Here is a 71746-nt window from a genome sequence, read left to right as displayed (position 1 = left end):
TCAGCTGCATCACCGAGCTCCCTGGACGTTCAGCCTCACACACACAGCTCTCCTCCTGATGGACTGTTTTTTTTTTTTTACACTTCATCCCTACACACACACACACACACACACACACACAGACACACACACATGCATGCACACACAAAAAGCCATCTCTTAATGGCAGTCAAATCCCCTGGATGGAGTGATGGAGTGATGGAGATGAAGGTAGGCAGCTGGCAGGATTACAGAAGTGCAGCAGCAAAGCTTTCAGATCAAACGGCCCAAGGCAGAGCGGTAACTTAGGAACACACACAGATTACACCACACACACACACACACACACACAGATATATATATATACACACACACACAGTATGAAGTTAGGGAACGAGGAACTTATCAGAAATGCAGATGTTGAAATGGATTAGAGGATCAGCGGTGCGATCTGATGAGAGCGGCGATCAATACAATTTGTGAAATAAGATTATTTCAGTGTGTGAGCTGCAGGGACGCAACGTTCCTCCAGAAACACACACACACACACACACACACACAGAGTGACACAAAACATGATGTCACACTTGTCATCTCTGTCGTGTGTTTTATCTCTTTTTCCACTGCTGTTTTATCTTTTTCTCCTTTGAAGTCATTTTATGTCTCTTTGTAGTTTTTATGTCTCTCTCTGTCTTTGTTTTCTGTCACTTTGTACTTGTTTTGTGTCTCTTTGTACTTGTTTTATGTCTCTTTCTTCATGTTTTCTGTCTTTTCAGGATGATGTCATATCTCTAAAGCCAATCTGGTGTCCCTTCGTCCGTCCACTCCCTCTCTGTTCAACTTCAACGTCCCAAAAACCTTATTTTCCAGAATGACACAGAAATTATACAACGGGCTTTTAATGGGTGTCTCTGACTCGGCGGTTATGAAACCTACTCAGCACATTAGAGAGAGAAACCATGTGACCTTGATTTTTTTTTTTTTTTCAGGAGGAGTAACATGAAAACTCTCAGAGTAATAATAATTTTTTGGGGGGTAAACACTGTTTTTTGAACTTCCTGCTGCTAAAACGCTGCCACAGATGGTCCGAGGGCAGTCCGAGCTGTAAAATACAGGTCAGGTTTCTGTTTTTTTCCTCCATCTTTTCCAGCTGAATGAGTCTCTTAATGAGGAAATATGTCACACACACACACACACACTCACCATGTTCTCTGCACATCTGGTTTTTACACAGGGAGGAGAGGAGGCGAGCAGCGGCCGGGCCTCTGGATTTGGGTCGTCTGGTTTTCGGCTCACCTGCTCTGACCACACCTGAATCCTCCTCCTCCTATCTTTGTATAAAATTGTGTTTTATATTAAACTGGGCCTAGTGCCATGAATTAAAGGGATAATTCAACATTTTGGCAATTTGGCCCATTGCCATAATCCCTATAGCCATATGAATAGGTTTGTTACCTTTAATTGTCGGTGCAAGCTATTTTTAGAACGGCGGAGCAGAGCCGTGAGCTGCTCAGAGCTACGCTACGGAGGCTCATGGGATTTCTTGGTTTCCCTTCATCAAACTCATCAAATACACAATCCAACAACTCCACAACGCTCTGGTGGACAAGTTGTGACCTGCACATTCACCACGCTATGAGATAATAACACAACGTTACCACACAGAGTTGTTTTAGAGGGAAATTCATGCAAAACCGCTGATGTGCGTTGCCTTCAGGGACAGTTTTTCCATCAAGCAGTCTCTGTATTTCCCTCTAAAACAACTCTGTCTGGTAACATTCTGTTATTATCTCATAGCGTGGTGAATGTGCAGGTCACAACTTGTCCACCAGAGCGTTGTGGAGTTGTTGGATTGTGTATTTGACTCGGCAGCTCGCGGCTCTACTCTGCCGTTCTAAAAACAGCTTGCACCGACAATTAAAGGTAACGAACCTACTGCTATGACTATAGGGATTATGGTGATGGGCCAATTTGCCAAAATGTTAAACTATCCCTTTACTGATGCCAATATCAACAATATCTGTCAAGTGCATGATAATCAATGGTTATTCATATTTACTTTTTTATTTTAAACATAAATGTGGAAGCGAAAAAACAAAAAAAATGTTGTGTTGCCTCCTGCAGTACCTCTGCAGACCTCTAGAGGTGTTGAAGACAACTTGAATTGTTTTGTCATTGTTTTAAGTGATTCATAAGGCAGAAATTTGAAGTAGTTAGTAACTAGTTTATTTCCCCACTTCTTAATGTTTCCTTTGGGAGTTTCTCCTCAGTGGATGTGAGGGTCAGAGGATAGAGGATGTTGTTATGCTGCTGTGTAAAGACCTTTGAGACAAACTGTGTAAAAATGGGCTGTACAAATAAACAACCTCACCAGAGAACTGGTAATGCAAGTGTCTTCTAGTAAATTCAATGAGTTCGGAATTAGAAAGTCAAAATTTAATTAGTTTGGAAACATCCAGAATTGCCCCGTTTTTTTTTTTTTTTGCCAAAACGTGTTTTTAGAAGTATTTCTACATAATTAGCAAACTGACTAAAAGCGTAACTCATCTACATTTTACTTTATCTTTTTGTTTTGCCAAAATTAAGATAAAACTCAAAATTAAAGCAAAAAACTGAATAAAAAAAGTGTCAACACCATCAAATCACTCCGGGGAAATAAGACGACTGACACGGTTCAATTTACAAATGAAATCTTTATAATTTTTTTGTGTGTGTCAAAAAGAAATGAATCCCGTCCAATCGATACCAAATTGAATGTCGCCGCCCGCGCAGCCCCTGCACCCACAGCAGGGGGCGTCGGCGAGCGGCGTGCTACAGGTCTTCCTCTGCAACGACTACAGTAGTAAACAAGTCTTTCAGGAAACATGCTTTGATTTTTCAAGATACTTTTTTTTGCATTCAAACATTTTATTTTGGTAAAATCATACAATTTTTGCACAGCTGAGTATTTTTTTTTCGTCCCATGCAGTGCAGGAGCCTATAAGCTATTACAGAAAGCAAAGTCTACATCTAAAGAGCTCTAGGGTTCTCGGGAGAAAGTGGAACAAGTCTCGATGTGTGTGGTTGGGGGGTTGGGGGTTGTGGGAGGGGGAGAGGGGGGTTGAGCGCTGCCTACAACGGCGCGCTCGGCTCGGACTTTTCCTGTTTCTGCGGTCGACAGCTGCTTGTGGAGGCTGCAGACCTGCTCCACATTCAGGGAGAACTCCAAGAGACGTCATCATATATGCAAAATACAACAATGAGAATAAACCACATGTTTGTTTCTTTAAGGATTGCCATGTGCCAGACATTCAACTGGAGAAAAATAATTATTATTACTATTATTATTATTATCATCATCAGGTCAAATTAGAGTAAAGAATCAATAATGCACACAATTGGAGAATCTGAACACTTCTGCACCGATATGCTTTAGGAAATTTATTTGCTCTTTTGACAGCTTTATTCCAAACCTTGGCATGTTTGTTCATTTCCATTTCAAATTTTGATGACCAATTAGTTTTTTTTATTTTTAATCTGATAAACGAGATGACTGGCCCTGAGAGGAAGGCCCCGAAACAGCTGTGGATATTATTTACCGAGTCCAATGTATCTTTAAACATTAAAAAGCTCACGCTACCCCGAAATATATAAATTTCACGCATACAGGTGACATTCAACATTCAAGTGCCAGTGTTTTTTGTACTGTCTTTTGGTCAAGTTTCTGAAACTTTCAAAGAATCACTTTGAGGCTTACAAAAATAAATATTTGTCAAAAATGCTTAATAAATTACACAAAACTAGCAGCAAAAGTAGAATCTAGAAATCTGTGCAAATGGCTAAATTCCCCCGACTGCTAAATCCCCTGGTCCCAAATAAATCCTGGTTGAAACGTTGAGAACCCTTCCCCTTTGTAAACAAGCTGCGTTTTTTTTTTTACGTTTGTTTTTTTTTTTTTTTAATCATCATCATCTCTCACAATCTCCTCACACACAATATTTGGAAGCTTAAGGACACATAGTCAAAGACATCTATATAAAACTCTAGATGTGCAATAAAAGAACTTTTTGTAAAACTTGATGGGCACGACGACGTTAACGAGGGCCTACACAACACACCTAAATCAAGTAGCACCATTCAATCTCAAGTTCTCAACACTGTCAGTGCATCCGCTTTTTAGTTCGGTTTCTTTAAAAAAAGGTTTTTTTTTCAAGGCACAACACACCCGATGAGAAAACTGGGGGAAGCTTTTCTCTTCTGTTTAAATGTATATTTCAATAAAAGAGGTTGAAAACACACCCTCATCTTCCTCCCTACTCCTCCTCCTCCTCCCCAGTCTCTCCTCCTTGTCGACGGCCGCTCCTCTCTGAGAGGACGACGTCGTCGAGCCTGCGCCGGCCGGCCGACCCGGCTTCAACCGAGCCGCTGATTTACACGTTTTTTTTTTTGTTTTTTTTTTAAAGTTTTGTCCACGTCTGAGCAGAAGAACGAACTCCCAGAGCGCCTGACCTGACGGACAAATGGACAAGACAAAGACAGCACTTCAGTGTCCCAGAGAGAGAGGAAGTGGACGCTCTCCGTCTTTGGCCACCTCCACAGTTTATTTATTTATTACACTTTTTCTTTAACGCAGCTATGGAAACCAAAGCCACTGACGATGACGATGGCGGTGGCGGCGGCGGTGGTGGTGCACTGAAAACCCCCCGACCCCATTTTTTAAATCCTGTGACTCCTATGACTCCGCCCCATCGGAGTGCTGCTCTAAGCCCCGCCCCCTCGCCTTTCCCTCCCCCTCCCCGTCCCCCCGCCTCGCTGTTTATATTATTGATAAACCTCAGTGATCATTCCAATGCCTGTCTCTTATTTAAGATGAACCATGCCTCCAACGCAGCTTGAAAAGAGAAAACGTTTGTAATTAAGTTAAGCCTGCGACTCAGTTCCACGTGTCCTTCCTTCCTTGACCAAAAAACAAAACACTTGCAAGCGTAGAATACCATCTGGGCCTCGTGGTTGTCGTTGTCGGGGCGATTTTTTTCTCTTAAAGTGAAAAACGCGAAAAAACACCCACGCTCTTATTTTTGAAATTGGCCCTCCCCGATGCTGTGGTCCTTTTTCTTTATATTAATAATAATGCTGCAGCCATTTTGAACTCTTCACTTTCAAGATGGCAGGCATTTTTTTTGTTGTTTTGATACATATTTGTTAAGAGAAACGATTTAAAACAAAAACCAGAAAAAAAAGAAAAAAAAAATCTGCACACCGATGCACCGAAAAAAAAAATAAATGAAAAAACGTCTCAAGTAAAAGTAAAAACAAACAAAAAAAACACCGCCCACTTAAATGTAGCTAGCACTTGGTAACATACTAGCTGCCGTTAACACTGTCAAGTCAATTGAAAAAAAAAAAAAAAAAGTGGAGTAACAAGTTCCAGCATTGATTAATATTATTATAATTCATCTTCTCCTCAGCGATCGTTGGCACTGAGCTTTAATGACTTCTGTGTTGCTTTAAGATCACGATAGGAATGGCTATTGTTTTATCTTGTGTTTGTTAAAGAACTACCATATCCAGAGAGAGAGAGAACAAAAAAAAAGGAGCCTGTCCAGGATAGAGTGAGCAAAACAACAAAAAATAAAAAAGAAAGAAAAAACCGGAACAAAAAAAAAAAAAAAAAAAAAAAAAAAAGTTAAAAAGAAAAACAAATGTAACGCTCGTCCCTCGGGACCGTACGGTTGCTTCACAGAGTGGCCCAGTTAGTTATTATTATTAGACGTAGTAATGGCTCCATTAGCTGTTTGACTATAGAAAAGGCTACATGATGTTCCTGCGATAAATTTGAGGTTCAAATGGAATCATGACTCCGAGAGCCACAATACCCCAGTGTTTGCCAAGGTTTGATTAAGTCCAAGCTTATTTTTTTTTTACCTTTCTAATATATATGCATATATATATTTATATATTATACACACATATATATATATATTTTATTTTTTAACTTCACCGAACAAAATAAACTGTAAAAAACAAATTTAGAGCTCTTGGCCATGTTCATCTGGTGAAATGAAAACATAGATTTCCTGTTTAAATTCAAAAGGCACAGTACATTAACATACAAATGATCCTCAGGTTATTTCAATCGGGTTTTTTTTTCTTTTTCTTTTTCCTTCCACAAAAAGAACAAAAATACTTTTTTTTTTTTCTCAAACGATGAAAAGTCCGAAGGTTGCTGTCGGACAATGCATGTCAGCATCCATGCTCACTCTGAGGTGTGCGTTATATATCTCTGCGTCTTCCCGGGTGGCTGCTGCGTCGCAACGTGCTGCTGGTGACTTTCCGTGTTTTATGCGGCGGCGGCGGCAGCGACAGCGGCAACAGTAGTTTGCGCCGTTGCTGCACTTCCCTTTTTTTGTTTTTCGGTTTTTGTTGTTTCAAAAAAGGAGAAGCGAATGGCAGAGAGAACCAGGGTTGGTAATGTACTGTGTGTCAGTGAAGCTACACAGGGAGGGTTTTGTTGTTATGGTCTGGCTTTTTTTTTTTTTTAAGTTAACATGTGGTTTCCATTGGGTCGGGTTGGCATGGCAACCTATTCCTTTAGGCGACTAGTTGCCCCACCAATCCACACTACTAGAGTGGCTGTAGTTTCCTCCGTAGCCGTCGTTGCTGTAGAAGTTGCCGCCACCACCAAAGCCGCCTGCAAAGGGAAAGTTAAGAAACCATTAGAAATGAAACATTAACCCATTTTGAATAATTGTTTTCTATACATAACTTTTGTTCTTTTGTCCTTGCTTTTTGGTTTAATTTTGCATGTATACCATGATATTATTTATTTATAACTATAGATTAGCATCAATGATTTTGATTTGTGAAATAAAATATCTTTAAAATGTGGTATGTCTTTTTTTTTTTGCCATAATTGTAAAAAACAAGGAAAAATCAAAAGCAGTAGGTACAATTTACAATAAAACCATGCAAATACATTTTCAGAGTGGTCATCTCCAGAATTAAATCATCTCATAGGGTGAGATCGACACTTAAATCATAATTCCCGAAATGTACATTTGCACAGCAACAATGGGTATTACTTCTGCTTTTATCTTCTAGTAAATTTCTCTATGTAAAATGATTTCCTTGTTTAAAGTCCAATACAATTAAATTACATTAAAATATTGTGGCAGATATTGTGAATTTAGTTGGAATTATTTTTGCAAAAAAATGTAAAATAAGGAAATCAATCAAAGACGTTGCAGCTGCTGTTATTCTGATGCTGCACTTGGCCATATGTGATCTATTTATAATTAATGATGCAGCTCTACAGCTTCACAGAATCGTGTGCATTAAGGCCACAGTGAATTTCTACCCTGTGTTTTTCATGCAGCTGCACAGCGTTGACAGTTAAAGTGAAGCACAGACACAGATAGAGATAGAAAACCAGTGGAAACCGGTTCCTCACCTCCTCCAAAGCCACGGCTTCCTCCGTGGCCTCCAGGGTTACGTCCTGTACGGCCGCCACCGAAGTTTGCAGCGCCGCCGGGCGTCTGACGGTAATCTCTGGCTCCGAACCCGCCAGAGAACCTGAAGACAAGAAGAGAACACATGATCAACATTTTGTGTGAAGGAAAAAACAAAACTAAAAGATCAGAAGTGAGAATAACAAAGTCTGAAACAACAACAGACTAAATGTTTGTGAAAAACGAGCTCATAATAAAAACACAGAACAAGCTGCTGACGGCTGCAACACACACAGCGTCATAAACATTTATAGATCAATAATGATCCAGTTTATGCTTCAAGGAAACGTGATGATCATGTGACTTCGTTCTCAGATGTCAGCAGTTCACCTGGTGACTGAGACGAGCTGCATCATGAGACCTGAGTTTACAACCTGACTGAGGTGTGTTCATGTGTCTTTGATTCGCTCTCATCATTCAACAGGACACTACAACTCAGTTACCACATTGTTCAAAGTAAAGCCTGGTCAAAAAACACTTGAATAGTTCAACATTTTTGCAAATTGGCCCATTGCCATAATCCCTATAGTCATAGCAGTAGGTTCGTCGGTGCAAGCTATTTTTAGAACGGCGGAGCAGAGCCGTGAGCTGCTCAGAGCTACGCTACGGAGGCTCATGGGATTTCTTGGTTTCCCTCATCAAACTCATCAGACAAATACACAATCCAACAACTCCACAACGCTCTGGTGGACAAGTTGTGACCTGCACATTCACCACGCTATGAGATAATAACACAACGTTACCACACAGAGTTGTTTCAGAGTTTAAGTCTCTGTATTTCCCTCTAAAACAACTCTGTCTGGTAACGTTCAGTAGATATAAATGTTCAGTTTACACCTGACTGTCTGGTGTGTGTGTGTGTTTACCTCTTTGAGCGCCCGCGGCCGCTGCTCTTGTGCTGGTGCTCGTAGGCCAGGCTCTCCAGCCAGGAGGGAACCTCCTGCTTGGCCTCCACCAGGATGTCCAGCAAATCTTTGGTTATGTTGCTGTTTTTGTCGTTAAAGAACGACGTGGCCAGACCTGAACAGAAAAAAACAAAAAAAACAAACCAGAGAGACGGGAGTCAGATTAAAACGTTCATAAAACTATCATAAGCACCAACTTTAATTAAGGTATCATAATAAAGCGTCGTACCGAGGTTGCCCACACGTCCCGTACGGCCGATACGGTGAACGTACTCCTCAATGTCACTGGGCAAATCGAAGTTAATGACGTGCTTCACGTTGCTGATGTCCAGACCTCTGGCAGCCACCTGCAGGAGGAGGAGAGAGGGGGGAGAAAAGGTCGTTTAAATATCAAGTCGGTTTCAGCTCGTCCGCGTTTTATTATGGAGCTCAAGTTAATTAGCGACGGCTACGAAAAAATCTGCCAACAATGTTCCCGAGCGGAGCCAAAGCCACAGTTTCCTCTGTGACCCAGTTGGACCTGGTTTCGTCTCCGGGGTTTTTCCCAAATGTCAAAGAGACTGTGTGTGTTTTTATTTTTTTAAAGCAAAGAGCAGGAAACTGAGCGTTGAGTTTACAGACACAATGACTCAGTATAAACTCAAATAATTAGTATAAACTCAAATAATTAGACAAACTAGAACCAGATCTGAAATGACAATAAACATGGTGACCAGGATTCATGTCTGGAAATTGCACCTTCATGATTGTTGTGAAATAGCACATGTGGCATTTGTTTTTTAATATCTAAAGTGTCTCAAAACTCAATAAAGTTTTTGCTGAATTAAATATTTTAATCTCCGGCGTCTTGCAGGAAACAACAACCACCAGACGTGATCCAGGGTTAGAGGCCCAGAACGGAAAATTAAATCAGGTTTTACTCGATATTAGGGGGGGGGGGGGGGGGGAAACAACCTTTCATATATTCAATATTGCAGAATCTGTTTTATAATCCTCCATGAGCTCCTCTGTCAGGCTTTAAACACACCGTTTTACACACAAGACACACAGAAACTAGCAACTATCAATATTTTATCATCCGTTTTTTTCCTATTATCCATTTTTACTGTCCAATCTGACCTTATTTTACAACTTTTTTTTGACATTATGAAGCACTTTATCATTTTCAAAACCCTCTTTTTGAAATCATTTTGTTAAATTGCTGCATCAATACTTCTATTATTAACTGTATGATTAATAATCACATCATATTTTATCATTATTGATCTTGTGTCCACTCAATACCTGATGAAATGTATTGCTATAAATTGGCTTTTATCCACTCAAACAGCTCATTTTTTCCATTTTACCCATAACATAGGTGTCACTTACAGCTGTGGCCACCAAGATGGGGCAGCGCCCTGATCTGAACTGGTGCAGCGCTTCCTCTCTGTCTCTCTGGGACCGGTCGCCGTGGATACTGGTGCAGGCGTAGCCCTCGCGGTACAGGAAGTCCTCCAGAGCGTCGGCTCCCTTCTTGGTTTCCACGAACACCAGCGTCAGCGAGTCTTTGCCTGCCGGGAGCGCAAACACACGGGTTGAGACAAAACAAGGAGGAGGAAGAAGAGGATGACAAAGAGCATGAGGGGGGGAAGGAGAATAGAAAAATAAAAAGAGAGAGAGGGGGAAAGAAGGAGGAAAGAAATTCACTGATAACTGGGGGGACGAGGCTATAGATGGATGGATATTTGAACCGAAGAAGAAGAAGTGGAAGAAGATGGGGACTTACAACTGTTGTACTGAAAAAGTTGCAAGTTTATGAAGTAAAAAGAAGAAAATCAAAACAACCGATATGAAATTTAAGATGGAGACATGTGCTGCAGAAAAAAAAAAACTTAAGAGTCGATCCTGACGTCAGTTTGGATGATGAAAACAAAAACTGAATTTCTAGATATTAAAAACCACAATCTAGGTTGATTATTATAATAATAATAATGATAAAGGTAAAGATAAAGATGGCTGAGGGGTGATGGGGCAGGACAGGTCGCATCGTTTCACAGCTACTAAAAAAAAAAAAAAAAAAAAAAAACCCTGCCACTGGTTTTACCAACGCACTCTGGCACAAGCCGGGAAAAACAAAGCTCCATCCAGCAAAGCTCCGTCCTCTCCATTATTACTTAAGCCTGTGAGTACTTTGGAAAAAAAAAACACAAAAAAAGCGCAACAAAAAGCCCAGAGCCGCCCAATCAGACGAGCCGAATTGTGGTTCGGTGGCCTAACTCTCTCCCTCTCCCCCCCTAACAAGCCTCTTCACCTTGTGTTGAATTACAGCCAATTGTGCTCTTTTCTAGCGAGAGAGAGGCTGCCTGTGACATATATTACACATGATCGGTTTGCTTTTTATAGTTGGCAGGCAGGCAGCTGCACCGGAAACAGTTGCTTCTTTGGATGTTATAAAGTCAAGTCAATAAGAAGAAATAAAAAAACACAGGTCTTTTAATCAATTCCAATTAAAAAGTAAAAAATGAGTGCGATTTATGTATTTATTATCATTATAATAAGAGTTTGGAGTTGTACAGACTCGGTTGCCGTCGTCATTTAAACCTGTCACAACCGTCTGACTCCTGGAAACTCGGAGCTCTTTCTATGACAAGCGGCCAAACGCGATGGTGTGGAGCCAGATGACCCGAGCCCGGGCGGTGCTGAAGCTGAAAAAAAACAAAAACACTGCAAACTGTCGATGATTGGACCTACAAACAAACTCTTCGTTGGAAATGAAAAGAAAAATCATTAACAAAATACAAAACAATAAATAAGTTGAAATAATAAACAGAACGGAGTGAAGCGGGGGGGAGCGGAGGGACAGGATGAGCTGTGGGAGGATGTGATGTTTTTTGGCTTGTGGGTCAGAGTGAATATTATGGTATGGTTTCACACTTACCCGGTTTCTCTGGGGCCTCTGTCTGATTTTCCTGAACCTCACTGGGAATAACTAAGATAAAACCAAACCGGCCAGTAAACGCAAGGCTGCTTCAGTAGTAACACAACTTTCACAGCTTTTAGATCATCATTAAAAAGCAAAAAAAATAAAATAAAAAACACCCCCTTTTTAAAAAAAGAAAAAAAAAAACACGGAAAGTGATTTCAGAGCCTCCTCACCCCTGAATGCATCACACTAACATTTTATTTATTTTTTAAAGGGATAGTTCAACATTTTGGCAAAACGCTTTAGTCGTAGCAGTAGGTTCGTTACCTTTAATTGTCGGTGCAAGCTATTTTTGGAACGGCGGAGCAGAGCCGCGAGCTGCTCAGAGCTACGCTACGGAGGCTCATGGGATTTCTTGGTTTCCCTCATCAAATACACAATCCAACAACTCCAAAACGCTCTGGTGGACAAGTTGTGACCTGCACATTCACCACGCTATGAGATAATAACACAACGTTACCGGACAGAGTTGTTTTAGAGGGAAATACAGAGACTGTTGATGAAAAACTGTCCCTGAAGGCAACGCGCATCAGTGGTTTTGCATGAATTTACCTCTAAAACAACTCTGTCTGGTAACGTTGTGTTATTATCTCATAGCGTGGTGAATGTGCAGGTCACAACTTGTCCACCAGAGCGTTTTGGAGTTGTTGGATTGTGTAGTTGATGAGTTTGATGAGGAAAAACAAGAAATCCCATGAGCCTCCGTAGAGTAGCTCTGAGCAGCTCACGGCTCTGCTCCGCCGTTCTAAAAATAGCTTGCACAGACAATTAAAGGTAACGAACCTACTGCTACAACTATAGGGATTATGGCAATGGGCCAATTTGCCCTTTAAACGTTTTCTTTTTCTATTACGAACAACATTTGTTAGCAGAGATGTAGCAAAAGTCAATATTAGCTTGATATGGGGCAGACTGACACACAGGATGATGGAGTTAGAGCCCAATGTCACATTCATGGGAGGAGGAAAAAAAAAAAACCCAACCAACAACAACAAACAAAACAAACACTCGCTCTCTCTATAATTTTTGTGTGTTTTGCGATTCTCACCTGTGGCGTTGAGCAAGTCGAGGAGGAAGGACCTTTTGTCTGTCTCCTCCACCCACACCACCTTCTGGGTGATGTTTTCTGAGGTGGAGCCGACGCGACCGACCGCCAGGAAGATGTAATCCTCCAGGAAGTCACGAGCCAGGATCTAGAGAGACAGAGAGAGACAGGTGAGGATCGGAATATCTAAATCCGTGAAACAGGAAACTATGAAAACCTCTGCGGCGGCGTCGACAACGGCCTCGGACCTGGATCTCCTTGGGGAAGGTGGCGCTGAACATCATGGTCTGGCGGATGCCCTTGGGCGGCATCGTGTCCTGCTCCACGATGCGTCTGATCTGAGGCTCGAAACCCATGTCCAACATGCGGTCGGCCTCGTCCAGGATCAGGTAGCTGCACACACAAACACACACATCGCATATTTAATTATTTTTATTTATTTTAAAACAACTAGTGCTACAACAATTAATGTGGAGGAACGAGATCAACCGCCTGCACGGAAGATGGCGGACACGGGCGCCGCCACAGGTTCAATCCATACGGGAAATCAGGCATTTTTCGTGTATATTATTCTTTATATATATTAACATAATTTTAGTTTTAATCCTTAAAGGGATAGTTCAACATTTTGGCAAATTGGCCCATTACCATAATCCCTATAGTCATAGCAGTAGGTTCGTTACCTTTAATTGTCAGTGCAAGCTGTTTTTAGAACGGCGGAGCAGAGCCATGAGCTGCTCAGAGCTACGCTACGGAGGCTCATTATGGGATTTCTTGGTTTCCCTCATCAAACTCATCAAATACACAATCCGACAACTCCACAACGCTCTGGTGGACAAGTTGTGACCTGCACATTCACCACGCTATGAGATAATAACACAACGTTACCAGACAGAGTTGTTTTAGAGGGAAATACAGAGACTGCTTGATGAAAAACTGCCACGGCAGGAACGCACATCAGCGGTTTTGCATGAATTTACCTCTAAAACAACTCTGTCTGGTAACGTTCCAACGGCCAATTCGCCAAAATGTTGAACTATCCCTTTAAACGAGCCTTGCTGAGAGGTGTTCAAACCTTATTCAGTGCTCCGTCCAGGTCCGTACTGATAATCAGAGCTCCGACGGTTAAAAAGAAAGAGATAGAGCGGTAATAGAAAGAGTCGTGTGATTGATTGATTGTTCAATTGTTTTCTGAGTTCGGTTGCAAACTTCGGGTAGGTCAGATTTCCGGTGCGAAGGAGCGAATAAATATACATGAAGACGACCAACTTCCGGTGTCGATTGGATCTATGGCGGCGCCCTTGTCCGCAATCTCCCCTGCAGACGGGTAACTCTTGATTTTGATCGATCAAGCTTCTTGTTTTTCTTTTTCATAAATCCAATTATGAACAGAAATTCAGTTCATTAGTTGTGAAAATAATGTGCTTAGAGTTTGAAAAGAGTTTGAAAATGTAAAAAAAGCCCCCAAAAAATGTAAAAAAGCCAAAAAAAATGTAAAAAAGCAAAAACAAAGGAAAAGATGATGATATGATCTGTATATTACCTACTGCTGTAACATGTTATGTCAAAATGTCATAAGTAAAAGAATGTTATATCAAAATGCAAAAAGGGGGAAAAAAAAGAAGAAAAGATGATAAATATTAATTTATTCTGTGGGTAATGGGGGCAGGACTAGATAAGCTCTTGCTTCTCCCGCTTCCCCTTTAGGCCATGTGTATTGTATTATTTGAACTAGGATGAAGTGTGCCGACGATGATTTAAATTGACATGCCCGAAATAAACAAACAAATTGATTGATTGTCTCAGTGTGGATTCTGAGCTTTACTGACTTGCAATAGTCCAGGCCGATCTTGCCCCTCTCCATCATGTCCACCAGACGTCCGGGCGTGGCCACCAGCAGGTGACATCCTCGCTCCAACTCCCTGATCTGCTGCCCGATGTCGGCGCCGCCGTACACCACGCAGGGGCGCACGCGAGAGCGGTAGGCGACCTGCAGGAGGAGAAGAGGAGAAGGAAACAGATGAGCTTCTAGGTGAATGTTCACTAGATAGATAGATAGATAGATAGATAGATAGATAGATAGATAGATAGATAGATAGATAGATAGATAGATAGATAGATAGATAGATGGTTTAAGGCGTCTGGTGTTTTTCCTGGTCGTCACCTTTCTGGCCTCGTCGTAGATCTGCAGGGCCAGTTCTCTGGTCGGCGCCAGGACCAGAGAGAGTGGGTACTGCTTCCGTCTGCCGTACCTGCCGTTGTCCTGATGACAGAAAAGGAAGAATCACGTTCATACGAGTTCATTCGTCAAGCGATAACGCAGGATTTTATTAATTTTAATTAATTACAGTGGAAACCGAACACGGATCTAGTAATCAACCGCCTATATGGATCAAAAGACTTGGGACAGAATCATTTCTATACAAATGCTGTTGAATAATTTGTTTATAGTAGTCAAGAAATCTGCTTATAGTGTTGGTTTTTGGTCATTTTATGAATGAAAACATGTGCAAAAATTATGAGTATTTATTTTATTTCCTACTCCCATAATTCCTTGCCGGATGTCTGCTTCTGTTGCTGGCTAACGTAAAGTTGACACCTGGCTGTTCAGTAAAAACTAAGTCACCACCGATTTGCACTACAGACATACAGTCCTACAGACCTACTGTTATTTAGGAAACTGCACAACAACGTTAGAGGCGATTGCCTATTTATAATTTTACAGTAAGCTATACCAGGGTATATACAGGAATCTTGAAGTTAATTTTAAAACCTTTAAGACTTTTTCAAGACCTTCTCAATATTTTTCAACACCTCACCACCACTTCAAGCTGTAACCATTTACATCAGTGACACTTTTAACTTAACAGTTTTAGTTTGTGATAAAGACTATAGACCGCTATGATGATTACTCAAAATAGGCTGGGATAATAAATCTAAGGCAAAGTTTATTAAAAAAAAATTGATTTTGTTTCTAGTAGGGCTGTAGCCGAAATCCGAGTACCATTTCGCTACTCGGATACCTTCAAAATTTAAGACTTTATAATGTCGTGAAAATATTTTAATACTTCTTGAGGGTCTTAATTTTCCAAAAATTGACTTATCACCTTTTATTACTTTTCAAGACCCCGCGGATACCCTGTATACATTACTGCGCTGTATTGTGTACAGTATTTGAGTAATGAAACTTGCACGGTGCCTCTCAAAAAGCATTTGAAACGACTGTACCGTGTTTGAAACATTAAATAAGATTCAGTAAATGCTGAAGCTGTCCGTTTCCTTACATTTTTCTCATTGAAAAACTATGAAGTGAAATAATAAAAAAAAAAAACAGTTATAATAGTCATATTGACTCTGGACCCACGTGAGCACTATAAAGTTTCCACTGTATCGTCTTTCCTCCGTACCTGTCCGTTCTTGGCGGCCTGCAGAGCGTCCCCGGGGCCCTCGGTGAAGATCTGACTCAGCACCGGCAGCAGGAAGGCAGCGGTTTTACCAGAACCTGGAACACAACACAGCAGGAGGAGGAATCAGAGATAAAAAAAAAAAAAAACACCCACCACTGCTGTGCTGCTGACGAGACTAAAAACTTTCAGCATAAACTCATGAATTCACAAAAAGAAAGAAGAGAAGAGATACTGACCAGTCTGGGCGCAGGCCATCAGGTCTCTCTTGCTCTTGATGATGGGGATCGCGTGTTTCTGCACCGGCGTGGGACGAGTGTAACGACTCAGGTTGATGTTGCCCATGATGATCTCCCCCATGTCCACATCGTGAAACTGCAGAATCAAAAAATCACAAGTCAGTAACTGGTCTGTCTGTGTGTTTCTTCTCCAATCAGAAACATGCCGACACTGCATATGCACAGTCAGACCCTCTGCCTGCCCACCAACAATAGAGAAGACATGTTCACCATCTGTCCTGCTTGTACTAGGACAAAGTTGTTTTTTAGAGGTATCAAAGTAGCTTTTTTCCCCATGAGCTGTATTTTTGTCGTGCTGTCCTGAAATTTTGTATGAATTAGGCTAATCCAAACCTACGCAGTTTCAATGTCATTGTGTCTAGCTAGTAAATTATGTTTTGTCATGGTTGAACATTTTAGGTTAAAAAAGGCACAATTTATCTATTTTATTCCTCATGATGAACAAAACAGCCAATTATATTAAACCATGAGAGACTAAATGCTAAAGATAAACAAAAATAATTCCCCAAATAACTTATCTATAGCCTAGTTGTATCTTGTTCTATGGGACAAAAGTAGCCACATGTGTATATTTTCCTATGAAAATTGTAGAAAAGTGAATTTATTTGATGTCATACAGTGAATAAATCATCCAAAAGTACATTACCGTGCAAAAAAAAAAAAAAAAAAAGTAACTGGTCTGTGAAAAACTTTAAAACATCTTAAAAAAGACAAAAAAAAAAGAAAAAAGACAGAACTATTCCAGCACTTACGCTTTCAATGTGTGGCGGGCAGTTGCTTCCAGTGGCCTCCACGGGAATATCGTCGTATTTCTCAAAGTTGATGCCGGTGTTGCTTCCTGCGAAAAGCTCGCTAAGAGAGAAAAAAAAAAAAAAAAAAGATGTTTGTGAGGATTAAGGTTGACGGCTGTTGGTTTATTAAAGTTTAGATAATAATTATTAATAAGAGTCTTGTGTGTGTGTCGTCTTACTTTTCCAGACGCTCGTTGGGAGCGGTCGGCTTGGACCAGTCGTCGCCGTCTCTGCCGTCTTCTGTCCACCGGCTGTTTCCTCCGCCGGCGAAGCCTCCGCGCTCATATCTGCAAGACAAGAACATGAATCTGTGAGAAACCTACACATTTAAAGAGAAAACAAGCAAGTGGGCGAACTAAAAAACAGCTGGTAGCTCAGCAGGTGGCTACACACTTCATTGATGTGGATAGGTAAGTATTAGATTTAGCATTATTAGCATTGATAAAAACAAGGTGGTGCTACACAATAAATCCACCATCATGAACTTCAATTGCTCTACTGAATAAACAGCCAGCCCTACTTCACAGTAGCAGCAAAGAATAGGTTGTGCAACTCAAGCTTTTTAAATTTTAGTTCTTATTCTTTCATTTTGCACATAAGTCGAGCCTCCACCTTCTTGTCTTCTCTTACTTCTTACCACTATAATTAGAATTGGTAAAGCCGACTGTTATGGTTCTTACTTTTTTACTCGCTGTCTATTTTTCTTTACTTATTTATCTTGAGTACGTATGTTTTTAATCCAACTATATAACAGGGATGGTGCAATAGTATGACTTAGTTGGCAGTGTACGACGTGAATGTTAGTCAATTTGTCTGTTATTGTTACAAGTCATACACTAGGGCTGCAACTAACAATTATTTTCATTATCGATTAATCTGTCGATTATGTACACGATTAATCAGTTTAGTCCATAAAATGTCAATTAGTGTTTCTCAAACCACCAGATTACGTCCTCAAATGTCTTGTTTTGTCCACAAACCAAAGAGATACTCAGTTTATTGTCAGAAAGGAACTAAGAAACCAGAAAGGAACTAAGAAACCAGAAATATTCACATTTAAGAACCTGAAATCAGAGAATTTGGACTTTTTCTATATAAAAAAAAACTAGTACGATTGATTGACGATTAATCGATTATCGCTCAAATAATCGATTAATTGTTGCGGCTCTATGGTACACCGACCTTCCCCTGGAGCCGGCGCCGCCGCGGTCGTTGAAGAAAGTCTTGGACCTGTCGTTGCGTCCTCCGAAGCTGTTGTAGGCGGCGTCCCGGGGAGCTCCTCCCCAGCCGCTGCCGCCACCGCCGCCGCCACCTTCTTTGTTTTCGTAATTGCCGAAAGCTGTAGATTAAAAGAAGAAAAAAAAAAGATTAAAAAAAACAAATCTAGTTAATTATGTCACTGGAGATGTTTGTGAATGCAAAATCAGCTGTGAGACGTCGCCATGTTCTTACCAACCAGCGGTGGAACATGGTCTCTCCTTTAAAGGAAAGTACCGGTCGTTTTAAAAGCCATCACCTGAATCTACTGCTCTGAGATTAAACTCACTAACAGGACTCTTGATATGATAATGAGTAAAAAAAAAAACAACCAGGGTGGGGGGAGGGTTCAGTTAACGCCTTAAGCTACGCTGTCGCCGCTAAAGCTATGGGACTCATCTTAACATCTTTTAAAGGGCACGACAGGATTTCCCCACCTGCGTTTTGCAATGGTTGATTAAACGAGCCTCCACCCCTGTTACCACGGTAGGCACCGCGCCCACCTCTATCATTGCGAGGGGGTCCTCGCCCTCCGAAGCCCCCGTTTGAGCGGTTGTCGTGGTAACCGTTCACAAAGCCATTGCTGCGTCCGCCGTCCCATCCAGGTGAGTCTTCATAAGGAGACACAGAGTAAAAAAAAAAAAAGTGAGCGATTGAGCAGAAAAGTGTGATCATATTAATCATCAACTTCTGGCTGGATCTAAGTTCAGCCTAACTCTCTAACAGGTGGGATTACAAGCAGCTTTTATAATTATAATAATATTATCATTATGATTATGGACTAGGATCTGGACTGAAAGCTTTTGGACAACTATAAGAAGAAAAAAATGCTGCAACAAGTCGTGTCGTTGGGTTGAGTTAATGTCGTCAAGTGAGGGGGGGGAAGAAGTCAAAAAGCAAGTTCTACATCTGTCCAAGAGAGAGGATGCAGAGAAATCAAAGCACTGTGAGGTAATTATAAGCCACAGAATTTGAATTTAAAAAAAAAATAAAATAAAAGAGACTGGGGGCTTTGAGAGGATGACAGCTACCGAGCTCTGCGTGGGACATTTACCACAACGATCTGCCCAGCTTTGGACGCTGGCTGTGTCAACGTTCCCATCGGAGGACACACTGTAATAATCAGTGCAGGCTGAGGATGAGGCTAGTGGGGGTGGGCAGGGGTAGGGGGGAGGTGGTGGATAACGGGACAGTTAGCGCTGCAGCCACGGCGTGCTACGTAGCCCGGGTTCAATGCCACAACAACAGCATCAGGAGGCAGAGCAGCTGCACAGATCTAGTTTCTTTTCTTTGAGTTCAGCCCAAAAAAAAAAGTGCCGATTCTAGATCTGTAGTGTCTTCATGTAAAGCACAAGGAAAAGCCTTGTAATGCTTCAACACAGTTCACAGGCCGGTGGTCTACTCTACGTGCTTCTGACATTGATCTGAGCAAATAAATCCAGAGAATTGTGCAATACAAACATAAATTCTCAGTATTGTCTGAACAAACTCGAACAAACTCAACCCCCTCCCCACCCTCCAGTCCGTGGTGAATCAGCACAGACTTTGGTCGTTAGGAATTACTATTCTTTCTTTTTTGTAAGACATCATATTTCATTGTTACATCCATTGCTCTGCTTAACTAAGCCACATTTTCCTTATTTTACCTGCTTATCCGGTTTCTGGATCATATTGGTTTATAAGTTTTGGTATTCGTTTTTTATCCGTTTCGTGTTGTATAATTCTGATCCAGTATTTTAATATTTATCCTGGTTCTTGTGTTATTCTATATTTCTTGTTATATTTTATCCCTTCGGGCACTTAAACCTTTTAATGAACTGACTGTTGGGTTTGCAGTCCACACATACGTTCATGGTGCAATAAGATCCAAAGGCTGTGTTTATTCTGATTGATTATAGGTGGAGTTGTCGCCTCTTCCTTCACTGTAAATTATCAAATTGTTCCTTTTATTTTTTAACTGTGCAAAATAAATCTAAAATCAGGATGTCAGACAAAACTGTGGGAAGAAGGAAATGAAAGTAAAACGGTGAGTTCAGAGTTCAGACGTCTTCCTTGTTTCACTGTTGCTTCCAGCTCTTTGCTCAATTTTCTGCACTTGACTTTTTCTTTTTTCAAAAGTCAAAGTCCAATCTGTTTGATAGTTTTTAACTCATTACGGTAGAATTTAATCACTCAGACAAGTGTCAGACAACAGTGATGCATGTGCCCACAAAGCACACCATGCAGCAGAGCCCTGAGCTCAACTGTCGGCTACGGCAATGCAGAAAAACTTCAGTCCACATCATCAGACCAAACAACACCACCACCCCCCGGTGCTGGATGCTGAAACGATGCAGGACGTTGCATCTTCATCACAAAACAAAAAAGACGCTGCAGTTGCCTGAAGCATCACAACTAACAAACCTGAAAGCTGCACAGAAACAAGTCTGGTGAATCTCATAGCTGCTAAAGGCCGAGGTCTTTATCCATTCACAAAAACTATGCACCGTATATTTATCTTAATTTAGGCCTTTTTTTTATTCTAATTAGGTAATTTTGGAAGACTAAAATATGCACGGCCATTTAGGAATTTCAAACCGTCGAAGCACACGCTGCACGTGACTCAGGGAATCCCACACCTCTTTGAAAGGAGAATACCCCCCCTCAACCCTCCTCCTCCTACAACAGTCTCACATATTTCAGCTCAGCCTTGATGCAACCAGACGCACAAACACTACAGAAACCCAACTCCCTGCTCGACTTCAAAAAAAGAAAGAAGAGACCTTGTGCTGCACGGGTAATAATAAGTTAGCTGTGATAATCTGCCTCAAAGAGAACAGTCCCGGTTCTTTATCATCCATTAGATGCAGAGTAGAAGCCAGATGAAGATTAATCTACTTGATAGCTCAGACTCAAGTAGCTAGAAGGAAGAAAAAAAGAAAAAAAAAAAAAGGGTCGACTTTGACAACATAACCTCAGAGAAACAAAGATCCCTTTCAGACAAGACACAGCTACAGGTGAAAGAGTATTCAGTCTTGTCATGTGCCAAGGAACGGCGGGCGAGTGTGCACAGGTTTCTTCTCTCCTCCACCTTTCCAAATGTGATTCTAACTTCACACTGTGCTGAGCTGCTGCTGCTGCTGTTGTAGTAGAGGAGGAAAAAGCCTGCACACAAACACACTGCAGTTCTCAGCTGGGTTCATTAATCCCCACTGTACTTATTAGTATGTCGTAGGCCGGTCTATAAAGAACTTGAAACAGAGGAAGAACAGAGTTGTTGGAGCTGAACGGCGACGTCTCTCTTGCCAAAATAAAAAGCCCTGCTTTGATTTCATGACTGACTCACTGATGTTAAAATGGAAATTAAAACCCAAAAAATGGCTGAACAATGCAAAAATAAATAAATAAAAAGGTGAAGATGTTTTTTTTTTCAACAGAAACGGTCTGGTTATTAGTAAAACAGTCACACTTAGTGATGCAGTGCAGAGTCTTTAAGGCACCATCACCATGCATCATAAAGCAACTTCAATTGCAAGCTGTGGCAAACTGCTGCTGCTGTGTTAGGCCAAAGAATTTCTGCTGCATTTCAGTTCCTGCTTCTTCAAAGTGACCGGTGCAGTGGCGTTGGGCGCATTTTGATCATAAGCTGTTTATATACATATATATGCATGTAAACTACACTATGTAAGACTCTGCCAACTAAAGTAGATGGCGTGGCGTGGCATGCAGGTAGAGGTCAAGGTATACCACATCTGTTTCGCCAACCCCCACTGTAGGCATGGTAAAAGGCAAGCTCTTGAGAGGCCAGTCTTGGGTAACCTGAGCAAAGGTAGGGAAGCAGGGCTATAAAAAGACTCTCCACCCATGAACACTGGCTCATGCAGCATACGAGTGTCTGAGGGCTTTTAACTTTTAACTTTTTAACACTAAGGAGTTACCAATCTTAAAAAAAGCCATCCCATCCTGATGTATAGTTATTAACTCTGTGTCTTTGCTGACACTCTGCCTGCCATGGTTGTTGTGGGCGCTGCTTAGGAGAAACTTGAGGGGAGTGAGGGTGGGCAGTGCAGGTGAAATGTGCATATATAGGGGAGGGGTTAAGTCATTTTTAACGAAGCGGTCATATGCTTCAAAAAGATGAAAACTCAGCTCACTGCAGTAAAGAAGAAGAGCATTTGATGTTGCGTCTAATTGCCGTCTACCTATAGGATTTCCTGTTGTAAAGTGCAAGCATCCCCATCAGAGAGACAGGCGCATTAATTAATCATGAGCCTGTCGTTAAAGCTTACAGTGCATGTGCATATAGGCCTGATCTAAAACCCCCCACCCACCCCTTCACACTGGCTTTTGCTGGTGTGTAAAAAAAAGGCTATTTCATGCATCTGTAAATGCAGGTTGCCCTCAGCGAAAGCAGACAGAAGGGACTTACAGAGATTTACTGGTGCCACTGAATAACCGCACTGTCTACCAGCGGAATAAGCATTTCCTGCTGTGGAATAAGAAAACAGTAAAAACGAGAAAAAACGTCAAGTGTGCAATGACACAAAACCATGATTCCAAGTTTTTTTTTGTTTTTAAAATGTAAAAATTACTTGACAGAACGTCAGGCACAACAACAATGTGTCTTGATTTAAAGCCTTTAAGAGGCTAAACAAGTACAACAAGAAGAAAAAATGTTTTAAACTACCTCAAAACCACCTCAACCTAGTTAGTTACAAAACATTACGTCCACAGATGTCAACACTGATAAAAAACCACCACCACCACCGCCCTCCCCCCCACATTGCCCCCCTTATCAGAGCAGTCAATAGCTAGCACTCCTCTTTTTGTCCACATGTGAGACGCTGCACCGGGGAACAAAAATTTAAAAAAAAAAAGATTACCTATGAGAATAATTACTGAAATGTCAAAGTGTTTTGAAATTTGCTCCTCCATTGTCTTACTTATGAGACTTCGGCCATTTTTTTTTTGCACAGTCCCACTTGTCCTACTTTATCCGTGCCAAAATAAGCCATTGTGCACAGACACAGAAAGCTCCATTTGACACGGCTTTCTTTCTTTCGTGTGTCCTCGTGCAGCAGAGAACCAGAAATAAAACAATATAGTCTGGTTGATGCCTCACCAATTGTTTCGTTTTTCTCATTTGTGCTTGCTTTTACCATGCTCTGATGGGCTTTTAAATTAACCAAGAAGAAGGAGAAGAGCACAAGTCAAACCTGTGTTGAGGGTCTGACTGTGGCTCAGTGGGTGACTCTTGAACTCAACTCACCATTTTTGGAAGCCTCTTTGTTCCTCAAGTGAGGTGGAATGTAACGCCCTGGACGGAGGAGGAGGAAGAGGAGAGAAACACGTCACATGGAGTCAAACACTAATTTACTAAAACTGCTGCTGTTCACTGACCGAAGGAGCTATGAATACATAGACACAATGAAAAATATACTGTGGTGCTACAAGAGAGCACTTCTACACAATAACCGAGACCCTGTAATAAAGTCATCCACTGATTAACACTATAAAAACATTTCCCTTGCTTGTTTTGTATGTGTTTAAAAATGCGCATTTAGCCTAAAACTTGAATGGGATCAACTCAAAAGCACTCATTTCAGGAGCCTAATTACACACAAGTAAAGTATACTGTTTTACTTACTGCCAGTTCCTCCGCCTTGTCCGTCAGGGTTCAAGTCTAGGGCAGCAAGCTGCAAGAAGAGAGAAAGAGAGAAAATAATGTGGTTAAAAATCAAGTCATCACTACAAGTCAGGCGAGGAAAGTGCACAGTGGTGTGACAACTTTGATTTGATCAAAACTGGCATCTCATCAATTTGTTTCAAGTAAAACTAGCCGGGTCCCATTTGTCATAATGAGGATCTAGTGCTTTCCTCTGTTATGGACGACTGTAAAATGAACGTTTTTAGTTGTTTTTTTTTGTCTGTTGATCAAACAGAGACAGACATTACACTGTGGGAAATTGTAACAGGGTTTAAGATCTATAAATTGCTTTTACTATCTTGACAAAGGGACTTAAAGATCATGGACTAATGGAAAGGGAAGGTCAGATTAAAGGATGGTTAATTGTTCTGTCGTAAAACAGACTGAACAGGTGAAACTCCAGTCTTTAACTGAGGTATTTAAAAACGTGAAATGGGGGGCAACTTTGGACCTTGTCCATTTTGTTTGGTGCAGACCAATTAAGAGTTTCGTAAGCCTGGCATAAAGTTTTTGGAAAACAAAAGGAGGCCTGAATAATCCCCCATCACTCCAATTAAAAATAGCAGAAGAGGAATAAAAATAAAAGAAAAATGTCAATGTTTGATATAGCTAACCTAGTATTTATGTTTTAAGAGAGCATTACAGATTGTCAATCGATCCTTCTGCTGATAATGGGAATAAATGATCAGCTCAGCTGCAAGACCTGCAGTTGATCTAAAACATAACTGTTTGACAATAATTCATAACATAACCCAGCTCCTACACATTAAAACATGGCCCAGTTTACCTAACAAACCTAATAAAAGAGGAAACCGGCTGACATAATGAATAAAAACGACGAAAAATTAAAATAATTAAAACACAAGCTATCAACTTTGTATAAAACCCAAGCCGATAAAATGAACGATACATAAAGTTAAAAGGGGGTTATTTAATCTCAGATCTCGTTTTTACGGTCGCTAATAAAACCTCTGCCAACATTTTTTTCCTGCGCCACGTTTCAGGTTGAGAAGCAGCAGAAGGCCCAACATTAGCCGGGCTATGTAACTCGACAGATACCGGCCGGGCCGCAAATGTTGGTTTTGGTTCAAAAAATAACACGTAGATTCCAGTTACCTAGAATCAAACTCTCCCAAGAATTTATTAATTGAAGTCTGGTGTTTTTAATCGTGTTTTAAAAGGGGGGGCTGTGAGACTTTTTACTAAAACGGGGACATCGCATCCGCCATCACAATCCTCTCTCTCTCCCCCCTCTCGCCACCTCCATTTTAGCAGCCGCAGCGTTAGCTTGTGCTGCGTTCGCATCCAACTCAGAACTCGGATTTTTCCAACCTCAGACTTGGAAAAAAGTGCAATCAAAACGCCACCTCATGTCGAGTTGAGCTCCCACTCGGAAAAGTCGTTGGAAAAATAATCTACCCCAACAATCAGTTGTCTGATATCATCACACAAAAAATGCCAATACATTAAAACGTTGGGATATACATTATTTAACGTTACTTATGGTTAACGTTACAGATTAACGTTGTAACTTACAACACAGATGATTCGTGTTATTTCTCTTTATTTTTTAATTGTTTAGTGCCCTTAGTAATAATGTATTGCCTTAATAGCGACGTTGAACACTTTTAACGCAAAGTTCGTCACGGTCCGCCATGTTTTTGGTCGGAAATCGTAGTTTTTAACTGGGAGATTCTCCGCGTTCCGAGTTGTCGCGAACGCAGCATTAGCTCGCGGCTAACGAGCTAACAAGCTAGGCGGTTAGCCGCTAGCTAAACTAAGCTAAGCTAACGCCGCTACCGTTTACCCGATGAGAGTACATACATACATGTGCGTAACGGGGGAAAATCACCACATTTCAACGAAAAAAACAACCAACAAAAGAAGAAATAAGTAAGTACTCACCTGCTGATCTAGACCGTGTGGATTATCAATGACCACATGACTCATAACTAAAGAGAGTAGTGGGGGATTATTTTCTGAAGAGAAAGGATTTTCTTTGTTAGCACGCGTAGCTATACTCAGACGTTAACTTTAGCTTTTTCCTTTTTCTGTAAAGAATTCACGGCACGACCTTCAAATAAACAAAAACAACGGTTACTTTAAATAAATAAAACTACGTTGTTATGTTTCGTTATAAATATAATAATACAAATTCCGTTGGCTGTGGAGCTGCTGTTGAAACAGATAGATATAACCCCCTCCCGGCAGGCTCGCTTGACCGTGGTGGAATGAGACACCGAGCGCTCAGGTAGCGCGAGATATCGCCTCTGTAACCTCAGGAGCAGCGGGTTCGTCCGTCAGATCTCGCGAGATTTCCTCTCAGCCCTCGGATTGGTTTCGCCCAGCCAATAGCGGCATAAGCAGACACATGAAACCGATCATTAAGGGCCGTGTCGTCATAATATATTGAGTAATAATTTTTTTCTCTGATTAATGTGATATTATATGAAGCAACTGTCTGATGTTCTCTGTACATTCAGTTGTTCAAACCCTTTTCAATGAAGTTCACAAAAAAGGACTGTGTCGTAAAAAGTAGATGCACAATTTGATCTTTCCCTTCATCAGACCCCAGGAAAAGAACCAGGAGCCGAAACTCAAAGTTGTTTTTTGTTACCATTACATTAAAACAACCACATAATAGGTGCAAACTAACAGCAAAACACGAAAATAAAGGGGCAAATACATGCAAAATGACACTAAAGAGATGCAAAAACTTCCCTAGAAATGACACCAAACACAAGCCCAAACAACTACAAAATGCAAAATAACAGTGAGAAAGATGTAAAGTGACCACATTCACACACACAAAAAAGGATGCAACGCTACTACACCCCCCAAAAAAGACACAAAATGACCACAGAGAGATGCAAATATAGCAGCACAACAAAGGGAAGCTAAATAAAAACCCACAAAAGCACAAAAATTACCACAAAGAGACATGAAAAGACCACAAACCTAATTACCAAACGGATATGCGACATAAAATGACAACAAAGTGACATAAACCGATCAAAAAGAGACTTGTGGTCGCTTTCAGTTTGAGTAACCTGCTTATGAAAGTGTGTGTGCTGTGGTGTGGTGGGGATATTTTACACTGCATAGATAGGTTTAAGTGTCTTATAATCCTTCCACAACAGAGATACAGTACAGAGAGGCCGATATATTTCATTTCATTTTGATTTATTCCATTCATGGTTTACATACTTTTACATAATGTACACCATTTGAAAAGGAGCAGGATGAAGAAAAACTTATAGTACCGGCCCCTTTCTATAGTTATAATTGCATTGGCTTAGTATCAACTCCAATATTATACACTATACAGTATATGTGTGTGTGTGTGTGTGTGTGTGTATATATAAATACATCTACTGTAAATTCACATACAGTCAGTCGCCCCCAAGTTGCTCTGAACATGTGACTTGCAGAGCGGCCGTCCAACCATCATATGGTTTCAAGTGTCTTTGTAAGGTCAGGAGGGTCAAACATAAGCTCAGCCAAAGCCTTCGCCACCCCCCACCCCCTCCCCTTCTCCTCCTCCTCCTCCCCTCTCTGTCTTTTCTGCAGCAGTGTGCCTTCTGTTCAGAGCTCAGCCTCCTCCTCCTCCTCCTCCTCCTCCTCCTCCTCCTCCTCCTGCTCAGTCAGTTATCCCCTGCTGCAGCGGCCCCAGCAGGGCGAGGGCCGAGGGGACCATATGTTGCCGGGATAAGGTACCAGAGGTAATTGGTTACTAGGAGAAAGGTCAGCTGGTGCCAGCCAGATTTCTGAACGATGACTTGAGGCCGAGGGCCCAGAAAAAACCTGCCCCCCTTTACCCCTTACCTCAACTCTGTTCTTCAAGACGCCCGTCCGTCCCTAACTGTGTCATCCATGTGTGTTTTTACCAGAGCTTCTGCACCTTTATACACAGTTTAACTAAAACAGTTAACTACGTTTACACAATACACTGCAAAAACTCAAAATCTTACCAAGAATATTTGTCTTATTTTTAGTAAAAATGTCATTTCTAGTCAAAACAAATCTCATGACTCATCATAAAAAGTAGCTTGTTTTTAGACACTTTATTTTTTACTTCTTTCAAGTGTATTTTCACTTGAAATAAGTAGAAGAATCTGATAGCGGAGCAAGTTTTTCTTTCTTATTACAAGCACAAAAAACTTGCTGTCTACTAAAATTATCTAAAAGACAAGTTCATTTTTAGGTGATGAGTCTTATTTTAAGTGGAAAGAGATGAGTTTTGACAAGAAATTAGACATTTTGACAAGAAATAACACAAATATTCTTGGAGAAACTTTGAGCTTTTGCAGTGCAGCTGTCCTAATGTGCACTTAATTTGAATATTTTCTATTTCATATCACATTTCAAAGGGAAAGACTTAACTTTTTACTGCATTACATTACATTCATTTAACAACTTTAGTTAGTAGGCAGATTCAGATTAACATCATAAAATATACACAATAAGTTCATTATGTGGGGTGAAACTAAAGAATGAATTAAAGCTTTAAAAATAAAGTACAAAACTTACTTAAACATTTTTTTAAATCTTTATTTACCTTGTCTTTTTTCATTTTCTCTTTTCCTCTAACATTTTGTTTTTGGTTCTTCAACTTGTTTATGTTATTTACATATAAAATGGCAAACTGAAATTGTGCCTTATTTTGTTTTACAAAAAAGGTGTATTATCATTATAATAAATGGCTTTATTGAAACTCCAGCTTCTTCCCTCAGTCCAAACACATGAATACTGGTTGATTGGTGACTCTATTTCACCCATAGGTGTCAAAATGAAGTGAACTCCAGCCTCATCCTCCTGCAGCTGGGATCAACTCCTCTGTGGATGGATGGATAAGTTCTCAAGATACAGCTGTAAAACTGAATTATTATAATTAACCACATGTTTAAACATAGTAATATTAAACTTAGATACACCTGAGAGTATCAGTGATTAATAATAATCAATATATTATTCAGAAATAAGTAATGAGAGTATTTTTACACTGGTTTTGCTGTATATTTGTACATGTATCTAACTTTTACACCTGTGTGAAGTGAGTCAGTTTCATTTCCCATGCTCCATTAGTCATCCAGTGAGTGTGACAGTGTATTTCCATAGACACAACAATCGCCTCGCTGCACCTCCCTGCTCCAGAAATGTTGCTCAACTCGTTCCCAAACGGACGGAGCAGGTGTGAGGTGGAGAATAATTACATAAACCTCTGACTGCTGCTCATTATGTAACTCATCTCATCTCAACATCACGTAGTGTTTCTGAACGTTTACTCACTGTTTTATCTTCTCTCCTGTTTTTAATTAACACTTTTAATTTGGGATTTTGACATTTTTACAAGTCAAACATTCCCAACTCTAACTTTTTTTTTGTTTTCATCATGTGTCGACTTGTCCACAATCTTTGAGGTTTGAACTTGTGGCTCCACCTGCTGGACAGAACTATATTTCACACACTGAGTACACACAGTTAATGCTGCTACAGTGTGTGTGTGTGTGTACTTTAGATCTGAGTCATGGTTTCATTGACAGGAAATCTTGTTAAAACACAACTGATAACATGACATCTCAGTCTGAGTCCACAGGTTGTGTTTCTGTTTCCCAGCTCCATAAAGAGAAGCCAATCTCCTGATTTTCTCTGGAAGAACTCATCCACCTCCACCCGAGGTCACATGACACCAGCGTCAGTGTTTGTTGGTGATAAAGTTGTGTTTGAATAACAGGAGGAGGCACACAAAGTGGTGGACTTGAGGCTGTTTTAGAGCAGCTGCAGTGTCCACAAACCTCTGGCCGTGTCAGGTGACAGCGCCCCCGTGTGGCCGCTGAGAGAACGACACCTGCGCATGAAGCTTCGTCTTTAACTGGATTCAAACCAGACACAACTTTATTGAGACAGAGACAGTAAAAAATACAGATTATAAAAGTGGAGAGAGAAATTAGCCAACATACACACACATTAATCTATACAATCACACGCACACACATACACACACAGTGTAGTGAATCAGTTCATCTGTCGACCCCCCCCCCCCTCTCTCGTCCGAGGCTGCAGGTATCCCATGATGCACTGCGTCACCAGCCAAACATGTACTCTAGCGCTTTGGAGACCATGCTGTCGTCCTTCCTGGGCGTCTGTCTGTCTGCTACCACCTGCACACACACACACACACACACACACACACGCACACACACACACACGTTTATTTTCAGATCCAAAAACTGATTAACGAATTAACAATTTGCACAATAACCTTTCTGTATTCTGTGTATATAGATCTTAATTTTATTCTTTTTATATAAATCCTTACCGTAATTGTTTATAGTATATGCATATTTTTTGCACTAGAATATTTTAATTTATTCTATTGTATCTTATTTTATTTAACCCTCCTGTTGTCCTCCTGGGTCAAGGAAGGAAGGATGAAAGGAAGGAAGGAAGTTAGAAAGGACGAAGGGAAAGATGAAAGAAATGAAGGAAGGACAAAGGGAAAGAAGGAAGGAAGGAAGGAAGGATAAAGGGATAGAAGGAAGGAAGGCAGGAAGGACAAAGGGAAAGAAAGATGGACAAAGGGAACGATGGGAGGAAGAAGGATAAAGGGATAGAAGGAAGGAAGGAAGGATAAAGGGATAGGACAAAGGGAACGATGGGAGGAAAGAAGGAAGGAAAAAAGGAAGGAAAGATAGAGGGAGAGAACAGATTGGGTCAAAAAAGAAGGAAGAAGTAAGGACGAAGGGAAGGAAGGGAGGGAGGGAGGGAGGCAAAAAGGATTGTGGAAAGAAGGAAGGAAAAAGGGAAGGAAAGAAAGATGGAGGGAGGGATGGAACAGATTTGTTCAAGGAAGGAAGAAGTAGTAAGGCCGAAGGGAGGGAAGAAAGGAAAGAAGGAAGGGAAAAAGGATTGTGGAAAGAAGGAAGGGAAAAGGGAAGGAAAGAAGGAAGGATGGAGGAAGGGAACAGAATTGAGATATCTGCCTATAACTTTCCTCTCCTACCACTGCTGCATCACCTCGCCTTATTGGCCTTATATGTCCTCAACCAATCAGAACACTTTTTAGTGTTAAAATCACTATCTGCCTAATAAGTCATCTTTTTGACTTTGCTTGCTAGAAATTGTGCTTTTTCTTTTTTTCCCAAAAATTTTCAAATATGACTTATTAGGCAATTATGCTATTAGGCTTTTTAACGATTTCTGATTCTGTGTAAAAACAGATAAAGTGGAGGCCGAGTGAATGTGAAAGTGGAGGTCGGGGGTCACCTGGTAGTCGCTGCTGGAGCTCCGGTAGGCGGCGCTGAGCGGCCGGATGGCGGAGCGCGGCGTGGAGGGGAGGACGGAGGTGGAGAAGGAGGTGGAGAGAGGAGAGCAGACGGCTTCACTGCTGTCCATCACGCTCTGAGAGAGAGAGAGAGAGAGAGAGAGAGATGAGGTCACTGCTGACTCAAAGTGTATTTATACAGCACATTTAAATCGGCAGAACGAAAAATTCCACGACAATAAAAAAGTCTCATATTAATTAGGGGTGGGAGAAAAAATCGATTCACATAAATATTGCGATATCTTTTTTGACAATTTTTAAATCGATATTTTTTTTCAAAAATCGATTTTTTTTTTGAATTTTTAAAAATATTGTGCAATGTGCATTTGTTCGCCTTTTTTCCATACAGAGAGTCCAGGTTTTGAAAAGGGTTTAAGTTCACTTTATAATGGAGTATGTTAATTTATAGGCTCCTACAGTATTTGTGCGCAGATAAATGTTAAAAATGCTAAAGACTAAAAATCTAGAGAATCGGTAATATCGTAGAATCGCAATTTAAATCGAATCGCCATCCAAAAAAATCGTAGAAGAAGCATATCGTCCCAGCCCTAATATTAATGTGGATGAATCTATGCTACCCACACTTGTTAATGGGCCCGTTTTCGATAAATATATCTTTTTGTCTCTATCGTTATTATTAGTGGTGGCTACTTTCGGTTTCGTGGCGAGTCATGAGAATAACGCCGCCGAATCACCGTTTATGGTCGGGACTACGACGGTATGTGATCGTCTTCCAACCTCTGACTTTAATTCTTGATGAGTGAAAACATGAGTCTGTCTTGCGCCGGTCAAAGAATTTCACGGTGCGCGGAGGCTCATAAATGTAGTGTGAAAACGCTTCGCTTTTCCAAAACTCCTCGTTGTCCCTTTAAAAACATCAGCTGCCCAAAGTGTTGCACAAGATAAATCCAGTGGCAGTAATATGAATAACAGTAGGAAAACAACATAAACTATGAACATAGATTACGAATAAAAGTTAAGACTATAAAAAGAGTCACTAAAATAAGGTAAAATACAAATAAAAGCTTTATAAAGTACTGACCTTGTCTATACAGGGCTTCACTCCCACCATGATGGCGTCTCCAAACACTTTCCCGTCCTTGGACAGAGCTTTCCTGGCCTGCAGCCTGGACTGGTACTGGAGGTGCATCCAGTTACCAGGAGACGCCATCTGTCAATACATCATCAATACATGTATCAATACAGCCGAGGACGCCGAGTTCACGATCTCTATGGTAACACGATCTCTATCTGGACCCTGAATCAATCACACAGACCGAGAGGAGCCGAGGTAAAAACATCAATACTGCAGAGTTCTGCAATATTTTATGTGATAATGTTGCATTGATTCACCAAGTATTGATCTTTTATTATTAAAAAAATGCAAGTTTCTCTGCAGTAGAACCTGACTGTGTTGGTCATGTCTGTCTAATTTAACAAGAATAGAAACGATTCAAGTGAGATGAACTTTACCTGATTAGATAAACAAAGTTTTCCTTTCAGAGATTTTATATAATTTCACTTATTTGCTGTTGCAAAAAGCCAATAAATCACAATGTTTCACAGCATGTTGTTGCAAAAATAGCGATAATAAAACGTGTGGTGGGGCCTGGGGCTCTGGATCTGATCTGGTATCAAACCAGACAGGACGTTGAGTGTGTGTGTGTGTGTGTGTGTGTGTGTCAGGGATGCAAACGGGTCAGGACCAAAAAAGAGAGGAATTGTCGTGGGGGGGGGGGGCTCACCATTAACAATATCACAGAAAAGTCAATTTCCAGTAGTTCAACCCCAACCAAGTATTGAGTGCATATAGATGGACAGTTTTCAGAAGGCCAACATTTCTATATTAAAAATGCTTTAAAAAAATAAAAACCATTGCAATATTTCAATTTTGGAGATACTGATTTTTAGGTCTTCACTGAATGTTAGTCATAATTATTACTATTAAAATAAACTGAAGAAATAAAGACATGGGATTTAACATCCCATTCAGTGTGTAATGGACATATAGGCCGATATAATGTGTTAGTTTCACTTTAATTGAACACATTCTACATCGCGGAGGCGACGTCTCTCCTTCACCTCTGAAACGGGGCAGAGCTCCGTGGGAGACACCTGCCTGACACAGCAACGGACATGCACGGGGGGGAAAACGGCAGCGCCGTCGCACCGAATGCACGCGGATACGCGCCGCTTTGGGTAACGAGCGCGCACGTCGCGTCTACATTGGAGGTGAATAGGAAGGCTCTGGGACTGATTGACTGTGGACCACCACCAGTCTGATCAGGTCCATCACAGCACAGCAGCTGCAGCACTGCCCCGCTGTCACATGACGCATATCAGCGCAATCTGTTTACATTAAACCGACATCAGGAGAATAATGAGAATTATGATTAAAAAAAATATATATTTGTTTCGAATTTTGGCCCCTGGATCATGATCTTTTTGGGAGCATTCTTGGTAAAAAAAAAAAAAAAAAAATCCTCTAAAAAAAGACAGTTGGGATGCATAATGTGTCTCATAACAGTATACTGTGCGTCACGTTATCGCCCCCCCCCCTCTGTACTGAGCTGGCCGGTACTGGGTAGGCTATAGCGTCCTGCTGATCACCGCGCTGAGGCACCGGCCGGTCTGAGCTGCGTTCATGTTCCACTTTAAACTCTCCAGTCAGTGACCTGGTGGCGGCTGTTTTGGTCGTCAGCATTTTATCCACACAGCGACCGTCCACGGCTTAGTGGTGTTTTATTCTATGGGTCGGTGGTGGCTGTGAGACAGCAGCGGCTCCACGGTGAGGGGGGGGGGGGGGGGGGGGGGCAGCTTCTGCTCACCTGACTCTGTGCAGCTTCTTCATTAAATCCAAACAGTCCGACACAGCGACGCTCTGCTCCTCTTTGACTAAAGTCTCTGTAGCTCATCAGCCCGGAACTCGCCGTCATGGATCAGAAGCGACGGCGGCGTTTGGCCTCAGTGTCTCGGACTTCCAGAGCAGCTACAGCAGCGTTGTGACCTCAACCATGGTTGGTGAGAGCAGAAATGTTGTTGTAGGCCTGTGCATATTCTCATTTGTCCAGGTCATAGTATTTCAAAGGAGGTTAAATCGAAAGCAACTGGACTTATACTGAGTCTCCACACCAGATAGTTGGACCAGTCCCAGCCTGGTCAGATGCTACATGAACTGATGAAGCCTCTTGGATGAGAGGTGAAACGTCTTCCTAGACTTTTTTTTCAAAGGAGGTTAAATCGAAAGCAACTGGACTTAGTTATAATAAGTAAATAACTAAGTCCAGTTGCTTTCGATTTAACCTCCTTTGAAAAAAAAAAAAAAAAATTGTTGTAGTGAAAATAGGCGGGCTCGTGAATTTTTTTTGAAACGAGTGAAAACGAGCGCTAATTCGCTTATCTCGCGTATCTCGCGTTTGGTTGCGCGTAAAAGCTCGCGCGAAAAAAAAGCGTTCCTCGTGTTTGAGTGGGAAGCCCCTTTGGGTCTTCCCACCAAACACGATGAAATAAACGAAGACGCGAGGGTCCCGTCGCCATAAAAGAATCGGGTGTATTGCGTCGCAAAAAAAAAAAGTCGCGTCTACCGCGTCTCGCGCCTAATCGCGTCTCGCGCCTAATCGCGTCTTTGCGTCACGGCCTTTTACACCGCGGACGTAACGAATAAACGGTGACGGTGTGAACGAACAACATAGAACAGGACCAGACGTGGCGTTGTTTCCTCTTTTCACCGACAGCTCCACTCTCCCTTACTTACACTAACTAGCCTACTGTTATTGTTGAGAGCAGAGAATTGTGGGATTTGTAGTTTTGGACCAATCGCAGGTTGTGCTCTTTCTTTTTTGTGATTTTCCTGGTTCACACATGTTTTGTTTTTTTTAGGGGCAAATGCGAGCGAAATGCTCGCCCATGGTGGGCATACGAAAATTTAAGAGCTGTCTTATTTAAGTCTTGAACACAATAATTCAACAAATTTAAGACATTTTAAGGCCTAAAAGTGTGTAATGGACATATAGGCCTATATAATGTGCTATAACCAGAGACAACCATGAATGAGTTCGCCTCAGTTTCACGTGATTGTCACTGTCAGCCTGTTAGAAAAACATTTTACTGACCCCAGCTGAGACCCCCCCCCCCCCTCCCAAAAACAAAAACTCTTCGGATCTGAACGATTCACACAAGTCACCTAATTGGTCATGAAAAAAGCGAGTTTCGCTTTTCGGCGCGCTGTTTGCATCCCTGGTGTGTGTGTGTGTGTGTGTGTGTGTGTGTGTGTGTGTGTGTCTCACCGTGTGTTTGAGGATGTTTCCGTACTGAGCGAACTGCAGCAGGATGTAGGAGGCTGAGGCTGGAGGGAAACTAACACACAAACACACACACAGTCAGTAGATGTGTATTAAAGGCCCCATGGCATGAAAAATGTGATTTTGGTTATTTGTTGGTGCTTGTGGAGGTCTCTGGGCCACGTGTATACTGCCCCATGCATCAAACTGGTCATAAATGGAGAAACGCACACCGCCCATTCGTAGGAACTGTCTCTTTAAGACGAGCAGATTCCTCCTTTCTGTGATGTCACACACAAGGTAACTCCGCCCACCGTGACCAGTTTTTTTTTTTTCAATTTTTATGAATGCAGCTTAGGCTTCAGTTACTTGCCTGTGATTGGCCCGACCACACGCCACTCAAAAACAGTCAGTCAATCAGAGGAGAGGTTCTCATTCTCTCTTCTGATTGGCCAAATGACACTGCTAGAACTCCAGAATGAGGCAACAGAAAGAGGCAGTAGAAACGATATTAAGCAGATCACAGGTACTCAAAACCAATGATACATCTTGTTAGGGATATCAGCAGGTAAATAAACCCAGAGAAAAGTGCACAGCATGAGGCCTTTAAGGCGGGCTTACACTGTACGATTTTGCCATGATTTTGTCGTCCCAGATGAGTCGCAGCATAATTTGCGTAATCGTAGAGGGATCGCGGGGTCGTGAGCATAATCGGGACGTATGGTTAGTGAGGCTCTGCGTCACGTCCCGACGTCCTATAGACGAGTCGCCGACCTCCCGACTAATTTCTGACATGCCAGAAAATTTCTCGTCGTGACGGACAATGTATGGGGTCCTACGTCACGATTCTGCACATACGACAAGTTTTTACCATGACAGATTGTTTTAGCACAGAGCACAGAGCCTTTATGAACCTGAATGTGATGCTGAACTTCATCAGATGGAGTGAGAACGGGCAGACAGAGAGGAGGGACAGGGAAGTGACAAGCTGAAGTTGGACCACCTGTGACCGTGATGGAAGATCAGCCCGACAAATGTACACACACTATCAGACAATCGAGGACGATTATTTTTTTCTTGCCGTTACAGTATAAAATAGCGAGCCTACACACCAGCCACGTCCACTGTGCTCTGGCTCAGCTGACCGGTGTGCAGATGGTAGTTAGATCTTCACATGTTGAACTCTTTTAAACAAAGTGCAGGCTAAAGAGAGAGAACTAGCGAGTCTCCTCTGACAGCTGCAGGTGAGCCGCAGGTGAGCTACACGTCAGCTGGCTGGAGAGAGTGCGCCGTTCTATTTTTTTTTTTTCAGCAGCACCGTCCTTGGTGGTGATGCACGCTGTCTGTCTGTGTGTTTGTAGGTCTGATCTTCCACCATGAATTCTGCTATAGGAACCAACATCAGGAATCAATGTCAATTTGAGGTTTACAATCGAGCAATAATAGAGCAGCACAAATCTCAGCGGCATCGCAGGGTAATCGTGGTGGGGAGCAATCGTAGAACGACGTGCAATTAGTGGGGCTCTGAGACTGATCTGAGACGTAGGACTGAAGAGGGAAGCGCGTGCAGTTTGAGATGTGAACAGACAAATAGTCGTGCAGTGTAAGCCCGCCTTTAGATTCACTCTATGCTCAGCAGCAGCAGCTCAGTGTTACGACTTTAAAGGGATAGTTCAACATTTTGGCAAATTGGCCCATTGCCATAATCCCTATAGTCATAGCAGTAGGTTCGTTACCTTTAATTGTAGGTGTAAGCTACTTTTTAGTACAGCGGAGCGCAGCAGCAGGCTGCTCAGAGCTACGCTATGGAGGCTAAGGGAATTTCTTGGTTTCACTCATCAAACTCATCAAATACAAAATCCCAAAACTCCACAGCGCTTTTGTAGACAAGTTGTGAGCTGCACAACCACCACGCTATGAGATAATGACGGAACGATACGAAACGGAGCCGTTTTCGAGGTAAATTCATACAAAACCGCTGATGCGCGTTGCGTTCAGGGACAGTTTTTCAGCAAGCAGTCTCCGTATTTACCCTGTATTTACCTCGAAAACGGCTCCGTTTCGTATCGTTCCGTCATTATCTCATAGCGTGGTGGTTGTGCAGGTCACAACTTGTCTACAAAAGCGCTGTGGAGTTTTGGGATGTTGAATTTGATGAGTTTAATGAGGGAAACCAAGAAATTCCATTAGCCTCCATAGCGTAGCTCTGAGCAGCCAGCTGCTGCGCTCCGCCGTACTGAAAAAAGCTTACACCTACAATTAAAGGTAATGAACCTACTGCTATGACTATAGCGATTATGGCAATGGGCCAATTTGCCAAAATGTTGAACTATCCCTTTAAGTAGAAATGAAAAATACCCAAACACGGTGACCCAGGTCTGGTCCAGCTGGTCGTCTGAGGACAGAGTCTCTCCCTGACTGTAGAACGGGTCCACCTGAGCCGGGGACAGACACCCCTGCTGCACACCTGCACACACACACACACACACACACACACAGAGACAGGTGTATAAGTCTCATATAATTCATCACTGAGCTCAAAGACAAAGACCGACACAAAGTTGAACACCACACCAGTCTGACAGGAGGATGTGTGTTAATACTTGATCATATTACTACTAACATCAGCATTAAAACAGCTTGTAGTACCAGAGGTGGTAGTGACAGTAGAGTGTGTACCTGTTCCTGGAGTTGGAGCCTGACGTGCAGACAGAGGAGACTGCATCACTGGAAACGACTGAGGAGAGAAAGAGAGATTTAAATCATATTTAGACATTTTTATCATGATGTACCGTCACTGATGCTCCTCATCGGATATTATTGAAGCAGAGTGACTGACAGACCCGTGTTTCAGACCAAACACTCTATAGAAGTGATTGCTGTCGGAAGATATAACTATTTAAGACTTATATTAACACAAACATTCTGCTTACTTCTGCTTTAACAGACAGCACCATTTGTACTAACCTGCCTGTGTGCACTCAGGGGCGTCCCGACGGTCATCAGGTCGTCATGGATACTGCGGACCGGTGGGGCTCCGCTCTTATCCTTGGGTGTGGGGACGACGGGCTGAGGAGCCGAGCCTCCTCCTCCGACTGGAAACAAAACACAAACAACACAGAGAATAAATCTACAGGAAACACAGCAACACGTCGGCTGATCTGCAGGTGTGTGTGTGTGTGTGTGTGTGTGAGTGTGTGTGTGACGTGCTGCTGACCTCGGTGCGTACCTGGGCTGTCCATCAGGGGCATGGACAGGCTGAAGGGGCGCGGCTGGGGCGTGGCCGGCGCCGGCAGGTCGCCCATCAGGAAGCCCGGCAGGAACTGAGCTCCGGACGCCGGTTTAGGAGACGTGGGCGAACCCAGAGTCATCGGTTCGTTCCCCACTGAGACACAGGGACACGGGTTAGTAGTAGTAGTAGTAGTTTATTCCATCTTTTACACAAAATTGTTCACAGTTGAGCATCAATCACAGTCAGTCAACCTTTCATAATACCATCATTACTTCAACTAGTTCATAAATAGATCGAAAAGGTGCAGGCTGAAGCTATATAGCGTATAAATGCCTTGGCTACCCTTCAATTAATTATTTCAGTAAAACCATTAGAGCTATTCATGGTTTCAAGTATCCAATAATTAACAAATGAAGCCAAAAAATAAAATAAATAAATAAATAATTAATCAGTATTACAGTTGCAATCAGAGTCTAGAAAGAAATAAGTATCCAATAATTAACAAGTGTAGCCAAAAAATAAAAGAAATAGATTGAATAGGTTGAGACAAGTGGTCACAATTAGATCTGATTCAGCCTCAGCCAGCAGGTAGCAACTTAGCAGCACAGCCTGGGAGCTGAGCGCTGAAAGAAGCAGGAGTTTCACTTTGATTTGACTGTTGTCCTCCTGGGTCAAGGAAGGAAGGAAGGACGTTAGGAAGGACGAAGGGATAGATGAAAGAAAGGAAGGAAGGACGAAGGGAAAGAAAGAAGGAAGGACAAAGGTAACGATGGGAGGAAAGAAAGAAGGAAGGGAAAAAGGAAGGAAAGATAGATGGAGGGAGGAAACAGATTGGGTCAAAAAAGAAGGAAGAAGTAAGGACGAAGGGAAGGAGCGAGGCAAAAAGGTTTGTGGAAAGAAGGACGGGAAAAGGGAAGGAAAGAAAGATGGAGGGAGAGAACAGATTTGTTCAAGGAAGGAGGGACGAAGGAAGGAAGGAAGAAGGGAAAGAAGGAAGGGAAAAGGAAGAAAAGAAAGATGGAGGGAGGGAACAGACCAGGTCAACTGGATCAAAAGAGGAAGGAAGAAGAAGGAAGGACGAAGGGAAGGATTGTGGAAAGAAGGAAGGGGAAAGGGAAGGAAAGAAGGAAGGATGAAGGAAGGGAACAGATTGGGTCAATTTGACCCAGAAGGACAACAGGAGGGTTTTAAGTGATGTGCACATTTTTTTGTGCCCAGCCCACATCTTAAAAGAAAAGAAGGAAGAAAAAACTAAACTGAACTAAAAAAAAACAGACAAGCTTCCAAGATATACAAAACAATAAACTAAATGTATGGTTTTATGTGGGATATCGTATCTTCTGTCTCAGTGTCCAGGCTTTATCAATGAATCTAGCCAGGAAATAGATCTAGTCTCTATTTATATATTTATTATTCATTTTCAAAGCCCTTTCACAGTTATTCCCTCCCTATTTATCATCTCTGTTAACTCTGAAACCACAAAACAAAACAACACAAAGATGTATTGTATTGTAGGACTGTCTCAGTTCATCATACAAAAGGACATTGAAACAGAATTAAGCTTCAAATCTTTACATGTGAAAAGCTGCTGGCTTGAAATCACTTTTCTAGCAGGGCTCCAGACTGCTCCTAAATGGAGGCATTTAGCTCATAACATTTGAGATGGTGAGATAGTTTTTCATCTTTTTTAACACTGGTGAAACGTGGAAGAGGCGAATCTGTGACAGGCCAATGTGTGTGAGGATTATGAATGAAAAGTAAATGTGAATATTTGTTTTGGAAGTCGGTTTACGTTGTGCACTGCACCTCTAAATTTTCTGCTTTTGCTCCTAGAAAAGTTTCTCTGGAGCCAGTGTCTAGTGATGGACTAATACTAGATGGACTAATACAAGTATTTTTACAACGTGGCTTTAGGCTATTTTCGTTTGGTTTAACGTTAAGGATCCTAGAACTTTTTCTAACATGTGTCAGAAACCAGAAATTAACACCGGCTAACGTTAGCTAACTGCTTTTATCAGGCGACATGTGATTGATAAACATACGAATATAACAACATGAGAGCTCTATAACTGCAACTATAACATAAACACGTTATAAAACTCATTTACCTTGCAGCTCCATCTCTTTTTCGTTTCTCTCTGGCCGCGATTTTCAAAAGCTGGAAGTGACGTGAGGCTAAAGGCGCTGTGCTAGCAGGCTAACGCGGCTAGCACCGCTAACTGAACTGTCACTATAACTTACTGTAACTGACAGGTCCGGTTCTCTAAAGCTCAGTGGTAAATGATGACATCCAAATGAAGAAATCTAAGTGGTTTTAAATCGTTTATCTGTGTCCGCTCTGTTTATTTCCAGAGCTCAGTTCTGCTCACGAAACGAGCTGACTGAAGATCCGCAGCTAAAGCTAACGGGTCTGCTCTGCTACTTCCGGTGCGTTTAGATGGCGTCACTGCAAAGAGGCGTTCAGGGAAGTTGTGTTTAACGCGCACTTTATAACATTTGGCAAGTTCATTTTTAAATTGTTAAAATTAACGATTAAGTTTTTTGTTTAATTGCACATTTAATTCGTGAAAACAACAAGTAAAAAAGCATGAATTCAAGCATCAAATTAGAAACAGAGGGGGTAAAAACAGACACCTATCTTTACTTCCCATGGTGTTTGAAAAATAGCTTTTTTTTTCTTTATTAAAACACAGAACATTAGCCTACATGAACAATGACATACTCAGGTATCCATTAGTAGCCTACCTCACATTTGAAAGAAAAGTCACACCTCCTTTGTTTATTCAAATACCAGAAAAAATATTGCACACAGCAATTTTGTAACACACAGCAAAATCGATCATATAGGCTAACAGATATGACGATGAAAAAAAGAATGACAGAATATAAATAAATAAATCCTGTTTGAAAAAGAGCTGTTAAGATATCTTACAGACAACCAACCCTTTTAACACTAAATCATGAACATCAAATGCCTGGATGTAAACCCAATTGTCCAGCATTATAAGCTACTTCTCCAGTGGATTACACTTCTGCAATAGCTGCAGACAGTTAATTGATGCCCATCAAAATGCAATATTTTCATACATCCAGTGGATGGGTTAACTGCCATTTGTATATAGCCATTTTCATTTCATTATTAATCTAATAGTAATATATTTGGCAATGGTTGGTAGAAGTGGCTTAAAACTCTCTGAACATGTTGTTCTATCTACAATAAAATAACTCACCCCAAAACTCAGAATTGAAATAATTTATTCAGAAGTTTGACATAAAAGTGCAAAAACAAAAAAAAATCAAAGCACTCTGCAGAATCGATGAACAGATTATTAAAATGCCTTTGTTTTACATGGCGATTAGTTTAAAAAGCATAGCCAACGTGTTGCACCCACCAACACCGGTCTTCATCAGGGCTAATTCATTTAATTGCCACATAAAATAAAGACATTTTAATATTTTTTTTCCAACAATCCTGCAGAGTGTCTTGAATGTTTTTTTGCACTCGTGTGTCAAACTCAACCACAATCCACAACAGGACCCAGCAGCACTTCCACCTTTTCGGATGTAAAATAATTTATATTTGGGTATTTTTTATTCTTTTTTCTTTCCTGTTTGGGAGTTGGAACTATTGTGCAGAATATCAACAATGGCGTTATGTTATTCGGCAATGTTTAGAGAACACACACACCAGAAGAGCTACTAAATGAAAAAACAAACAACGTTGATCATTTTGGTATTTCTTAAAAAAGGGGCGTGAGGCATATGTTCATTTATACGCCTTTACGTCATCGACATGCGGCCGGCAATCCAGAGAAATTTCGCAAAGCTGCCACATTGAATCACGGTCAATGCAACTAATCCGGTTCGTCAAAATAAAAGCACAAATCAAAAGCCAAATGAATGCAGACGGAAACACATGTTTCTGAGCAAAGTCCTATTAACACAACTTCTTTTTAATGTGCAGATTATTTGTCTGTTGTTGTTTTGTTTTTTACATTCTTTATTATAGTATAAAAACAAAATACACTAAAGACAAAACACATCAACCAAGGAACAATTCGTGTCTCAGCAAACATACAAACCCAATTCATGATCTATACTTCACAAATGGACCTCCCACAAAAAAGAAAGCCAGAAAGGGGGGAGAAAATACACCTGACAGGAGACCTCCACACAACAACAAAAACGACAAGCTGTTACCACTTCATCTGTCTGGCCGTCCAAAATGGGAGATGACAGGGGCCCACAAAACCAAAAACAAGTCCATTTTTAGTTTTTTAATTTTAAGTTTTTCAGGAATCAAACCCAAATACGAATTACTTTATTAATCCCCAAAGGGATCAAATTCATTTGTCTGTCAGATCATCGACCATTTGCAGAAGAATAAAAAAGCCTGACTGCCACCACCACTGCTTTCCTGGTCCACTAAGGTGCCATGAAGTGGGTGATCCGAGTTGTTCAGAACGGCTCTTGATGGGCAGAGGCTTGACATTTCCCATGATGACAGACAGCAGAAAGGTCCTATAGTTCATCTCCACTTCCAGGCCTTTAATACTTTGCACCACCAGCATGGCAACCACGAAAGCACCTCTTCATCTCAGCTGGAACAGGGTGGCATCCTCCAGACTTGCTCCATTTTCAGTGAAAGAAGCTCCTCTCCCGAAGATCTCCTCTCCACACAGAAGTATCCATCAGTAGTTGATAAAATACGACAAAAACATACAAAAATAAAGCAAGGTTAAGACCTTGCTCTCCAGCACAACGCGATTGAGAGGGCTGCATCACAAAAGACTGAAGGGATTACCGAGAATCAAGTTCACACAATCAGAACTGTGAATATGAGAGATCAGAGATTGGTGTTTTGATCAGGAGTTTGTGGTTATTTCGTGATGACATTTTAGTGATGATGATCAGGAACAATGAAGCAGAATTACCGGGAAGTGGCACTGGTTCCTAGAAGGACTCAGTTCTTATTACTGTAGATCAAAGATTTCTGAATCAAAACAGCTTAATGTCAACCCTACCTCTGAGAAATCTATGCTCATATACTGATTTGTTTTTGTGAATATGTCATAAAAGGAAACATTTCTGCCTGAATTCATTTAGGAAAAGTGTAGGATGAGGTTCGGGGTAGATGTTTGGTTGCACCCAGGTTCAAATCACTTTTAGTTCACAGTCACTTCAGTTTTAAAGCATAAACTAAGAAGGTTTTAGCCTATATTTATATAGGCCTATTGTAAGAAAAACATTTGCCAAGTAGCACAGATCTCAGACAGACAGGTGTGGATGGGAATGTCATGTCACTACCTTTATTTAATCATAAACAAGCCAAATTTAAAGGGGAACTAAGTCTGGTTGCTTCTTCACTTTTTAGTTTTTTTCCCTCTACGGAGCTCCCCCTACAGTTTCGGAATGCACATTTCACTGTCATAAAGGGGGGGAAAAAAGAGAGCCTCCATTCTCCCCAAAACAAGTCATTTAACCATCACAATTAGTCGCAACCTGTTTAATTAAGGTGAAATCTTCCATAGTTTCTCTTAAAGCAGAAGTAAGCAATATTTTTGTGTTAATATAAGTCTTAGTTATATTTTCCGACAGCAATCACTTACATAGAGTGTTTGGACCGAAACACAGGTCTGTCAGTCCCTCTGCTCTGCTGTAAGCCGAGGAGAAAACTTTTCTCGTATCCTACAATTTTTATGCAATGAGGAGAGAGAACCGCATGAAGGGCTGTGTGTGCAGCCAAGGGACGCCTTGAGTGTGGTGACGTAGGGACGAGGACTGTTATGGTGCGTTCAGGGCAGCCCGTAACTTGTGTTTTTCCGACCGTGAAGTCGTACCAGTTCGATCTGGTACGAGTTCACGGGTTGGAAGTTACGAGTGGCCGTTATAGTGACTTTCACAGGTAAAACAGGTCGGAAAAACACGAGTGGGTTGCCTGGAACGCTACAAAGTCGTAAGTTGTGACTTGAAGCTGTAATTTACGGTTTCAAAAGCCTGCCTGGAACGCAGCATTAGCCAAAACAACCGGATCTCTTACTTCTGCTTTAATGTGCACTGTCCCCCTTAAATTAATAAAATAAAATAAAATAAAAAATGAATAAAAAATACGACAAAAACATACAAAAACCCAACAAAAATAAAGCAAAGGTTGAGTAAAAACTCAGAGCTATACCAGACTTTGCTGCTCCCAGTTGAAGCACATTGGTTCAGTGGTTATTTTATTTTCAACATGTTTAGAATTTCTGCTTGGAAACATTTTGTCTGAAATGTTTTGATTTTTGTGTGTGCCGCTTTTATTGTGAAAGGCCCCGAGCGGAAACGTGAATCAGCGTATGACGTGATGACGTGTAACTTGACGCCGGTCAGAGCGGAGAGAGCAGCCGGATTCTGATGCGGATCTTCAGCCGGACTTTTTTTTTTCTAGAAGTTGGGGCGTCTTTAAAGGTGACGAAGCCGCTGTTTTCAGGTCACATTTGTAAAACTTCGGTTTGTCTGAGATGAATCTTTTTATCCCGGTTTCCTTCCAACGCCGCCAACAAACAGCTCAACGTCCTGCTGCAGCTAACTAGCTTAATTAGCTGTTGTGACTGTAACTGCTGCAAACTGAGCTAGCTGGTAGCTTAGCAACCTTTAGCTGGGTTTAGCTGCTTCTGCTTGGACCAGATTTACAGATTTATAATAGATAATTAACACCTGGCTCTGTGGACACACCGGTGGGCATCTGGATATCTGGGAAAAGGTACTGTCATATGCATTCAATTAAGTGTTTGGTTTTTAGTAACATTATGTATTTTTGCTGCAGGTTATTCTCAGTAAATGTATTTATTCATACAAGGTTTTTTCCTCTCTCTGCCTGCCTTTTCCCTTTTCCACTTATTTAATTTATAAGTGGTAAAGTAGGTGTTAAATGCTATGTGTTCATTAGTCAGATTAAAGCTGCCAATAACGGGTATTTTAATTATTTCTTGTGTTACTTGTGATAGTACAATTTGTGCAACATCAACAAAATAATTACTAAAATTAGAGGTTAATTAAAAGTCACAATGAAAGAGATTAGTTTAATCTAATTTACTGATGAACAGAGAAAAGAAGTGTTTTTAATTTGGAAGTGGTCCAGTAATTGAAAGAAAAACAACTTTATAAACACATAGAGCTGCAACAATCTCTAACAATGTCTAATTACTTAGTTGATTGGCAGAAATGAGTTGGTAATTTATGATGATTTTATTTGTTTCTTTGCTTTTTGATATTCAACTGAATATCTCTGAGTTTCTGTGAACTGGACGTGTGCAGAATAAACTAGGCTATTTGATGACAGGGTATTAGGTATTACTAAGGTATAAGGTATTACATTACCATGACAAATATTTGAATTACTAATGATAGTATAATTTGTGCAACATGAAGAAAAGAATGACTAAGATTAGAGGTTAATTAAAAGTCACAATGAAAGAGAGTAGAAGTTTTTCAGTGTTTCACCTTCAGGAAAAAAAAGGGGGCTTTTAATCTGTAAGTGGTCCAGATGTTGTTACAGTTGTTTTAAGTTAGTTCCAGCTTTTGTTCGTTATGTTTCTCTGCTTTTTGAGATTCAACTGAATATCTCTGAGTTTCTGAGAACTGGTTGTGTGCAGAATCAACTAGGCCTATTTGATGACACCGTCTTTACTAAAAAGAATTGTGTGGTGTTACATTACTTTACCAGCCAGGTAAATAAACTAACTGTGAAAAAAATAAACAGTATAAATGGAAATGTTAAAGGGATAGTTCAATATTTAGGCAAATTGGCCCATTGCCATAATCCCTATAGTCATAGCAGTAGGTTCGTTACCTTTAATTGTTGGTGCAAGCTATTTTTAGAACGGCGGAGCAGAGCCGTGAGCTGCTCAGAGCTACGCTGTTTTCGAGGCAAATGCAGAGAAAAACTAGCCTGGCTCTCGCCAGACCCTTGTAGTTCCGCAAAGCTACGCTGAGCTCCACACAAGGGTCTGGGACTGCTCCATAGGCGATTCATTTCAGAAGGCGGGGCCTTGTAAAAAAATCTTGTATGTGATTGGATAAACCACTTGTCCGTTATCTTGAATGACGTGCTACTTCTTCGGTCGGAAGAAGAGCGAAAACATCCTTGCCACCAATAAATGCCTTCAAAACCGTTCTCTGTTCATCTTTCAAAGAATTAATATTCGATAGATTCGACAAAACAGTTGAAATAGCAGAATCAATGCCAACGCACGACTCCTCACTGCGAGCCGCCATTGTTGTTTGACTCAAACAGTCGCTTCAGCGCTACGTCACACCTCAGAAAGTCCCGCCCGGCGATCCTGATTGGTTCATTATTTTTTGCTCCGGTGAAGAAGTTTGCATTGGCCTCGAGTCCAGACCCTTGTGTGAAGCTGAGCGTAGCGCCTCTGGTGGAGCTTTGCGGAACTACAAGGGTCTGGCGAGAGCCAGGCTAGAGAAAAACTGTCCCTGAAGGAAACGCACATCAGTGATTTTGCAAAAATGTACCTCTGACATAACCGGTGATGCGCGTTGCCTTCAGGGGCAGTTTTTCATCAAGCAGTCTCTGCATTTACCTCTAAAACAACTCTGTCTGGTAACGTTGTGTTATTATCTCATAGCGTGGTGAATGTGCAGGTCACAACTTGTCCACCAGAGCGTTGTGGAGTTGTTGGATTGTGTATTTGATGAGTTTGATGAAGGGAAACCAAGAAATCCCATGAGCCTCCGTAGCGTAGCTCTGAGCAGCTCACGGCTCTGCTCCGCCGTTCTAAAAATAGCTTGCACCGACAATTAAAGGTAACAAACCAACCTACTGCTATGACTATAGGGATTATGGCAATGGGCCAATTTGCAAACTATCCCTTTAACTGTTGTTAGTATCATTAGGGGCCATAAAGTGGGAATGTCGGGGCCACAGTGACTCCTCCTTTGCTCTGAGCCACGACACGGTTGTAAAATGTCTCTGATGTTGTTTCTGCTTTTCAAAGTGTGTGTGTCTGTGTGTTTCAGCTGCTCTGGTTGTAGCTGCTCGTTGTGTGGTGGCACTGGGAGGACTAGTGGTGATGGAGCGCAGGGTTGTCGTTCAGCAGCGGTCCCATCCTGTCCGGGTCACGACGCCGTCGACACCGTCGCCCTCGTCGTCGCCGCGGCTACTGCTGCTGGTGCTGGTGGCCGTCAGCCTGCTGGTGGCGGTCTGGGCCGAGAGCCAGGACTACTACGCTCTGCTGGGGGTCAACAGGGAGGCCACCACCCGGGAGATCCGCCGCGCCTTCAAGAAGCTGGCGCTCACCATGCACCCCGACAAAAACCCCGTGAGTTACTCTGAGAAAACTGAATAACTGGTTTAAAAAAAACAAAAAAAACAGATGAAACTTGTGTCATGTTTTTTTTTCTTCTCATTATTACATTTATCATTATTGTTTTGCATTATTCATTCATGTATGTATTTTTTCCCTTTCTTTCCTATATTCACTCACTGTATAATCACTTTTCGTTATCATTTAAAGGGACAACGAGGAGTTTCTCCATCGGCAGAACAAAAAATTCCACGACAATAAAAAAGTATCATATTAATGTGGATGAATCTACGCTACCCACACTTGTTAATGGGCCCATTTTAGATAAATATATCGTTTTGTCTCTATCGTTATCGCCGAATCGCCGTTTATGGTCGGAACTACGACGGTATGTGATCGTCTTCCAACCTCTGACTTTAATTCTTGATGAATGAAAACATGAGTCTGTCTTGCGCCGGTCAAAGAATTTCACGGTGCACGGAGGCTCATAAATGTAGTGTGAAAACACTTTGCTTTTCCAAAACTCCTCATTGTCCCTTTAATTATTCCCTTTTTTTTGTCTTTACTTGTAACAAATTTGGTTTTTGAATATGCTCTTCTTGGGTGAGGTTTTCATTTAAGCCCTTTTGGGTTTCATGGGTTTTCATCCCAATATTAAGGATTATTCATACTATTTTAAAAGATTTGTTCAAAAAAAAAAAAAAAGAAAGGGCACAAAAACCCTGAACTCTGCATCCAAACGTTGCGCTGCAGGGCGACCCGTCGGCCCACGACAAGTTCGTGACGGTGAACCGAGCCTACGAGGTCCTGAAGGACGAAGACCTCAGGAAGAAATACGACAAGTACGGAGAGAAGGGGCTGGACGAGCAGCAGCAGGGAGGACGCTACGAGAGCTGGAACTACTACCGCTACGACTTCGGTACAGCCTGACATAGTATGTAACCATGGTGATGATGATTTGACTGAGAGGAAGTCTTTAAATAAATCTGTCTGTGTTCAGGTATCTATGACGATGACTTGGAGATAATCACACTGGACAGCGGAGACTTTGGTAAGACACTAAACACTTTTCCACTTTTACTTTTATTTTTCTCTTTTTTTGGGGTAAAAGAAATACGAATTAACAGTGAAGAAGTGTTTTTTTTTTTTAAATGTCTAGTTTAGCGCTGCAACTAACTAGTATTTTCATTATCGATTAATATGTTAGTTATTTAAACGATTAATCGGATTAGTTGTTTGGTCAATAAAATATTAAACAATGTCAATCAGTGTTTCTCAAACCACCAGATGACGTCCTTAAATGTCTTGTTTTGTCCACAAACCAAAGAGAGACTCAGTTTATTGTCACAAAGGAACAAAGAAACCAGAAATATTCACAGTTAAGAAGCTGAAATCAGAGAATTTTGACTTTTTTATGTTAGAAAAACTACTCAAACTGATTATTAGATTATCAAAATAGCTGATGATTAATTTAATAATTGATTATTGTTCGCTTAATCGATTAATCGTTGCAGCTCTACTCTAGTTTTCTGCAAACATCAGCCTAGCAGTGACTGAATACAACTTTAATGGATGTGTGTGTGTGTGTGTGTGTTTCAGAGGCGGCGGTGAACTCTGGAGAAATCTGGTTCATTAATTTCTATTTCCCACGATGCTCACACTGTCACCAACTGGCTCCAACGGTAATAAAACACCAAATGACACAACACAGCAGCTCACCTGTGTATTCAACACACACACCAAACACACTACACACCCGGGACACAGCTGTGTGTTTCTCACTGTCGTCCCTTTTCACTTAGAGCTCTCAGATGGTTTCTTCTGCCTTTGAAGCTGCGTTTTATATTTTATAATGTTTGACACTGGATTATAAAACAGCATCCATCTATCTGTGTGTGTGTGTGTGTGTGTCAGTGGAGGGAGTTTGCCAAGGAGATGGACGGAGTGATCCGGATCGGAGCGGTGAACTGTGGAGACAACAACCACCTGTGCAGGAGGAAAGGCATCAACAGTTACCCCAGTCTGTTCATCTTCAGAGCCGGACAGGTGGGTTCACTCTGTCTATCTATCTATCTATCTATCTATCTATCTATCTATCTATCTATCTATCTATCTATCTATCTATCTATCTATCTATCTATCTATCTATCTATCTATCTATCTATCTATCTATCTAGTCAGGTTTTTTTCTGCTGCTTGTTTTTAAAAATCCATATTTACACTGGAAACAACCTCCATGTTTATAAGAGTAGAACTCAACAATCAGGATAAACCTGCAATGACAGTTCATCAGCAATGTGAAGTCAATACTTATCAGATAGATAGATAGATAGAAATGATCATGCATAGATAAGTTTGTACATGTGTCACTTTAAAACCAAAGTAAAACATCTTTGCAAATGTCTCTTTTCCTTTGAGAGCTGCAACAATTAATTTATTAATCAAAAAATAATGGATTATTAAGTTAATTGTCAACTATTTTGATAATCTAATAATCAGTTTGAATTGGGTTTTTTTTAAGAAAAAAAGTCCAAATTCTCTGATTTCAGCTTCTTAAATGTGAATATTTCTGGTTTCTTTGTTCCTTTATGGCAATAAACCGAGTCTCTCTTTGGTTTGTGGACAAAACAAGACATTTGAGGACGACGTCGTCTGGTGGTTTTAGAAACACTGATTGATGTTTTTCAACATTTTTTAACATTTTATTGACCAAACAACTAATCGATTAATCGTTTAAATAATCAACAGAATAATCGATAATGAAAATAATCGTTAGTTGCAGCCCTAAGATTAATTATAATCCTTATAATGTAAATGTTAAATACTGAACTGCACATAAATGCAAACACTGAATCAATGCAACAATAATAAAACCAGATATTAAAGCCACAGTCACTCATGTATTGAACATTGCCAATAACAGATAAAACCCTCAGTTAATTGATGAGTGTTGGATTACTTCCTGTGTGTTGTGTCTCTTTACCCTCGCTGGTCTGGCGTCTGTTAGCTCAGCATCAGAGCGTGTTTACTTCTCACTGACTCTTTGTTTGTTTTCCTCTGTAGAAACCAGAGAAGTTCAACGGCGAGCGGTCTAAAGACAGCCTGGTCCACTTCTCCATGCAGTTCATCACCACCACCGTCACTCAGCTGTGGCAGGGTCAGCTCCTCCTCCTCCTCCTCCTCCTCCTCCTCTTCTTCATCTTCATCATCTACACCTGATCCCAGAGCTCTGCGGCGCTCACACACCTCCTGACCTGTGTTTCCTCGTCTTCTTCTTCTACAGGAAACGTGTTCAATGAGATCGAGAGCGCCTTCTCCTCAGGCCTCGGCTGGCTCATCACCTTCTGCTCCGACACCGGAGGTAAAACACACACATTTGAGGCGTGTTCGTACCTGTTCGTACCTGCAGGTGTTTAATAAATGTCATCTTTACCGTCAGAAACATGCAGCTGCACAAGTTCCTCTACGTACGTCTGATGTGTGACATGTTGCACACACCTATATAATATCTCTATAGCGACTTGTCAATCTGCTTCCTGTTTAGGAAGAAAACCTGAAATCTCAGATATGTTCTACCACACAGTGAGCCGGTCTGGTCATGTGCAGCTGCTGCGTCGTCTCATCTCTCTCTCTCTCTCCTTCAGATTGCCTGGAGCCAAGAACAAGACAGAAGTTGGCAGGAATGTTGGTGAGAAACACACTGATAATTAGCTGGTTAAAGGTATTCAGAAAAGAAAATTGAATTTGAGCCCACTGTGGGTCTTAACATTAGTGTAATAACTCATCTATCAGACGATGTAGCCCAAACTTTGTGCAAAATTCTATTTTTGAGTAAATCCGGGATGAAAGTGTGGTAGTTTTTTTTCGCATTGGATAATGCAGGTGCACGGATTATACGTCACGTTGCCCACGATTCATCAGCCACTGATATTGGATTTGTCATCTGTCAATCAAAAGTCTGAGACACACACACACACACACACACACCGAGCTCGGTCTCGCCCCAAACATTGAATATCCCGCCTGCTCGATAACGACCAATCAAATTCGTTTTCCTCACTCGGGTAAACTCGTGCGGCAACTCGTGGAAACTCGTAAAAGGAGGCGAGACAAACAGGACAAACGGCCATTTCTGAACAACTTTAAGAGAACCACACATAGTGGGAACATACAGTATTTCACACTGGACTGGATTATGAGGATCTTTTTTTCATTTATTTCAGAGCAACGCGTTTCGCTTGTGGCCTCTTCAGGCTCATACTCTCCCCAGCCATTCATATTTGACTGTTAAATTCTTTCCTCCCTGTTCAATTAATCATGTAAATTGACTGAGAACTGTTTCCTTTAAAAACCTCTGACTTCTTGGGCAGAGTATGAGCCTGAATAAACAACAAGCGAAACACGTTGCTCTGAAATAAATAAAAAAAGATCCTCCTCATAATCCAGTCCAGTGTGCGTTATGTTCCTTCTATTTGTGGTCCTCTTAACTAGTTTATTCCTTCGCCTCGACTATCGCTGCACACAGGCATTTTTCTATTTTTTGACACTGATAATTAGATTACTCTCCCACAGCTCCGAGTTGTAGATCCATGTCTGTCTGTCTGCCTGCTGCAGAGACATGAAGCTCTGGCTGTGAGAGTTATTTATTTATTATATTTATTTAACAGGGACGATGCTGTACATACAACATTGCCACGGAAAATGTGAAAATGTGATGTATATAAGACGTCTAGCTTCAGCTCATTAGCAGCCTTTGTCCCTGGTCAGGCTTAAGAATAGAATAAAATATAGTGAATACAATAAAAAATGCAAATACAGTAAATAATACAATGCATAAGTACCATGAATAAATAAATTACAGATTAAAACATGAGTTAAATGTAACATTTAACATTATAAAGTGCTGTTGTATCAGCTTCATAGCAGTTTAGTTTTTCACTGTGCTGCCCGTCACACTTTTATGTAATTTGTCCAGCAGTGCAGGGGAACGTCTATGCCTTTTATTCTGACAGGGACAGAGAGAGATAGACAGGAAGCTCAGAGAGAGACACAGAGAGAAAGAGAGAGAGAGGATGACACTGAGCATGAGGCCGTAGGTGGGATTCGAACCCACGGCTGCTGCAGTTAGGACTAGGTCCATGTGGTTCAGGTGAGACACTGAGGTGCTTGTATCATTTCATTTCTTGTTGTAAAACAGTTTGAGGTGCATCTTTTTTATGAATCAATTCATATACAGGGATGCAAACAGCGCGCCGAAAAGCGAAACTCGCTTTTTTCATGACCAATTAGGTGACTTGTGTGAATCATTCAGATCCGAAGAGTTTTTGTTTTGAGGGGGGGGGGGGGGGTCTCAGCGTCTCAGCTGGGGTCAGTAAAATGTTTTTCTAACAGGCTGACAGTGACAATCACGTGAAACTGAGGCGAACTCATTCATGGTTTCTGATCATACTGATAACTGCCGACCTCCAATGTTGACGCGCGACGTGCGCGCTCGTTACCCAAAGCGGCGCGTATCCGCGTGCAGTCGGTACGTACATTACTGTGTCAGACAGGTGTCTCCCACGGAGCTCTGCCCCGTTTCAGAGGTGAAGGAGAGACGTCGCCTCCGCGATGTAGAATGTGTTCAATTAAAGTGAAACTAACACATTATATAGGCTATACGTATGGACATTACACACTTTTAGGCCTTAACTCATTGAGTGCCAACCATGTAATTTCTCGTTTTTCGTTCCCATGCGTTGAGTGCCAAAAACGAAATTTTTTTGGTTTTTTGCTTTTTTTTTAAATTATGAAAATAGACACTTTAATACACATTATATGTAAATTTGGGGACTCTACGACGAGGAGAACTGAAATAGATGACGATCAAAGTCACATGACAGCTCATGATGTGGAAGTTTTTATCATAACTCAGCTTCTGCAAACGGAGTTCTGCATGCAGATGCAGCACAGCTGCTCCGCTGCTGCTCTGCTGCTCCAGCTGCTCGGAGCAGAAACAGGAAGCCCCCCGACAGTCCCGCCCGGTCTTCATCTGGAGCAACACCGTGTCCTCCCCAAAGTCCTCCCGCGGTAAAATCTGATGGTCTCTGGACCAAAGCAGACCGGCATCACCGACCCGTACCACAGAAGGACCGCGACCACCGGCGGGACCGGTGTTCGCGAGCCGCTGTGGCCGGCTGACCCTCACGTTCCGCGGCGAGAGGCTGTGACACGGCACGGTGCGTCTGTGTTATTGTTGTTTAGTGGCGCCCCCCCCGCCCCCGATGGTGGTTTTGTGAATAGAACAACAATTGTTGTGTATATTTATTTTACACGAGCCCTTTGATCCAGAAATACGAGTGTGAGAAGAGCGATAGGCACAAACAGAGCACCTTTCATAAAAGACGCTCTATCTCCTTTTCTAGAAAAAAAGGAGGGATTTTGGTGAAACCCAGCCATGTTTAGCTTGACTTTTCTCAGGAACGGAGGCACGTAGAAACAAACGGTTTGTGGTCATTTGAAGCATAAAGTTAAACCTTTCAATTGAGCTACAGTATGTGTTGGTGGCAATAATATAGAATACACTATGGTTCTACATAAAAAGTCAAAAATGGTCTAAATTGCCGGTACACTTGACTAAAACTTTGGAAAGGAGCGCGGCACTCAATGAGTTAAAATGTCTTAAATTTGTTGAATTATTGTGTTCAAGTCTTAAATAATTTTAGACAGGTCTTAAATTTTCTTATGCCCACCATGGGCGAGCATTTCACTCGCATTTGCCCCTAAAAAAAAAAAAGACGTGTGAACGAAAGAGCACAACCTGCGATTGGTCCAAAACTACAAATCCCACAATTCTCTGCTCTCAACAATAACAGTAGGCTAGTTCGTGTAAGTAAGGGAGAGTGGAGCTGTAGGTGAAAAGAGGAAACAACGCACGTCTGGTCCTGTTCTATGTTGTTCGTTCACACGTCACCGTTTATTCGTTACGTCCGCGGTGTAAAAGGCCGTGACGCAAAGACGCGATTAGGCGCGAGACGCGATTAGGCGCGAGACGCGGTATACGCGACTTTTTTTTTTTTGCGACGCTACACGCGATTCTTTTTGTGCGACGGGACCTTCGCGTCTTCGTCCTTTTCATCGAAACACGAGGAACGCTTTTTTTTCGCTCGAGTTGTGACGCGCGACCAAACGCGAGATACGCGATTTATCGCTCGTTTGACTCGTGTCAAAAAAAAAATTCACGAGCCCGCCAACAACTTTTTTTTTTTTTTCAAAGGAGGTTCAACTGGACTTAGTTATTGGTCTAGGAAGACGTTTCACCTCTCATCCATGAGGCTTCATCAGTTCATGTAGCATCTGACCAGGCTGGGACTGGTCCAACTATCTGGTGTGGAGACTCAGTATAAGTCCAGTTGCTTTCGATTTAACCTCCTTTGAAATATGACCTGGACAAATGAGAATATGCACAGGCCTACAACAACATTTCTGCTCTCACCAACCATGGTTGAGGTCACAACGCTGCGCTGTAGCTGCTCTGGAAGTCCGAGACACTGAGGCCAAACGCCGCCGTCGCTTCTGATCCATGACGGCGAGTTCCGGGCTGATGAGCTACAGAGACTTTAGTCAAAGAGGAGCAGCGCGTCGCTGTGTCGGACTGTTTGTTTGGATTTAATGAAGAAGCTGCACAGAGTCAGGTGAGCAGAAGCTGCCCCCCCCTCACCGTGGAGCCACCACCGACCCCTAGAATAAAACACCACCGACCCCTAGAATAAAACACCACTAAGCCGTGGACGGTCGCTGCAGCCGCCACCAGGTCACTGACTGGAGAGTTTTAAAGTCGGCACATGAACGCAGCTCAGACCGGCCGGTGCCTCAGCGCGGTGATCAGCAGGACGCTATACCCAGTACCGGCCAGCTCAGTACAGAGGGGGGGGGACGATAACGTGACGCACAGTATACTGTTATGAGACACATTATGCATCCCAACTGTCTTTTTTTTTTTTAGAGGATTTTTTTTTTTTTTTTTTTTACCAAGAATGCGCCCAAAAAAATCATGATCCAGGGGCCAAAATTCGAAACAAATCCTATATATTTTTAATCATAATTCTCATTATTCTCCTGATGTCGGTTTAATGTAAACAGATTGCGCTGATATGCGTCATGTGACAGCGGGGCAGTGCTGCAGCTGCTGTGCTGTGATGGACCTGATCAGACTGGTGGTGGTCCACAGTGAATCAGTCCCAGATCCTCCACCGTCAGCAGATCCCCCGAAAGCCCCCGCAAATAATACATCGACAAGAAGTTAAGTGGCAAGTTGCACCTTTTCGTCGGCTTATTATTTGCGGATTATTTTTTTTATAGCCTATATAACATTACTGCAACATGCGGCTCTCGGTGCTTGTCGGTGTTGTGTCTATAAATTGTGAAATAACTTTTCCTCGATAGAAATATGAGACGTCACGTGGTCGATAGGTTTCATTCATTCATCCATGTTTTGGCAGACAATACAAATAACCAATGATAATGAGATTTCCACCGCGCCGAACCAATCATGTGGCTGGAATAGAGCCAGTCAACAGTAACATGTGCATTTGTTTGGGTTGCTGCAGATGTGCACATCAGCTGACACCGCCGGTAAAAGAGACAGAGAGAATGAGTGTTGTCTCAAAAAAAAAAACAGTAAAGGAGAACTTGGACAAGTGACTGAAAAGACGCGTGGTGCGTAATGGGGACACCAGGCTGGAGCGGACCGTGGTCACGGTGCGGCCGCTCTGCTGCTCACCTCAGTGTGTGCGACAACTCATTCATGGTCTCTGATTATACTGGTAACAGCCTTCCTATTCACCTCCAATGTAGACGCGACGTGCGCGCTCGTTACCCAAAGCGGCGCGTATCCGCGTGCAGTCGGTGCGACGGCGCCGCCGTTTCCCCCCGTGCATGTCCGTTGCTGTGTCAGGCAGGTGTCTCCCACGGAGCTCTGCCCCGTTTCAGAGGTGAAGGAGAGACGTCGCCTCCGCGATGTAGAATGTGTTCAATTAAAGTGAAACTAACACATTATATAGGCCTATATGTCCATTACACACTGAATGGGATGTTAAATCTTTATTTTATTATTTTATTTTATTTTAATAGTAATAATTATGACTAACATTCAGTGAAGACTTAAAAATCAGTATCTCCAAAATTGAAATATTGCAATGGTTTTTATTTTTTTAAAGCATTTTTAATCTAGAAATGTTGGCCTTCTGAAAACTGTCCATCTATATGCACTCAATACTTGGTTGGGGTTGAACTACTGGAAACTGACTTTTCTGTGATATTGTTAATGGTGAGCCCCCCCCCCCCCCCCCCCCGCCAGACAATTCCTCTCTTTTTTGGTCCTGACCCGTTTGCATCCCTGCATATAGATAGAGAGACAGATAAATAATGATAATAATAATTATAATAATGCTAATAACCGCTCTGTGTGGTTGTTTGTCTATTTACAGGACGGTCTGGTTAAAGTGGGCTGGATGGAGTGCACCACACAGGAGCAGCTCTGTGAAAGCTTCCATGTAAGTGCCTCTAATACTACTACTACTGTAACTGTACTACTAGACGAAGACTATTTGTTTTATTTCTAGTCAAAATGTCATTTCTAGTAAAAAAAAAAAATCTCATTATACTTAAAATAAGACTCATCACATTAAAAAGTAGCTTGTTTTTAGACACTTTTTACTTATTTCAAGCAGATTTTCTTTCTTATTACAAGCACAAAAAACCTCCTTTCACTGACAGATTTTTCTACTTATTTCAAGTGAAAATTAGTTTGAAACAAGTGAAAATTATCTAAAAACAAGTTAATTTTTAGGTGATGAGTCTTATTTTAAGTGGAAAGAGATTAGTTTTGACTAGAAATGAGACATTTTGACAAGAAATAAGACAAATATTCTTGTAAAGATTTTGACATTACTCAGCATTGCCTGCTGCCAATAGAGGAGATGAATCCACAGTTCATTTGTTTTACACCCCAAAAGTTTCTCACTTAGTAATTAAGTTAATTTAAAATCCATGAATAAAAAATTTGTATCGAAAAAACGAATCCATCTGATCAGTCGGCCTCTGTTCTGGTCAGGTAGACTGAAGACTTGTAGGTCGGATCGAGTGACAACATCCTACAACAGTATCTGAAACTACAACTAGCTATCAAGATGATGATTTTTTTTATTTATTTTTTTTTACATAGTTTTATTCCTATTTTTTATTTGTACTGTACATTGACAGTTTATGGGTCATGTGTAGCTATGGAAACCTGCTGCCAAATCAGGGAAAAGTCATGGAAATGTGTCGGTTAAGATGTGTCTGAACCCTGTAAATCATCAGGATGGAGGTGGATGTTTGTTTGTTTGTTTGTCAAAGCCTAGAAGAAATACTAGTTACACAGTTGTAGTATTTGTAGTAGTAGTAATATTAGGACGTTTAATATCAAAACATAATAAGAGGCTGTATTGTATTCTTACTTATGCAGCGAGGAAGAATATTTTGTTACAATGGATCAATGAAAGGGTACCAACTGTTAAAGGCTGGCAAGGAGTAGTGTTTGATCTAGTGCCCTTAGAATATCTTACATGCATATTACATTTAAAAACAGACCAATTCTATAAAGTCTGGGAGCCCTATTTGAACTATGTAGAGCCCGGTGTCTCTAATATAATGTTGCAGGGATTTTCTTGACTGCTCATACCATGCATTTTATTTACATTTTTTTTACTGTAACCCCACATGTTATTTATATAGCTAGATCTGAGCTGACGGTTGTTGTTTTTTTTGGTTTGTTTGTTTTTAATTTGTCTTGTTCTGTTCGTTTGTCTGCTTGTTTTACTTCTCATTCCTCTGAACCACATTATGTATTCACTCTTTACTTGTAAAAGTTAAAGAATGAATAAAAATATTGCTAAAAAAAAAAAAGAAAGTAGTAATATTAGTACAAGTTAAAGTTGTTAAAGCAGTCTCCCATGTTGCAGGTGACCAGTGGAGCCACTGCTTTGTTTCCTCCTGGAAGTTCCCTGGATGAACAAGGCAGCGTCCTGGTGAGAATCAGAGCTCACCGCTGTACTGTACTACTCTGTGTGTGTGTGTGTGTGTGTGTAGTATTACTGTGTGTGCTGTAGTGGTACTGTACTGTGTGTAACTGCAGTACTGACTTCACTGTGCTTGTGTTTTCAGTGGATCAAGGCTCTGGACGGTAAAGAGGTTTACTCTCAGGTCATCAAACACCTGCCGGACCTGGAGCAGCTGACCGGGGACAACTTCGAGGTACACACACACACACGCACACACGCACACACACACACACACACACACACACACACACACACACACACACACACACACACAGGTAGTACAGCAGTGTGCTCAGTGATGTGTGTGTGTGTGTGTGTCTTCTCAGAGGAAGTTGGCTCATCACCGCTGGTTGGTCAGTTTCACGTTGGGAGACCAGAGCTCCTCCAACGAGTACAAGAAGCTGCAGGCGTCTCTCAGGAACGACCACATCCAGGTACCCACTGTCTGACTGTCTGTCTTTTTCCTATTTTTCTTTTTCCTATTTTACTCTTATTCTGTCTTTCTTTTATTATTTTATTGTGCTTTTATGGCGATATGGATCCCCTTGGGTCTGAAATAAAGAAATGAATGAAAATGAATATCTGTCTGTCTCTCGCTCTGTTTCTGTCTGTCTGTCGCTCTGTCTGTCTCTCTCTATGTCTGTGTCTCTCTCTGTGTCTGACTGTGTGTCTCTCCTCAGGTGGGCAGGGTCGACTGTTCAGCCGACTCAGAGTTGTGTCAGTCGCTCTACATCAATAAACCGTGTGTGGCCGTGTTCAAGGGGCTGGGGATCCACGACTTTGAGATCCACCACGGTCAGTAGTACACACTGTACTACACACTGTACTACACACCATAATACACACTGTACTACACACTGTACTACACACCATAATACACACCGTACTACACAACTCATCAGCCATGTCTCTTCCTCAACAAACCTGATGTGCACAGCCGTCATGTTGTATTGTAGTTTGTTGTCAGTTGTTTTCTTGATGAATCAACTGATTGTCTGGTTTATAAAAAGTAAAAAATAAGCAAAAGAAAGTCTTTAGATGTTTTATTTTATTCCACACTTAAAGATAATGAGCTTACTCTTTCAGCAGATGAAGGAAAACAAATTAAAGAAATTATGCCGATGAGAAAAGCTTCTGCTTCGTGATTGGTCGCTTCACATCTTGATCCTCTGGCTGATTGTTCCTCCTCTCCCTCTGTGTCTGACCTGCAGGTAAAGACGTGCTGTACAACATCGTGGCTTTTGCGAGGGACAGCGTTCGAGCTCACGTCACGACTCTGAGACCCGACAACTTCCCCTCGGACAGGAAGGAGCCGTGGCTCGTCGACTTCTTCGCTCCGGTTCGTAACGAGCTCATTGACACGTTAAGACGTTTCTCTCTACCTGTCTCAGTCCCTACACCTGTTCAAAAAACATGATGAACCTCAGGAACCTAGATGCATCGCCAGTCTTCTTAAAGGGACAGTTCAACATTTTTGCAAATTGTCCCATTGCCATAATCCCTGTAGTCATAGCAGTAGGTTTGTTACCTTTAATTGTCGGTGCAAGCTATTTTTAGAACAGCGGAGCAGAGCCGTGAGCTGCTCAGAGCTACGCTACGGAGGCTCATGGGATTTCTTGGTTTCCCTCATCAAACTCATCAAATACACAATCCAACAACTCCACAACGCTCTGGTGGACAAGTTGTGACCTGCACATTCACCACGCTATGAGATAATAACACAACGTTACCAGACAGAGTTGTTCTAGAGGGAAATTCATGCAAAACCGCTGATGCACGTTGCCTTCAGGGACAGTTTTTCATCAAGCAGTTTCTGCATTTACCTCTAAAACAACTCTGTGTGGTAACGTTGTGTTATTATCTCATAGTGTGGTGAATGTGCAGCTCACAACTTGTCCACCAGAGCGTTGTGGAGTTGTTGGATTGTGTATTTGATTGAGTTTGATGAGGGAAACCAAGAAATCCCATTAGCCTCCGTAGCGTAGCTCTGAGCAGCTCACGGCTCTGCTCCGCCGTTCTAACAATAGCTTGCACTGACAATTAAAGGTAACGAACCTACTGCTATGACTATAGGGATTATGGCAATGGGCCAATTTGCCAAAATGTTGAACTATCCCTTTAACAGACACTCTCAGATTCAGCAGTGAAGCTCAGAAACAGAACAGGAGCTGCTGCTGATGAGTCAACAGGAGGAAACCACCACGTCACAGCTGATCGGCTTCACTTCAGATTGTTTTACATTTCACGTCTCGCTGCCCGATGTGTTTACCTTCAGGGCCGAGATGGAGCGACACCCCTAAAACACACAGTGACACACACACACACACACACACACACACACACACACACACACACACACACACACACACACACACACACACACACACACACACACACACACACACACACAGTTCGCTCCACGTCAGTACAGACACAGATCTGAGTGAGTTTCCTGTTGAACTTCGATCTGTGAGAGCTGTAACCCTGAGACTAGAGAAGTGAGTGAACACGTGAGGCGTTTAAAGTCTCAGTCTGTAGACGTGTTGTAGTTCCTTAAAAAGAGAAGAAAAGACAAAAGAAAGTAAAAAATTATGAGAAAGAAATAGGGATGTCACGATTACACATTTTCTTGACACGATGATTTTCAGAGAAATAATCACGGTCTTACGATTATCACCATTATTATGCATTAATTAATTCACAACACTATGAATGTGTAAAATCTAATTAGTCAAAATATAATTACATTACTCATTGTTTACACAAAATATTTCAAGTATCTATTAATATAGGACCAATTCTTAATCCCCAGGGGAAGTGTTTGAAATATTCAGATAATAAATTGTCATCTATACCAAATTTTTGCGTTTATTTTAATCGTTTTCTGTTTTATTTTGCTTTTTTTAAATTAAAAATGACACGCTAACATTTAAATTCCTACCAATTCAATGTTACGTTAGTTAAATGGACCAGTATCGCTGCATTTACCTTTATTTTTCTGCACATATGCCAATATGGTTCCAACATCATCTTTTTAGGAAAGTGACGGTATTTAGAAATTTTTACGATTAATTAATTGTGCCGTTTAATTTAATACGACGATTAATTGTGAAAACAAGTAATCGTGACATCCCTAGCGGGGGGGTGGTTGGGTGAAAGAGAAGAAAAGAAGAAAAAGGACTCGTAGATTCATGAACAGTAGATTTTTGTCTTTCACATGACAATCAAAACAAAAATGGCAACGATGACACAAGAAACTAATTTACCTTGTCTTTATATTTATTTAATGATTTTGAATTGACTTAAGTACAGATGTTAAACAGGTGTGTGTGTGTGTGTGTGTGTAGTGGTGTCCTCCGTGCCGAGCGCTGCTGCCTGAGCTGAGGAAAGCCTCCATCCAGTTGGCCGGACAGATGAAGTTTGGGACTCTGGACTGTACCATCCACCACGACCTCTGCTCCATGGTAACGGCTCCGCGCCACTCTGGACTGTTGGACTGAACCATTATGAATGAGGTGGAGACGGGTGGATAACATCTAATCATCTTCTCCTTCTTCCTCCTCCTCCTCCTCCTCCTCCTCTCCTCTCCTCTCCTCTCTGTGTATAACAGTATAACATCCAGGCGTACCCGACCACCGTCATCTTCAACGGCTCCTCTGTGCACGAGTACGAGGGGCAGCACTCAGCCGACGGCATCCTGGAGTTCATACAGGTACGATGACGTCGTCTCACTCACCTGGAGGTCAGAGGTCAAACAAACACCTGACTTCTGACCTCTGACCTCTGACCTCTGTCTGTGTCTGCAGGACCTGGTCAACCCGTCCGTGCTCGTCCTCGACCCGTCCAGCTTCGCCGAGAGAGTCAAAGGTAAAAAAAAACAGGAGAAACTGTAAAAAAGAAGCTTTATTTGTATTGGTTTATTCCTGTTTATAAAGAGAGAAGAAAAAAGCTCAGATGAACATGGAACAATGAGTTAATCCGAGTTTTTTGTTCTGTTTTGTTTTTTAATTCCAGTTCATTTGTTTCTTTTGAGCAGTTTCTTGTTTGCATCCATATATTTAAGAAGTTCCTCATGTATGGGAATTGAGTTCATTTTTATTAAGTCCATTAAATTGAATCCAATCAACGCCAAAACAGTCTAAAATCCATTTGTAGGTTTTCTCTGTGCTCACTAGAGGGCGCTGTTGTACTTCAAATACATAGACGTACTTAAGTCACAAGCTTTTAATACATTTACATAAACATACAAATGTATGTACAGAAATACAATTTAACCTATTGTGATAAACTATATAAATACATCAGTTCACCAAACAGTAGTTTGTTATTTGCAGCTCAAGTGAAGACATGACTCCTCTTCTTCCTCCTCCTCCTCCTCCTCCTCCTCCTCCTCCTGCTCCTCCTCCTCCTCCTCCTCCTCCTCCTCCTCCTCCTCCTCCTCCTCCTCCTCCTCCTCTCCTCAGGTCGAGCCGATGGACAGATCTGGGCGGTGGATTTCTACGCTCCGTGGTGCGGTCCCTGTCAGGCTCTGATGCCTGAGTGGAGACGAATGGCCCGGGTGAGTCGGACGAAGTCAACATTTATTTATATAGACATATATTCACAGATACAAAATAAAAGTGTTTTATATCATTAAATGTACAAAAGAAACACAGGAATAAAAACACGAGTTGTGTGTGTGTGTGTGTGTGTCCAGATGTTGTCCGGTCAGATCCTGGTCGGCTCCGTCGACTGCCAGCGGTTCCAGTCGTTCTGTCAGTCTCAGGGCGTGAGGGCGTATCCAGAGCTACGGCTGTATCCAGGCAACGCCCACCAACCGGACCGCTTCACGTACGTCGGTCCACAACGACACACTGTTTACACTTGGTTTACATGATGTGTGGTTATTGATCCTGATCAGTATTGATCCGTGTCTCTGCAGAGCTTATAACGGCTGGCACAGAGACTCCCACTCACTGAGGATGTGGGCGCTCAGGTGAGACTGTTGGTTCTTTGTTTATTCTGTCCTTTCTGTCTTTCTTTCTTCATTTCTTTTTTCTTTCTTTCTTTCTTCATTTCTTTTTTCTTTCTTTCTTTCTTTCATTTCTTTTTTTCTTTCTTCATTTCTTTTTTCTTTCTTTCTTCGCTTCTTTCTTTTTTCTTTCTTTCTTTCTTTCTTTCATTCATTTCTTTTTTCCTTCCTTCTTTCTTTCTTTCTTTCTTTCTTTAATTTCTTTCTTTCTTTCTTCATTTCCTTCTTTCTTCCTTCATTTCTTTTTTCTTTCTTCTTTTCTTTCTTTCTTTCTTTCTTTCTTTCTTTCTTTCTTCATTTCTTTCTTTCTTCATTTCGTTTTTCTTTCCTTCTTTCTTCCTTCATTTCTTTTTTTCTTTCTTTCTTCATTCCTTTCTTTCTTTTTCTTTCTTTCTTTCTTTCTTTCTTTTTTCTTCCTTTCTTTCTTCATTTCTTTTTTTTTTCTTTCTTTCTTTCTTTTATTTATTTATTTATTTATTTCAGGCATGTCAATTAAATCATCATTATCACACTTCATCTTAGTTCAAGTAATACAATACACATGGCCGAAAGGGAAAGCGGGAGAAGCAAAAGCTTATCTAGTCCCGCCCCCATTACCCACAGAATAAAATCTTCATCATAATCTTTTCTTTTCTTTTGCTTTTTACATTTTGACATAACATTTTCTTTTACTTATGACATTTTGACATAACATGTTACAACAGTAGGTAGTATACAGAGCTTCCCTCCTTGCTGTGGCCTAACTCACGTGTCTGTGTCTCGTTGTGAGTCCAGTTCTTTACCCCGGGCGTCTGTGGACCTGAACCCGGACTCGTTCAGGTCTCTGGTTCTGTCGGGTCAGGATCACTGGGTCCTGGACTTCTACGCCCCCTGGTGCGGACCCTGTCAGCACTTCGCCCCGGAGTTTGAGGTTCTGGCTCGGGTGAGACAACTAAATGCATCGTTTTACCCAGCAGCTTCTTATTCTGTGGGTTCCTTCCTGTCTGTCGAAGTCCGACTCTGCACCGGACTCTGACATAAACACAAGCTGATTGAAAAAGTAGCTTGTTTTTAGACACTTTTGACTTATTTCAAGTCTATTTTCATTTGAAATAAGTAGAAAAATCTGATAGTGGAGCAAGTTTTTCTTCCTTATTACAAGCACAAAAAACTTCCTTTCACTGGCAGATTTTTCTACTCATTTAGAGTGAAAATATGATTGAAACAAATGAAAATGATCTAAAAACAAGTTCATTTTTAGATGATGCGTCTTATTTAAAGTGGAAAGAGATTAGTTTTGACTAGAAATGAGACATTTTGACAAGAAATAAGACAAATATTCTTGGAAAGATTTGGACTTTTTGCAGTGTTGTTAAAAGAGAAATTGTTGGTTTGACTGACAGATGCTGAAGGGGGAGGTCCGGGCGGGGAAGGTGGACTGTCAGGCTCATTATCAGACCTGTCAATCAGCGGGAATCACCGCCTACCCCACCGTCAGATTCTACCCATACAGGGGGACGAGGAGGGTGAGCACACACACACAAACACACACACACACACACTTGGAAGTGTACTCTGAATGTCTGAATTTTTTCTGAAATAAATATGCTGCATTTTCTGTGGCTCCTTCAAAATAAAAGCTTATCTTTTGTGTTTAATGTGATGTAATGTGTTATTTAATGTGTTTTAACAGCATGAGCACAGTGGGGAATACATCAACAGCCGGGAGGCTAGCGTGATCGCCGACACCATCCAACAGCGGCTACAGCAGCTGTCGCCACGGTTACACAGCACACGAAAGGTACAGTAAATATGAGTCAACTTCATATTTACTCCTCCTGGGTCAAGGAAGGAAGGAAGGAAGGAAGGAAGGAAGGAAGGAAGGAAGGAAGGAAGGAAGGAAGGAAGGGAAAAACGAAGGAAAGATAGGAGGAAGGGAACAGATTGGGTCAAAAAGGAAGGAAGAAGTAAGGACGAAGGGAAGGAAGGAAGGAAGGACAAAGGGAAAGTTGGGAGGAAAGAAGGAAGGGGAAAAGGAAGGAGAGATAGAAGGAGGGAGGGAACAGATTGGGTCAATTGGGTCAAAAAGAAAGAAGGAAGGAAGGAAGGGAAAGAAGGAAGGGAGGGGGAAAATGATTGTGGAAAGAAGGAAAGATAGAAGGAGGGAGGGAACAGATTGGGTTAATTGGGCCAAAAAGGAAGGAAGGGAGGGAACAGATTCGTTCAAGGAAGAAAGAAAGAAGGAAGGAAGGAAGGAAGGGGAAAAGGATTGTGGAAAGAAAGATGGAGGGAGGGAACAGATTTGTTCAAGGAAGGAAGAAGGAAAAGAAGGGTGGAAAGAAGGATGGAGGGAGAGGGAACAGATCAGGTCAATTGGATCAAAAGAGGAAGGAAGAAGAAGGAAGGAAGGAAGGAAGGATGGAGGAAGGGAACAGATAGGTTAACAGGAGGGTTAATCTGGATATGCCTGGTGAGGAAGAGTCTGACGTCTTGTATTCATCTCTCTCTGCAGGACGAGCTCTGAGGGGAAGGGAAAAAAAAGGAAAAACGACCTGCAATCTGATTGGTCAGGGAGCGACAGAAGCGGATTTGATTGGACCAAGCTTCGTGATTGGTCGACAGACACTCCTGGAAGAAACCGCAGCTGTAACGCAGACGGACAGAAGGACACTGACCGTTACCTGCTGCTGCTGCTGTGCTGTTGAATGTACCGGACACTTCTGCCTTGTTTTTATTTTTGTTCTTATTTTTATTTGTTTTTATTTGGTCTCCATCGTTCGTATTTACTCTATGAAGTAAAACTGTGGGACACTTGAATAGTGAACATGTTACTGACACGCACATGCACAACACGCACATGCACACACACACACAATCGGACGTTGACATAGTGTTGTATTTTATTGTTCATGTAGACACTGTTGGACTTTCGGAATAAAATGGTGTGTTTCTGTTAAAACATTTAAACAGTCGCATCAATTATAACCTGAACTGCATTCTACTTTTTTATTAGATTTCTTAGTAGGACTAGTTGTTATAGATCCCAAAGTAAATTAATCAGACCTCAGATGTCACATAACATTAAAACGATTGGTCAATTCATCAATGACTTAATTGATAGAAAATTAATGGGCAACTGTTTTGATATTGGGTTCACTGTTGAACCAAAAATACCAAATATTCTCTAGTTTCTCCTCAATTTTCTGGTTTTATATCGGATATTTATGGGAATCTCGATTTCCTGAAGTTCAAAGGACTTTAATGACTAATCTAATATTCAAATAGATGCTGATTAATTTTCTTCCTTTTAAGTGATAGATGTATTGATTGGCATTGCAGAATTTGAGGTTGTTTTCACATTGATGGAGGAGGGTTTCTCTCAGTGTTTTGTTTGAAACTGAAGTGAAGAACATTTTGTGTTCAGCTGTTTATGATAGGCTACTCAGTATATTTATAATGAGGAAGAGATGTAATCTCAGGTTATTGAACTTTGGTTGAAAGGCCAAAAACATTGTTTTATACAACACAGTGCAAGGGAAGCTGAAATTCAAGTGATCGTCTTTCTAAATTATTATTATTTTTAAATCATTTAACATCTGTCAAGCTACAGTAAACAGGAAACTGATCAGTTTTACTGTGACCCTTTTCAAAGTTTAAACCAGTCTCAGTTCTCCTTAGTTCACCTGGCCACAGCTCCTCAGGTGAGTTTCTCCAGTGGCCGTGGTTGTGTTGGTTGTCTTGGTTGTGTTGAACGGTTGTGTTTCTCCAGTTTGACCAACAGGTGTCAGTGTTGCTCCGTATCTCACCTGTTCCTCTGGGAGCTCGGCAGGAAACAGGGAGAAACATGAGGAGTCTCCTACTGCTGTCACACTGATGTCCAGTCGGGCTGCAGAGTGTCCAGCCCTGAAGACATTTAATGTGTCTCACACTGTTGTTATGGACGGAGGACAAGGATGTCCACTATTGTTTGGGTTAAGGTTCATCTGCTGCTGCTCGAACCTGAAACAGACTGAACTTAAAGCTGCTGCTCACCGAGTTCAAGCCTGATACAAAATGTGTGTGTGAATTATTTTTCTCAGCAGCAGTGCACACTAGTTAGTCCAAGGGGAAACACTTAATGTGGCTTTTATTTTGTTAAAACAACAAGCATCACTAACTAGTGACTCATGTTCTTTGGGATTTGCGTGCAGGAGTCGTATCAAACACCCAAGGTTATAAAACTGTAAAATGTATGGACTCGGATCCTTAATTGTTTCATGAATGATTCATCATCTAAATTAGACAGTATTTTATTAAAATGAAAAATCTTTCTGTACATTCCCAGTGACCAAAAAAGTGGGAACAGTGCACAAGCTTGCTGCTATTTGCTACCTTGCTTTGCCAACATAACATTTCTGAACTCTTATGCTGCGTTCAAGACAACTCACAACTCAGAAAAAAAGAGCTCGGAGTTGTGAAAAATGAATTGAATGGCGTCAAACTCAGAAATTACAGGTTGAAAATTCGGGTATCATCTCAGAGCTCCGACTTTCTGACCTGACGGACAGCAATGAAACATGGCGACCCTCTACCGAACGGAAACAAAAGTTTTTTGACAATGTTTTCACATCTTTATCTGCTGCTTCCAAAATAAATATACATTTCTGCTGCGTATAATTTTCGTGTTCACCCACAATATGACTTATCTCAGGCATCCATGTTTTTCTCTTCCAAGTTAAAGCAGAAGTAAGCGGAATGTTTGTGTTAATATAAGTCTTAAATAGTTATATCTTCCGACAGCAATCACTTACATAGAGTGTTTGGTCTGAAACACGGGTCTGTCAGTCACTCTGCTCTGCTCTGCTGAGGAGAAAACTTTCCTTGTATCCTACAACCTTTATCCAATGAGGAGAGAGAACGGCATAAAGGGGCGGTCCTCTCTGTGTGTGCAGCCAAGGGATGCGCGTGAATGTGGTGACGTAGGGACGAGGGCGGGGGCTGCTAACTCCATCAGCTGACAGGAAGTTAGACAAACCGATCGGATCGCTTACTTCTGCTTTAATTGGCTAACTAGCCTCATCGTATTCATTGTTCATGTTAGCTTTACGTTTGCTGGCATCTAACATTATAGCAAACTAGCTCTGTTTTTCTTTACTCTACATGTATTTCGAAGTGCCTCCAATATTATTGGAGGAATATCATTATCGTTAACAGTTTTTGTTATTTTGTTTATTTTTAGGCCTTGAAGTGAACACTGCTTGTTTGGGACCTGAGAAAAAGGGTAGGGATTCAGCTTTTCTGAGTGTGTTGGATCACTATGCAGGATTGTTTACATTAACTTTGCTAAATTTGTGCCTTAATTAAACAGCTTCATAGTTACTGTGATGGTAAAATCAATGACTTGAAACTAGTTCCAGGGAGAATGGAGGCTCTCTGCCTTCCACCTAGCGTCTCTTGGCTGAAAACCAACCTTGTAAGATCAGAGCCTCCGACCCGGTGTCCCAGCTCTCGTCTAATCTCTTGTTTATGACAGGTAAGACTACACATTGTAACACCATATATGATAAATAACGTTAACCATCACTATATGGATTGATTTCACGCCGCCTTTGTTGAAAACAAATGCACATGGAGGAGAGGAGGGTTAGCAACACAGAGGAGAAGAGACCGGATTTTATGGTGACTGATTGTTTATTTTATCTAGATAAAAGATGTTAAATACTACGTAGCATTCACTTAGTATATTGTGAGAATAAAATCCACCCATCAGAGAAAAAGTAAAGTATGTAGTAAAGTATGAGGCAGAAACTCTCACTAATTGGAAATACTCAGGTAAAGGACCACCACCACCTAAAAATGTATTCTTCTACTTCTACTGTAATTAACTAAATGACCTTGGGTACTTTCCACTTGTGAATATTATTAAAGCAGGAGATTTTCGGTACACCTCTCCCTCCTCCGCAGCCTCTCTCTGTTTTGTGGGCAGGCGGAGGTCAGCATTGACGCAGCACTGCTCCATAAACCACTGGAACCACTTACTGTGTGTGCGTTCTATTGTTTCATGATGTGAAATGGAGCAGCAAGTTGGACAAACACTCGCTGAGGTATTGTGGGAACCAACCCGGTAATCCTGTGTGCGTGTGTGTGTTTATATGTATGTGTGTGTGTGTGTGTGTTTGGATGATGATGTCAGATTAAAATCATTCTTTGTTGGACTGTTGGAGATCTGGCCATGTGTGTCTGTGACGCGCTGCACTGATTAACTGATACAGTTTCACGCAGATCATCGCAATGATTAACGCACAAAATAAACTCATCAAATGCAACTTTTTTTTTTTTTTTTTCAGCGCCAGAAATACTGGACTTAAACCATATTGGAAAACTGGATCTCGCCACGACTTGAATACCTGTAAACATCAGACCAAAAAGAGATCAAAATACCAGTAAATCTTGGGATACTGGGGGATAAAATACTTAAGACATGTCTAAAATACATCAGGGAATGCTGGAGAAAACACATGTGAAATACCACCAAATATTAACCTGGACCACTTGCAGTTATTAGACCAAAGCAGGAATAAACCACTAGTGAAGACTAGATCACACCAGGGCTAAATCAACACAGACTATTGGTTAAAACTAGATCTCAAACACCAGAGAATATTGGACCAAACATGAACTAAACACCAGTGACTGTTTGACCAAACCGAAGCTAAAAAGATAATGCAAGACTGAACCTTAGCGGCTAAAACTAAAGGATAGTTGACCAAACGTGGGCTAAAAGGGGATAGTTGACTGAAATATGGCATAAACACCAGAGGAGAACCAACCAAACCAGGGCTAAAACCCTAGATTATGCAAAACTGAACCTTGATTAAAACTCTAAAGGATATTTGACCAAACCAGGACTTAAAGACCTGAGGATTGTCGACCAAATACAAGAAGAGAGTCAACCAACCCACAGCTAAAAACTCCTTAGGATAATTGACCAATCCAGAGTTAAAACACAGGAATTTAGTCAATGAACAAAGGCTAAAAGACAAGGGGAAGATTGATCAAATCAAGGCTAAAACACTACAGGGGACTGGACCAAACCAGGTCAGAATCAGTGGCGTCCCTAGGCTAAAACATTCGGGGCTAAAGCCCCGGATGTTTTTTAATTAGCCCCGAATATTAATTTTCAAAAAATTTTTTTTTTTTTTTTTTTTTTTTAAGATCACATCCTCAAACTACGGTTATGTTGATGCTTCGATAAAACAGTGTTTTTGAACAGGTTTGAGTAACAATTAATTATATTTTTAAAAAGCCACTACTTTGGCTTTGGCACACAAGTGGTTAACACCTCCAGGTCGCACTTGACGTCATTCACCCAAAACAGCGGCGCATTTAACTTGACAGCAAATACCTGACAGCAGGCAGGTTTGACAACAGCAAGCTGCAGCTGTCTTTTGGTAGCTAGTAGCAGCTAAAGTGTATCAAGATGCCACAAAAAAGATTTCCATGTTTTCCCCCAAAGGTGGTCAGCAATCAAAAAGGTAATGGGAATAGAAATTATGTAAAAATGTATAATTTCGAAAAGAGTGTTGCAGCTGGAACTACAAGAGGGTAGTAGCTAACGTTAGCTAGCTAGCAGCTAGTTGATATTGCTCTGGTTGATATTACATGAGAAAAAAAGCAATCTGTAATTATTGGCATCTGTAAATGCAATTGTAGGGTGTGAGAATTGTGTACCTAGAAATAACT

The 71746-nt window shown here is 41.4% G+C and overlaps 3 protein-coding genes across 14 annotated transcripts; 1 reads left to right on the top strand and 2 right to left on the bottom strand.

Annotated features, from left to right (window-relative positions):
* Positions 1-3821: 3821 nt before the first annotated feature.
* ddx3xa (DEAD-box helicase 3 X-linked a) lies at positions 3822-26048 on the bottom strand. Of its 10 annotated transcripts, none has more exons than XM_083997376.1 (21): positions 25724-26048; positions 23759-23807; positions 23381-23428; positions 22541-22600; positions 21859-21930; positions 18570-18743; positions 18058-18214; positions 17055-17162; positions 16837-16936; positions 16025-16160; positions 15789-15883; positions 14546-14644; positions 14211-14371; positions 12630-12774; positions 12385-12529; positions 11292-11342; positions 9743-9924; positions 8601-8718; positions 8333-8486; positions 7409-7530; positions 3822-6649 (listed from the first exon to the last, which is right to left on the bottom strand). In XM_083997376.1, the coding sequence occupies exons 1-21, from the start codon at positions 25766-25768 to the stop codon at positions 6558-6560; spliced, it is 2313 nt and encodes a 770-aa protein (XP_083853502.1). In that variant the 5' UTR covers positions 25769-26048; the 3' UTR covers positions 3822-6557. The 10 variants fall into 10 exon arrangements, with proteins under 10 accessions (XP_083853502.1, XP_083853505.1, XP_083853504.1 ...); XM_083997379.1 differs by having other exon boundaries at positions 18636-18743; XM_083997378.1 differs by lacking the exon at positions 11292-11342.
* A 3658-nt stretch (positions 26049-29706) lies between these two features.
* On the bottom strand, positions 29707-41047 carry nup35 (nucleoporin 35). 3 transcript variants are annotated; one of them, XM_083996303.1, is made up of 9 exons: positions 40763-41047; positions 38640-38807; positions 38390-38517; positions 38102-38159; positions 37781-37889; positions 35429-35498; positions 32185-32313; positions 31085-31219; positions 29707-29979 (listed from the first exon to the last, which is right to left on the bottom strand). In XM_083996303.1, exons 1-9 carry the CDS (start codon positions 40773-40775, stop codon positions 29902-29904), a joined length of 888 nt encoding a protein of 295 aa, XP_083852429.1. In that variant the 5' UTR covers positions 40776-41047; the 3' UTR covers positions 29707-29901. The 3 variants fall into 3 exon arrangements, with proteins under 3 accessions (XP_083852429.1, XP_083852430.1, XP_083852431.1); XM_083996304.1 differs by having other exon boundaries at positions 37781-37892; positions 38111-38159; XM_083996305.1 differs by having other exon boundaries at positions 38652-38807.
* Positions 41048-47719: 6672 nt separating this feature from the next.
* dnajc10 (DnaJ (Hsp40) homolog, subfamily C, member 10) lies at positions 47720-66882 on the top strand (the record flags this gene model as incomplete). Its single annotated transcript, XM_083996052.1, has 24 exons — positions 47720-47968; positions 48707-48872; positions 48954-49004; positions 49553-49635; positions 49868-49999; positions 51017-51110; positions 51237-51314; positions 51598-51641; positions 57421-57486; positions 58936-59001; positions 59138-59227; positions 59361-59468; positions 59715-59829; positions 60246-60373; positions 62382-62498; positions 62645-62746; positions 62841-62901; positions 63498-63592; positions 63731-63864; positions 63956-64009; positions 64820-64967; positions 65428-65550; positions 65718-65825; positions 66537-66882. 24 exons carry the CDS (start codon positions 47720-47722, stop codon positions 66546-66548), a joined length of 2424 nt encoding a protein of 807 aa, XP_083852178.1. The 3' UTR covers positions 66549-66882.
* Between the last annotated feature and the right edge of the window lie 4864 nt (positions 66883-71746).

The sequence above is a fragment of the Trachurus trachurus genome (assembly GCF_905171665.1).
Source record: "Trachurus trachurus genome assembly, chromosome: 21".
NCBI classification, from domain to species: domain Eukaryota; kingdom Metazoa; phylum Chordata; class Actinopteri; order Carangiformes; family Carangidae; genus Trachurus; species Trachurus trachurus.
Note: the sequence above shows the minus strand (reverse complement) of the source record. Positions and strands in the feature narration are given on the sequence as shown.

Excerpts from the sequence above, each read along its gene's own strand:
- ddx3xa (XM_083997376.1), bottom strand. The coding sequence starts at position 25,768 with ATGAGTCATGTGGTCATTGATAATCCACACGGTCTAGATCAGCAG. Across the intron at positions 23,808-25,723 it reads CACACGGTCTAGATCAGCAG|CTTGCTGCCCTAGACTTGAA; the intron begins GTGAGTACTTAC and ends CTCTTCTTGCAG. Across the intron at positions 18,744-21,858 it reads GGGTTGGCGAAACAGATGTG|ACTCACCTGGATGGGACGGC; the intron begins GTATACCTTGAC and ends CTCCTTATGAAG.
- nup35 (XM_083996303.1), bottom strand. Across the intron at positions 37,890-38,101 it reads GGCTCCAACTCCAGGAACAG|GTGTGCAGCAGGGGTGTCTG; the intron begins GTACACACTCTA and ends GTGTGTGTGCAG. Across the intron at positions 29,980-31,084 it reads GCTCCAGCAGCGACTACCAG|GTGGTAGCAGACAGACAGAC; the intron begins GTGACCCCCGAC and ends GTGTGTGTGCAG.